The following is a 72089-nucleotide window of genomic DNA, read 5'->3' as shown; positions in this document are numbered from 1 at the left end:
CTATCTACTTCTGTTTATATTTTTATCTTTACATGTCTTTTTCCGAAATTATAACACGTTATATTTTGTATACATGTACATGCGTATATGTACAGATTAAGAGAAATGTACATGTATAAAAAAAAAAATAAAACCTTAGGTATACATGGTAAAGGCCGTGTACCACATTTGATAAATAGAAAGAAGAAAAAAGGAATAACCGAGTGGTTTTCGAGTATTAATCTCATCTAACTTCTTATTTATAACATTTTTTGTGATTAATTTTAATAATTGAATATTTAAACACTGCACATATAGGCAGGATTATTTATGAAAATTTTCAAAGAACAGAATTGTTACTTAGCAGACATTTTCGACAATCGATTATGCCGGAAAGGTCCGAGATGATTGCGATTGTCATAGTCAAGGTCATTCTATTTTAGTTCAAAAACGTATCGTTTACAATGACTTTCTCTATTCCGCGTTATACCAAACAACCCTCGCAGCCAAGTATAGATGACTATCAGATTTTCAACCCATCAGTTAACGATTAGTAGCAATGTGTGCTCAGCATGTATGCTTTAGTATTCAAAGGCAATGATATCGCATCGCCCATCCTGCAGAAGTCGCCATGCAATTCAGTCAATTAATTTAGAAGAAAATTCTTTTACACTTTATTGCTTAGCATGGTATTACAAAATATAAAGAAATACACAAAAAATGCACAGTTTTTTTTTTAATGTTAAGAATGATGTACTCATAAATCATTTTTTTTTAAATTCGGAATAAAGTTCTTTCAATATTGCTTTTTTAATATCTATTTTTTTCATTAATTTTTTTCTTTTTTAACTTAAAGGAGTAGCAGTATAGATAGATGAACTTTCTTAGGGAAGGAATAACTGTTCATGATTTTTGTTACATTTTGAAAAAAAAAAAAAAAAACAACAACAAAAAAAACAAAAACAAAAACATTTTCAACAGTGCAATAATTACTGCCACGGGAATGAATTATGCATATGCGATTGCAGTAGAGTACATGTAAAACAAGTAACTTAGTATAATGGAATGAAATTCAATGACCTTGAAAAATCACCATATTCAAAGAGAGCAGCTTGTGCACCCCAAGAAATCCCGTCCGATTTAGCTGTGAGCTGAACTCAATACAAGTGCAATTAACGCTAATCACTGATATTCCCCTAAGAGTGATTTGAGACAATTGATGGCAGAATCTTGGAGAGGTGGATCTAAGGAAAAAAATTACTTTTACAAATATATTCTTCGGATGTCATTGATGATTTTAGCATTCATTTCCTTTGATATGATTAATTATTTTGCTACCACGCATTCTTCTACATTTTTGCATGTGGAATTTATTTCAATTTTATTTAAAATTAATTAAAATTTTCTTGGAATTTAGCGATTTTTTTATTATAGCCTTTAAATATTTCTGAATCTAAGGAGAATTCATGATGTGCAAATCCCTCTAGGACACAGCGAGTTACATGTACCCAATACGATGCATATTTCACTTACCCCTTAAGAAGAAGGAAAACACGACCTATTTACACCCTTTCTACTAAGCATTCAAAGGCAACATTTCTCAATATTTTAAATTTTAATTCTTTTCACCACACACTCTCCCTCCGTTCTATGCCCTAGATTCAGCTCAATCCACCCGTATACATCATTAGACATATTTAAGGGGGAAAAACTGTGTTTTTAATTGGCACTACTTCCGTGGTCAATGAAATAGGATTTAATTAGTAACCTATGACATATTTATACCTTCTACCATCAAATTAAGGGTTACAGATTCGAACATTTATTTTAATTTCCTTTTTGTTTTACTTTGTTTATTGTTAACTCGTTTATTTCCTATAATTATATGCTTCATTTTAAATTCATTATTATTATTGAGCCCGTAGGATATTGAAATCATGCCCCCCCCCCCAAAAAAAAAATAGGGCCTCAAATTGTTCTCTGAAAATTAAGTTTTGAAGCTTTAATTTTACAATCTGTAAAAGTTTTTGATCCTTCCCTCAACACTGCTGACATCATTTGTCTCGCAACATTCGCATGGGTAATATAAAGATTAGCGTTAATTGCACTTTGATTAAATTCAGTCTAAAGCTACACCTAAGAAAATCCACAGAATTTCTTCCAATGCTCTTAGCTTTGATAGATAACAGATTTAGCTGCTGAGAAAATTTAGAAATAACAGCCTAACTAAGGTCAGATTTATGACACGGCCGCAATGCTATCCAATACAACGGGTTGAATAAACAGGACTTCACGCAGCGGGAAAGTAAACAGTAAAATGATGAGGGACAGATCACCTCAATTCAATATGTTCAATAATTTTCTTGAAAGCAATATGTTTATTTTAATTTTTGTGTGAAAACAGTTGATTTTTTTCGTTTCCCTATAATATACCCTACATTCATACTTGGTGGATTGTGTGTTGGGAATCTAAATATTATTGGCCGTATTGATATGCGCGGCGTCCGTTTTCCTTGTTCCTTGCCTCATCCACGCCAAGGACACAGAGAACACTAAGAAATTTAGAGAAAGGAAACCAGGCTAGATGACCTCTCAGTTTCCTGAACACAAGTATTTTAGGAGTGTTTCAAAAGTGTACTTTTATGACGATTTGATACAAAAGTGACTGTTTTGTGCTGAATGGAACAATTACAAATTCAAGACCAAATCTTGAACAATAAAGGTAAATATACAATTATATATATGTCACTATATATATATATATATATAAAAGCAGTATCTGCATTTGAATTTGTTCCTGATCTACAATTCCATTGCCTAGCATGAAGATTTCGGAACTTGGTTGCTTTCTTTATTACGTGAAATAACTGAAGCTGAAATGTTAAACACTTTAACCAACATTTAGGTTGCAGTAAAACTATATGCTCTCAGTTACCTCTCGCACTTCCCCTTAAATAAAACTTTCATGATGGACCTAGAGGGCATCAGAAATACATATAATTATATGTCCTGTCTGAACTTTTCTAATTACAAATAAAATACTATAGTGAGTGAATTTAACTGTTTTGATAATCTTTTAATATTAGCTCACATCACAAATAAGCATAAATCTCAAAAGAAGCATTTCAATGTATGTGTATATATGTGTTGTCGGGGGGAGGGGGTCTTTAGAATATTGAATGAAATTTCCATACCAAATAAACAGATAGATTGTTTTACAAAAATTCGGAGCAGGCACCTGCTACTCTTGTGCGCAATATTAAATCCGTCATGCCTTCCCTAAGGGTTTGGAAAATTGAAGTAAATTGAAAAAAAACTATATGATGAGGTGATTTACGAGTCTTAAAATTTCATCCCTAGGTGGATTTTGGATTGGTTCAGAATGTGGTTGCCAGATTTCCTTTGGAAAATGCAATCTGCAATTTGTCTGTTGCATCAGCCAGTAGAAAAGCATGGTAATGGAACTTCGGTCAGAGATAGGATGCTGTTTAAATAAAGAAAGAATAACGGGAGACAAAAGAAAATCTTATTCCTTTAACAGGGAAAGAAAGATGCGAGAAGCTTCACTCTTTTTTTATATTTATAAGATATAATATTATGTTAACCTTAATATTAAGTTTTTCCAGCTTGCATGGTATTTAGTTAGAAACATCGTTTGTAATATAAAAATTATACATTCATTATCCTAAAATTTTATGTCATTAATTTTTTTTGCTATGTTTCATTTTTAAATCAGGGAGAAGTAAAATTGTATTTCCTTTTCTTGATATTTTATTATATTACAAGAAATTACCGTTGGAACGATTTTGGAGGTTTTAACAAAATTATAAGGATTAGCAAATCATCATTTTGAAAGTTTTTAGTGATACTAGCAAAATAGTAAAATGCAAAGCGTCCTTGTAGTACATGTACGTTTTTAAGTTATTTTTTGCTTGAAAGATAAAATATCAGAGACGTAAAATTTTAAGAAGAAAATTATCAAGTGGAGAAATGTTGGTAATAGGGTGTGTATCGGTTTGATAAAAATGCAGGGGGTCATCAAATCTGCAAAATAATTGAAAAGTAACCGTTAAAATTAACTCTAACTGTGAATTATATGCAATTTTAAAAAAAAATGTAGCAAAATTTGTAGACATTTACTTTGTAACATTGATTTCTGCATTGGTTTTAATAAAAAGTACCGACGTAAAAAAAATTATCTAAGATTTTGAGAGAAAATTAATACTCTATTTCTTAGTTTTGAAAATATGTCAGCGAGATGAAGATATTGTAAACTAGTTTGATCAAAAAAAAAATTAAACTGTAACTACATAATCTCGATATAACGGAACAGTTTGTCAGATACTGAGGAAATTAACTCCGAAAATTTTTAGTTAAGATGGGGAGGGGGTACGTGTAGAGTCTTCCTATCATCAAGATGTAATGTTTATTGATTTTGCTTTTTTATAAAAAAAACACTGCGACATTGATATTCTTTGAGGGTAAATTAATCCGGTAGAGTGTTGCTAGCATCAAGATTTTAAGTATGTATTTCCTTTTTAAATAGGACTTTTGTCTAAGGACCTCGTTTGCATTTCCTGTGAAAAATGTATACTTTATCATTGAGATATTTTGGGGGGAAGGGGGAATTTACCCCATAGATCGAAACTTGCCATCATCAAGTTGTAATATTGTTCGTGCTTTGAATAATATATTTTATTATTGATATTCTTTAAGATGAAATTTACCCCAGAGAGTCTTTTTGTCATCAAGATGTACAGATGTAATGTATGCTTTTTCTGTAAAAAGTCAGTTCTGTATCAAATTATCTTAAGAGAGGGAATTTACCTTGTAAGGTTCCGTTGTTTTAAATATGTACGTAATGTTTGTTTTTTCTGTGAATAATATAAACTGTATCAGTGATATTCTTGGGGGGGGGGGGGGGGTTACCCCCTAAAGTCCTGTTATCATCAAGTTGTAATGTTTGTTCATGCTTTCAATATAATATATCATGTATCTTTGATGCTTTTGGGGGAGAAATTTACTCCGTAGATACTTGCTTTTTTTAAAGTGTAATGTTTGCTTTTTCTACGTATAATATAATTTGCATCAATAATATTTTTTGAAAGGAAATTTACCCCGTAGTTTTTTGTTACCGCCAAGATATTGTGAAGCATAAATTCTGTATCAGTGTTATTCTTTTGGGGGAAATTTACCCCGTAAATTCTTGCTATCTAAAAGATGGTTGCTTTTGCTTTGAATTACTGTATATAAACTGTATCTATATCGTCTCTGAGAAGAAATTTACCCTGAAGAGTTTTCTGCGATTTTCAAAGTGTAAACTTCGCTTTTCCTACGTATAAGATAAATTGAGAGGAAATTTACCCTGTAGATTTTTGTTACCGCCAAGATATTGTGAAGCATAAATTCTGTATCAATGATATTCTTTGAGGGGAAAATTACACCGTTAAGACTTGCTATCTAAAAGATGGTTGCTTTTGCTTTGAAATACTGTGTATATACTGTATTAATGTCAGTTTTGAGAGAAAAATTACCCTGTAGATTGTTGCCATCTTCACGATGTTTGTGAATCATAAATACTGTATTAGTGATTTTCTTTGAGGGGAAATTTACCCCGTAAAGTCTTGCTATCATCAAGATGGTTGCTTTTGCTTTCAAACACTGTATTTAAATTAATGTCATTTTTGAGAGGAAATTTACCCTGTAGAGTTCTGCGATTTTCAAAGTGTAATGTTCGCTTTTTATACGAGTAGTGAATACTGTATCATTGATATTCTTTGGGGGGAAATTTACCCCGTAAAATCTTGCTATCTAAAAGATGGTTGCTTTTGCTTTGAAATACTGTGTATATACTGTATTAATTTCATTTTTGAAAGAAAAATTACCCTGTAGATTGTTGCCATCTTCACAATGTTTGCGAATCATAAATACTGTATTAGTGATTTTCTTTGGGGGGAAATTTACCCCGTAAAGTCTTGCTATCATCAAGATGGTTGCTTTTGCTTTCAAACACTGTATACAAACTGAATCAATGTCATTTTTGAGAGGAAATTTACCCTGTAGAGTTCTGCGATTTTCAAAGTGTAATGTTCACTTTTATGAGAGAGTGAATACTTTATCAGTGATATTCCTTGGGGGGAAATTTACCCCGTAAAGTCTTGCTATCTAAAAGATGGTTGCTTTTGCTTTGAAATACTGTAGGTAAACTGTATCAATTTAACTTTTGAGAGGAAATTTACCCTGTAGACTTTTGCTATCTTTAAAATGTGAATCAGTGATTTTCTTTTGGGGGAAATTTACCCCGTAAAATCTTGCTAAATTTTCAATATTTCCTCTGTATATTTACATTTCAATTTGTTTGTGACACTAGATCGTAATTCTATTCGAAAAATGCTGATTTTTCACAATCTTATCAATAAACATCTTATAAAGCTGTGTTTTTTGTTAGATTTTGTCAATACCTAAGGGCAAAATGCCTAAAACAGAAAAAAAGATTTTCTGTTTTGATTTTGGAATGCGTTATATACAGTCCTGTATGTCGTCAGTTTTGATTTTATTTAATTTCAAGTTTCTGTATTCGTTTAGTTAAAACAGCCAAGAAGTAACGATTTCTTTCGATTTTTACAATAAAAGCTAGGCCACAAAATTATTTCTGATTAATCGATGTGTAAACTTTTCTTGAATTTGTTCTCGTCCAATCAAAACACAGGAAATCAATAAAAAGGTTAAGATTGGAATAATTCAATTATGAAGTTGCATGGAAATGAAAGGACTTTATACTAAAGTATAATAACCAGTATTTGACTCCACAATAAAACTTTGATAGTATAATGTATAATTATGTTCTAAACGAGTGGATATCCGCACACTTGAGTGCATAAACTATTCTTATCAGCAATGATGTTAGATATGTCGTCAAGAATATGACGTAAATTCAGATTTTCAATGACTTTGAAAGAAAAGGGTATATTTTACATCATTACTTTGACTAAAACTCATGGAATGCAGTTCTGCAACAGTTCGATCTTTTGACATAATGTGCAGAATTATTACATTAATGAAATACATGCATGTGAATATTGTTCAAAGGCAAGCTTGTGTTTGTTAAAATCTATGCTTAAAATTGAAGGACTTGTGTCCTGTGTTTTCTTTTTTTAATTAACGGAATATCTAAATGATTTGTGACGTCACAGAGAAATAATTTCTGATTTTCATACAATATATACAGTTGTGCACATTCTAGAGATTTTCAAAACTTGGCTTTTATAGGTCTAAAATACGTTTTTACCGCATACATGTATTGCCCTTTAGTTGCTATGCGATACTGAGATTGAAAATGGAGAAACGTTGGTACTTCTGGACTCTTTCAAAATTGTATGTTTATTCCCCCTTTTTTATAATAGATAAGGAGTATTCTCTGAAAACTCTTTTTGAAAGGACTCAAAATTTACAGTTTCGTCACACTTTTAATATTTTCTAATAATGTGGAAAAATCACTTTGATACTTTTTCACAGTAGAATTCTCATTATTTGAATAATTTAATAAATACATACAAATAACATAAATCGTGACTGTTCCTTGTTCCTTTCCCGACCCTAGAAGTAAAAACATGGGTCTTTTTGATACGATCCGTAGGACCCGTGTCATAGTAAGCGTTTGCACGATAAAGAACCCTTGTTCTAGTCATGGCCAGAAGTGTCATACATAGGTTTTAATTTGAAGCTCATTACTGGAAAGTGTCGACGTCTCGAATGAGTTAAAATTCTTGCAAATGACGTAAAACTAAAAACAATCAATTACTTTCAATAAAAAATGGCATTTATATTCAGATGAATTTGTGTGTGTATTTTTACTGTAAAACGTTATATATGCTACAATAAAACTTATTTCACTAATATAAGTAATTAAGCAATATGAAAGGGACTCCTTTCTCAAGTTTGAAAACCTGTAGGCTGCTTTCATTTCCGACCTTAACCAGTGAAGTCAAATGTCTTCAATATTTCACTGCCATATGATAATTCCAAAGTCTCAGATGTAAAAACAGTCACCTATTCAATTTATTGTCTTTTCTACTTTGATCGGTAGTGGGTTGTGATTAGTACGATTTACATAAAGACAAAAGTATCCAAACATGCAAAATACATAATATATATATATATATATATATATATATATATATATATATATATATATATATATATATATATATATATATATGTTCTTTTAAAGATCGGGGAAGTATGAGCATTTGCTTTAATGGCGTTTCCAAATTTCCGAAAAAAATTTTACTTTCGATTTTGAAATGCACACATAATATGTATCCATAACATTTAAGACAAATCAGCTTAATTTTTTTCTCAATGTTTGCCTCTTATTGAACTCAGGTAACCAATATTTTTTTAATATTAATTACATGCATCAATTTGAAGAAGTATGAATTATTTATTACATATCTTTATTACAGATTCCCTATTAATCAAACAAACAACAGATATTATTTTGCTTGTTTAATGTGGCGCTTCTGGCCGCGGTGATCAATTTGCTGGGGCTACCACAGGGCTGCCCCACAATCAACAATCAATACAACAAATGTGACGACCCAAATCGGGCGGATCATGCACTGGGTAGGTCACAAGTGCATGAACGTCACCAATTCAATTATAAATCAAGTTCAATCAATAAATCAATAATCAATCAAGTTCAATCAATCAATCATCATTCAATCAATCAATTCAATATCAATCAAGTCAACTGCTTGTCAATTACAAGCCAATGCACAAATTCAAATCCTGAATTTCAATTTACATGTGCAATAGGATAAACAATGGAATGAGCGTAAGAATATGTGTTGCACTCCTCCAGCTGCGTTGAGGTGCAACGGAATACGCAAACACACAGAATTACCACCGCGACATCGGTTGAAGTGGACGCTGTATCAAGCAGGCAGTCATCACGGAATACGTAAACACACAGAATTCACCACCTTGACATAGGCTGATGTGGACGCTGGACCAATCAGGCTGTATTTACGGAATGAGCAAACACACAAAATTCACCATCGGCACATCGGCTGATGTAGGTGCTGGACCAAGCAAGCCGTCCCTACGTACATATAATATCCGAACACACATAATCCACCACCGCGACATAGGCTGTTGTGGAAGCTGGGCGAAGCAGGCAGTCTTCAGCTACAATGACATAACAAAAAGCAGCAGTATTTGTTCTAAAAACAAGAGGAGGGTGGGTGGGTAAAATTTAAAACATTGCCACAATTTAACTCCCAAAAATTTTCCATGACCTTACCGTTTAATTGATTCTTCTAGAAAGGAGGTAGAAAAGAACTTATTATTAGACTATATACAAATGGACCTAAATTATCCGGAATGATAGCTTGTGACTAAGGGTGAAAATTTATATTTATCCGAATGTACGTAACTTATCCGGAATAGATAAAAATTACTAGGGTTACTGAAATAAACTCACTTATCCGAGACCAGGCTCGTATAAGTGGTATTATTACAGATTCCCTATTAATCAAACAAACAACAGATATTATTTTGCTTGTTTAATGTGGCGCTTCTGGCCGCGGTGATCAATTTGCTGGGGCTACCACAGGGCTGCCCCACAATCAACAATCAATACAACAAATGTGACGACCCAAATCGGGCGGATCATGCACTGGGTAGGTCACAAGTGCATGAACGTCACCAATTCAATTATAAATCAAGTTCAATCAATAAATCAATAATCAATCAATTTCAATCAATCAATCATCATTCAATCAATCAATTCAATATCAATCAAGTCAACTGCTTGTCAATTACAAGCCAATGCACAAATTCAAATCCTGAATTTCAATTTACATGTGCAATAGGATAAACAATGGAATGAGCGTAAGAATATGTGTTGCACTCCTCCAGTTGCGTTGAGGTGCGACGGAATACGCCACTTGCAAGGGCCATGAATACTCGTGTCTACCACGAGTAAGAATGGAACTGCAACCGCCACCAATGGGGGTGCCAAGAACCATGGTGACGGCGGCAGTACCTCAACGCAAATGGTCACCGTCGACCAGGGCCTGCTCATTCACCAATACAACTTATAAAACAAGTGACTTATTAGTCAATTACTATTCAATGCATTAAAACAAAATATGAATTTAAATCGTCAACGGTCATTGACCTATTCCGTTATATGTGTTGAAATGCAATTATGGACTTGTGAGAATAAAATAATTCCCGGTTTAATCTAAAATTGTGGATCCATACCTGCACTCTATTCCCTGTCCCGTTGGTTTATTTTATTGTATTACTTACCTACTAGGTTGTTACTCCTGTTACGCATTTTTATGGCTTTTATAAAAATTTAAACTATCTTTGCAAGTATTGGTTATAGTTGTACTAAAAAGTGTGGAGTGTATCAGACCCAAATTGAACAAAAACGAGATATTTACGTCATCTCTGAACTTAGAATACTTTTAAAAACAATATTTGTGTACTTAACCCCCCCTTCTCATTTCCCCAGCTGCATAAATCATATTTCCTCTTCACAATTTATCAAACAACTATAATCCATAGTAAAATTAAAAAAAAAAAAAAAAATAAATCATTGAAATGAAAGAAAGTAAAAATATGTGAGCCTTGTAACAACTACTTAATGGATGCCTAAACATGTACATTTTTTAGCCAGCGTTTCAAAGCTAAAATAACCCCCCTGCATGTTGGTGGCAAATGTGCTTTAGCGGTTGCTCCCCAATTGTAGTGAATGAGATTTAAATTTTGTATTCTACAAATAATAAAACATATGGGCATGATATGCCGTATCCAATTCTGACTAAACCTGCTCGAAGTTTCCCTGAAAAAAGGATAAACACCTTTTATGACTGGTCATGGAAGTACTTGCAACTACATTCGAATCGTTAAACTGTTTTAATTAAAAATAACTGCCAAGGCTTATTAATTTAATCATCACCTATTAAGTGTTTTAAAGTACGACTAATTTTAGTTTTATATAACCTCATGCCATAAGGGTAGTTTAACCTATTTCAAACAAAAAGAAGAATACTTTATATCGCTATTACTTAACGTAATGAAACTCTTTTGCGTTGCAGGTAGGAAACGTTGATTAATAGCTGAGGACAATGTGCTATAGCTATTGACTACACTCTATGAGATCGATCACTGCAGATTCTTAAGGGACATATAATATAAGAAAGAAGCCCTGGTGAAATACCTAGCTAAATGTTCGTTGCACCACGCTATGAAATTAAAATGCTAGCTCTCTTGTGTTAATTTTTTGTGGATATTTCCCGCTAAGTAGACTATTCTAATAATAAGTTTAATCATTTTCTTTCTGATAAACGTTATTTTGGAAGTCTAAATATTCCGAATACTTTGACTTGCTTTCTGAAGTGCAACCATCGGCATTACATTGTACCTTCGGCATACTTATTGTTCGTATCATTCAATTGTCACTAGCGTAAACAATATATGTAAACAACATGTTATGCCCCGAAAATGAATGGAGATTTATAATTTTTTTGACTTTATTGCAAAACAGCCGCAGTAAGTTATACAATTCGAGGTAATTGCGATACTAAGTGTTCTGAGCATTCAAAAAATATCTGTAAGGGAGTAGTTTTATCTCTGGGAAATTTAAGGTATAATCGTGGACCATTGTGTATTACACACAATTATACATGTATTTGGTAAAAATTAAACAGAATGATAAAATTAGTTTCAAGGCTTAAATCCCCATTAGACACTGACATAGGTGTGCAATAAAATAGATAAACACAATAAAATATCCGAGAAAACAAATTCTTGAGTACGTTGCAACTCTTTGTCCATGGGTATGTGCGGTGGAAAAAAACTGGTATACTTTATAAGGCATACTTCTGGAGATATCTTGGATATCCCTTACCAGATTAGCTTAAAATTGAATGTCAGTGTACCTTAAATAAATGGATCAATATTGTTTTGACAACACATTATTAACTCCTTGGTTTTGACTTTTCTTATGTACTAGTAAATTCAATATTGCAATTTCATATCAACCTATTAAATCTTTAAATAATAATAATAATTGATTCATATATAATTTAACTGATTATTTGACAAGCTTTGTTTCCCCGTCTCGTCGAACACATTAGCAGACTATCCATTCAAAGATAGCCTGATAAGCAACATACGGAGCAAGTACTGGGTGCTGCTTATCCTAGTGAGACTCCTGACCAATCACTTTTATTAATCTGCCTATCACAGTGCTCTAATAGCTTAACTAAATATCAGAACTAGTCCATCCGACGGAGACGAGGAACCAATTTGATTTTGACCATCTTTTTTAAAAAAAATTACCAGTTTATTTGAAAATGCCCCCCCCCCCTTTCACACAAAGACTCGCTTAACCAAATTATACTTTTCCCTAGAATGTAATCTAATAGCTGCGATTAATTGAAGCTGGATTAGGATCTATATCATTTGCCAATTCCACTTTTATATCTAGTATTAGCACAACTGCAACATTTCCTACTTGTTTCTTTTTTGCAAATCTTTAATTACTATTCTAATGAATTACTGGGGAAGTGATAAGGTCATGCTTTGATGGAAAGGAATGTTGTGCCCATTGCAGCTGTTGACTCACTGATAAAGCTGTCTTAAAAAAATGAAATTAAAAATGTTGACCTGTTTTTGGTAATGTACCTGAAAATAAATAATTATGGTAACATACATCTGTAATCACTATCAATTACTTAAGGTTTTTTATGTACTTACTGCCTTTTGTACCAATATAATTTGCTCCTTGCTTGTGCCTGAACCCTGCAAATTTGCCTACCTATTCTAATGCATATGAAGAATACTTTTCCACAGCTTTGCTGCAGTTTGACTGCTCACTGTGAGACAAATGCTTGCAAATTTAATAAGAAATGTTTTCATCCTATTTCAATAAACTGTGATTTTGCTTTCATTAGTTGGATTTTTATGCAGAAATTGACCATGTGGACCAAATGAGCTCCCATATGTTGTGTAACATAATATACAAGTTAACTCCCATCCCATAATGTAATAGGAAAATCAGTTCATACAATATCATCCATAAAACCTTACACCTTTGTGTTTTCTTAAAAAAAAAAAAAAAAAAAAAAAAAAAAAAAAAGGAAAAGATGACAAACAGTTCTGTTCCAAACCTTTTCAAAAGACCAACAAACAAATGAAATGATACAAGTCTGCAAATAGAGCATAACACTTACACAATTTAATAAACCTCCTCTCAGTACACACAGTACTTTGATTACTTGAAAAGTGAAAGTGCACAAATTCTCGTGAATGCTTTCTCCGATTTAACGACGATTACATTTTGTAAAATGCGAATCAATATACCTCCTTCGAGCACGATAAATCTATGTAGAAAACAAACTAAAATCCTTCTAGTAAGCCCAGCTTCTGAGAATATTCCGTGTTTTATGAAATTATCCCCCCCCCCCCCCCCGTTATAGCTATGATGGACTCGAAGTTTAACATTTCGCTCCTAAAAATAATAACTCAAGTTAAACAATCATTTGACCCCCAAACTGATCTTAATATATTCCTGTTACCTGTAAAGTCTCACAAAATACAACATCGCGTAAAATCAATTCAATTTACGAAAAAGTCCAATCAGGCCAAATCCAAAGTCAAACTTCGCCATCGATACGTCTAATTTGCTTTGAAACTACAAACCTCAATAGTTATACTAAAAATCAAACTTATTTGATTTAAAAAATTTAAAACATTGCCACAATTTAACTCCCAAAAATTTTCCATGACCTTACCGTTTAATTGATTCTTCTAGAAAGGAGGTAGAAAAGAACTTATTATTAGACTATATACAAATGGACCTAAATTATCCGGAATGATAGCTTGTGACTAAGGGTGAAAATTTATATTTATCCGAATGTACGTAACTTATCCGGAATAGATAAAAATTACTAGGGTTACTGAAATAAACTCACTTATCCGAGACCAGGCTCGTATAAGTGGTAGTATTTACCTTCAATGATCTGTCAAAATCTGATCCTCGCAGGTAAATTTAGATTGCGCTTGTCATGTGACACCCTGTCGACAAAAGTATCCAAACATGCAAAATACATAATATATATATATATATATATATATATATATATATATATATATATATATATATATATATATATATATATATATATATATATATATATATATATGTTCTTTTAAAGATCGGGGAAGTATGAGCATTTGCTTTAATGGCGTTTCCAAATTTCCGAAAAAAATTTTACTTTCGATTTTGAAATGCACACATAATATGTATCCATAACATTTAAGACAAATCAGCTTAATTTTTTTCTCAATGTTTGCCTCTTATTGAACTCAGGTAACCAATATTTTTTTAATATTAATTACATGCATCAATTTGAAGAAGTATGAATTATTTATTACATATCTGTATTTACCTTCAATGATCTGTCAAAATCTGATCCTCGCAGGTAAATTTAGATTGCGCTTGTCATGTGACACCCTGTCGACACGATATACACTTACCCTGCGCACATGAATATGTTGTTCAAAACATAAATAAAAAAAAGACAGTTCTCCCTACTACACTTTTAAATTATACCCTAATATATCAAAAAAAGTAATTCAATGAATGAAAGAGATCAGCAAATTTCATGGTTAATTTCATACATTTTTTTTTTTTTTTTTGAATTTGCATTTCATTCATTTTTTTTTTTATTTCGTCTTCACAATCAGAAGGGAACAAAAACATACCAGGTATATTTTGGGTTCAGGTTTTTTGAACAGTGTTTATAGTAACATACAAATTAGTTACTTCATCACATAAAAACTGATAATATGAAAGGTTGCCCAAACAATCTTTACATTTTGTTTATTTGATTTTCTAGGTACATTCAGATTGCATGGAATTATTTACAAAATATTGAAATACTGATTCTATTTTATCATCATATTTTTTGCCATGCTAGCTCTTCTCAACAGTGTGCATTTTGGTCATCAATTTAATTTACATTGATTTTTTTTCTTAGCTGTAATTTTCATTGAAATATTTAAAGCAGGGTTTCTATTTCTATTTGAAATTCAAAACTGACAGCAATGGGCGTGACTTAGTTTGTTATTGTTACACCGGATGTTGTTTACATCACATGCAGGCACGGTAGTAAGAAAGCCAGAATGATGCAATGTTTGACTTACTTTCATCTCTAGATAAATACAACCTCCAAAAGATAAAATCGATAGAATAAAGTTTTTTTTTACATCTTTATCGATATCAGAATATCAGAATAGCTATAAAATCCTCACTATATTTTCTATATTATAAATGGCTAATAAAAAAAGAAATAAAAAAATGTTGATTTGATAGATTATCAACTAAAAAGTAATAAAAAAATGTTGATTTGATAGATTATCAACTAAAAAGTAATAAAAAAAAAATGTTGATTTGATAGATTATCAGCTAAAAAATATTCGCACAAACATGACAAATGACCCATGCGTTGTAAACATTTGGATTTGGTATATACTCAACAATATTCACATAATGTTGGCATAGTGTTAAGTCTCTGCCATTCCTGTCCTGGCTGATAATGTTCTAAAGCTTGCCTTTTTGGTACACAGGGGATCACTCCATACTCCACGATGTAAAGCATTGGCCAAAATCTGTTTCCCTCCTGTCGTAATTTTGAATTCCGGGGATAGGGCGGTCTGAATGGTTTTACTTCCCATCATACTAATTGCCTATTGTTGTCCTCTGAAATGCAGAGAGACAATTCCTTTCTGTTACTGTTAATATATCTTTACACATTTTTATCTTGCACGTGTTCCCGTCAAAATTTCTCATACTGTGACGAATCAAGAGGGTAAAAATCCAAGTCCTATGCAGAAAGATATGATCTAATGTCTCTATTTACATTTCACTCACGTTCAAAATTAATCCCTGCTTTTCCCCATTTTCTTTACAAAATAAACTAACACTTAGATGGAAAATTATCTCTAATTTATGATAATAGTTTAGATACTAATTGATGATGTTGTGGGAAGTCTTCCCCCCTCCCTTGCACATGATAAATGCGGTGATGAGAAAATGATTTGTTAGTTTCTGAAGTTTTGTCATACTTGTAGGATCAAACAAAGAATTTTCTTTTTAAATTGTAATATAATACTTTTAACTTAGGTAGAAAATAAAAAAATGACTAAAAAAAATAACAATGTTCGTGTGAACTTACAGTTTTTCTCTCTTTTGTTACCCATTATATGTAACCCCCCCCCCCCCTCCCTGTTCCACATGGAAACCCCATATCCAATTAAGGATCGTTTTGTTCTAACCATATCTGTCCAAAGATGAATATCTGGTCAACCACTGAATACATGTATGTCATGGCCTCATGTGTAGTGCTACAATCTCTTTACACAAGATTTTCTTATGGAAGTGGATTAGGGGGCATCAACTTGGTCAGGAGGAAACAATTTTTGGAGAATACAAAATCTGTTGAGGCTGAATATCAAGATTCCATCCAAGATGCTCTACATGAAGAAATCGGGAGTTATGAAGACTTGGATGGCATCAATATTTTAACTGATGCTAGACATGGATGGCGTCAAAATGCAAAAGACATCTGTAGTGGTCATCCCTGAGAAGTGTCACAAAGTTTTGGATTGTGTCCATGACACAAAACAACAAGATCCAGTTTCTCAAAGACATAAAAGAATTGGCACAGAGGCTATTTATGAAAATTTCAATTCCCATGAAAGAAGCCTTAGTATTAATAAATTTGTTAAAGATGCAGAAGAAACAACAAATCAGAATGAATTATGGCATTCAGTATAAGCCCTAAAGAATCAATCAAAAATACCTCCAGTGGTAAAAGAAAGTCTTAGGGTTTCACCTGGAGTGAGCAGTTAGTCGAAAAGACCAATTTGAAACCGATTGCCATTGTAAGCCAATAACAAAATTTGTAAGTTTCTTGAAAAGTTTATTAAACTACCGTGATCGTATAGATTTTTAAATGCTAGTTTCTGAAATCTCATCAGAATAGACCAATACTCTAGTTGTAGCAAAAGTTTTAAAGATCCGTCCCAAAGGTAATAATTAGGTGAGGTCAAAAAAATTAGAGTCCAAAAAGTATTCCAAAAAAGTCACAGAAAAGAGAATAGAATAGAATGCTGTTTTCCGGCAAAACAGGGTATTTTGTGCTCAGAGGGTATTCATGGTCCCGGATATACATGTAAAAGTACTTTTCATTGGCTGGCTTAACATTACCATACCACTTACGCTTAGTCCGTAGGTCTGTCCGTTGACCTATGAGCCCCAACATGGCACCACCCTCCCGTCCAAGTATACATTCATTCAATAATGCAGCAAACTCTACAAAAAGGTGTGAAATAGATGTTTTCAGAAATTGAGGCTAGAAATATCAGCATTTTGTGTGTGCATTGAAATTTGAAATATGATATGAAGTTATCAACATATAAATTCTCAATTATGCAACGCCCCAAAGAAAGAGTTTTGCGCCTGCATTTGACAGATCTCAATCTTTAAGCCTTCTTCTATAGAGGTTTCTCAAGAACAGGGTCTTCAATCCTAGATCCCAGATACTGAATGAGATCATAAAGAACATTACACAAAATATGAGGAGTATCTCACCAAAAAATGTGCGACAACAGTTATAAAAATTTTCATGAGCAACTTTCTTTAGTAGTTGAAATAGGCAAAGATGATTTAGAACATGTAATGTGAGGCTTTGACGTTGTGAAATTCAACGTAACAAAAATGACGCAATTTAGAAATTTTGCTTACTTTCGTTAAAGGTTGAGATTTTGTCCAGTGTTTGATATTTTGGTTGGTAATTTTACATAATGAATCTATGGATCCATGCATTAAATTAAAGTAAACACTTGTATGTATCTTTTTTTTTTTTTTTTTTTTTTTTTTTAAAGATCCAAAATGTAACATATTATGATACACCCTGTATATATATTTAATTCTTCAAAGTATTCCCTGTTAACTTTAATGCGTTTCAAAAGCTTCTAATTGTTTTCTTGTCAGTTTTTGAATAAGAAAAGAAATTCAAAATGACTAAGATCTTCCAAATATGTAGGATGACTGTAAACGTTCCTTTCTTCAAAATTCCGTTTACATCTTCTCTGCCTATTTGTAGTGGCGTTGTAAGACACAAGAAAATTAAACCGGGAACCGGCATTTGGACTTCCCGCACAGAAAAATTGCTGAACTTTCCTCAGTGCAGTTTTAATATAAAAACTACAATTGATGGGTATTCTTTTGGGTTAAGGTTCATGCATTATCGGACCTCGTGACTAAAGAGAAAACCTGTATAACACGTTTGGAGCTCAGGCATTGTTTTTGCAATAATGAGACGGCAGTTTTCTCTTTGATTCCACATTTTATTATTGTTCTTCCTTTTTGGTTATAAAAGGGAACCAATCGTTAACACCCATAACCCAAGTTCATCATACATTTTTTTCATTAATTTTTAATTTTCAGTAGACCATCTTTCCTCTAAGGCATCAGTAAGGAAATAAGGCACTTATCTGACAGAGAAATAATTTGATTCATATTTCGGTTCAACTAGCGGAAAAAGTAATTCTGTAACACCGATTAACATCTTTCAAATTTAAAATAAGGAAAGAAATAGTTCCCTTTATAAAACAAAAAAGTGTTTTGCCTTATTATGTCAAATAAATGCGTTCAAAAAAATAGTTCACAAGAAGAGTTTTTTTCTATAAATGGGTCGACAGGTCGACAGTTGATACCTAATTTGTAAACTCTTATCCCTCAAAATAAAGGTCGACAGGTCGACATCAAATTGCTAAATCTTACCCATCACAACAAAGGCCGACAGGTCCACAGTTGACACCTATTGGGGTACTATTTTCCCTGAAAACAAATTATTGTAGGAAATAGCATGTTTGGTGCATGATCGTAGGTTCTTAAATAGTACTTCTCGACTATGAAAAAAAATTAATTGCTCTTACATTTATAATGATAAATATGTTGCATTATTTATTTATGATTATATTTTCACAAGCATTCTCTCTCCTATTTAATTATATTTAATATTTCGAACATTAGTTTATAGTGCTATAAAATGACAATATTATATCATTTGATTGCTCAGTCAAATGTTAGAGTTCAAATTAATTATATATCCTTATACACAATTCATGATATTGGTGTGTTAAATCGTTAACAAACATGTATAATTATACTCACTTCGATAAAGATTTTAAAAACAAATTAATTGACTTGATTTCATAATGTACATATATTTTTGATATCAACTTTGAAATAAGATTTGCACGATTAAGATATTTTGATATAATGAATGGTGGGTCTTTGTTCCATTTCAAAGTGAAAATTATTGTAAAAGCCATTATTAATAGCAAATTGTTACTCAGATGTAGTACATGTATCAGTATAGTATTGTGCATGACATAAAACAAGAAGAATCAATATCATAGCTAAAAAAAATATGTCTAATCAAATAGCTGATTTTTGTACTTTATATCCTAAAGATACATACAAAGATGTATATTCAATGATCAACCCTTTATCAGGGAGAGGTCAAAAAGCAAAAAAATGCCTTTCTTTAAATACAAATATCTCCAGCATTACTGAGAGTCTAAAAGCATATTTTTGATATACTGTAATTCTAAATGATTTCTTTTAGCTGATGTTTGAAAATTGGTTATTTTCACCATTATGAAAAGTATGGAAATATGCCAAACTGGTGACCTTTCTGCACTTAAAGAGAAGGAGGATTTCGGAGTTTCGTCAAATGACTAAAAGTAGTGTTTCTTAATATAATTCAGGGTGATTGAGTTTTTTTTTTATTCACGATTCATCTTCGAAAGGATTTGTAAAAAGGAGTGGGCGAAATTCACATAATTTTCAGCGTTTAAGAAAGAAAATGTTATTTTAAGTAACATTGCTGCAGAACCCAATCAAGTGTGAACACAATTTTTTGTTTTTACAGCAAAGTATTTGATATATCTACATATTGTAACATACAAAATATAAGGTTGTCAAGAGAACCTTGCTCCCACCACATTTTGTATGGCTTTCTAATAGATGCGCTCTTAATAGAATAAAACCCAATCCAAATCAGGATTTAGAAAACTTCATATTCATCAACCTTCATACAAAACTCCCAAACAAACTTTTAACAAAATTCACAAGAAGTTCGGCAAATGCAATAAGTCGTGATTGATTAATCGGTTTTATATTATGTTTATATTTACAAATTTTTGTAAAGCATGTAATTAGGCGAATCGTGATATCATTTAGAGAAATTGATCGATTACATTTGACAATATGGCTATAAAGTGGTTAAAATTATATCTAAACAGGAGCATTCGACGTGTAAAATTTGTGTTTTCGGTATATTTTACATCACAAGTGTAATCCAGGGCTTAATTTTGGATACTCTTTAAGTTTTATTTAAAAAGCTCATATGGACCTATAAACAAGCTCAGCTGAAAGCAAACAAGGGAGTGTGTGTGTCTGTGTGTGTTAAAAGTTTTGGGTTGATATATAATTATTCGGGAAATAGCTATATTAATGTCCTCATAACGATATAATTATTTTGAATTTAAATATAATTTTGTATATTGATTTCATGAAAATGAATCTTATATAAAATCAACAGTTTCTTCCTCGTTTAAAAATCATGGAGTTTGAGTTCATGTTCATAATTAACATTTGGGGTTTATTAAATGGTGGATATTGCTCTCCTATGTGCCAAGGGTAATTTTTAATTGGGCATTCGGTTATTTACTAATAATTGATCTCCATTACGATTTCTTTTATTATTAATGTAGGCAATATTTAAAATTCATAATACCGGTATTATCGCTTTTGATGTCTACCCTGTTGGTTTTAATATATGTTCTCTATGTCTAAGTTTTAACTCCTCTTTTTATTTGCAGATAATGAATAGTCTCGTTTTTATGTTTGTAATACATGATTACGTTAGCGTAGTTTCGAAAAAAAAAATCTAAAACATAAAAAAGAAACTTTAATGCTGTACAAAATACGTAGAGAAAATGTAGAACTTTTCCAAGTCACCAAATCATTGGAACCCATTAAAATCAAACTTCTTTGGGTCCTCTCCTGCAAAGAGTAAATATTTCTATCGTGGTTACGTTAAAGGGAGCAATCTACTAGCTCTTTCAAACTAAATATTTTATGCATTTTAATTTGAATTTTATTTATTTATTGCAACTGATAGGATTAGCTTTGTAATATAGATAATGCAAGATAAAAAAAATAAGACTCCAAAGGCTATATCAAGTTTCTTGCCTTATTGCGTCAAAAATCACTATAGAAGTTCTAGCTTTTTCTCTCTCTAAAACAAACTATTCCACAAAACTGGCAAGCTTGCTATGAATCCTACCTTTTACCACTTTAAATTTTGCCAAGAATGTTTTTTTTTTCTTCTTCTTTTTTGCTTTGCCTAGTAGCATAGATATATGAATTAAGCATGATACTCCGAAGGTTTTCTATTTTGGATTGGCGAGAGTCAAATGACATGCTGAAGGTATTTATTGTCAGCAATTAAAATACCTTCGATTGTTTGTAATTTTAGAGAGTACGGGCCTGTGTGTTGCAATGGATATCAATGGGATGAAACGATTGGAAACTGTATAAGTATGTTCATTTTTATTTTTCTTTATTCACTTACTTCCTTTTACTATTCAAAATAAAATTTTTGGCATTATTTAAATCAATCAAATATATTTAAAAAATCTTTAAATCTAGTCGATATTTCAAAGAATACTCATAAGGAATATGAAATGAAAATACATTCGAGTAGTAATGTTAATCAGATGTGGATACTTCAAAACTCTTAGGAATTTTTAAGAAAAAAAGTTTTGTTTGTTGTTTAACGTCCCTCTCGAGAATTTTTCACTCATATTGAGACGCCACCACTTGCCAGTGGAGTGCAGCAAATTTTTACCTATGCTCGGCACTCAGGGTCATTAAGCAGTTAGAAATCTTTTTCGTGCCAGCACCTACTGTGACACGGGACCTGGGTTTATACGGTCTCATCCAAAGGACTGATCTCCACGTCCCGCAGTGGGATTCGAACTCGCGACGTAAGTATCTCCTTATTTCGCAACTCTAGAGCAGACGCTCTAACCACTGCGCCATGCGGGCGACTGAAATTCAAAATTTAACCAAAATCAATAAAATTAAATGTACGTCTTTTTATACTTTCTACAACCATCTTCCCCTAAAAATTGAAGTCCAGGCTTTTTGACATAGCAGACAGATGCTTTTCAATAAAAATTGAAATCGTAATTTCACTTACCTTGTCAATGGTCATTTGATTGGAAGGTCGTGCGTTCGAACCCCAGCTGCGACTGACCTAAGTCGATAAAAAAAACTGCTCAATGGCACTGAGTACCGAGTAAAGGTCTATATTTGAAGCCCTTAACCGGTATATAGTGAAGTCTCTATATGAGTGAAAAATTCTCGAATGGGACGTAAAACAACATACAATCAATAAGTCAACCATTGGTCATCTGTGATGATGGGGAAAGTGTCATCACTTTTACATTCCTGTAACATGATACGTATTTTTTTTACGTTGATGTTTAATTCAGGTTTCTGGCTTGTTGTTTTAAGCTTCAATGTGCTGTTATGATAGTGAACACTTGCATTATCTTTCTCTTTTCTGATATGTACGTATCCAAACAATGACAACAAATGTGAAATGCTCCCCCTTATATGTCCGTAGACAGAGTTAGAATTTATAAAACGTGTAAATATCAGATTGGCACAAGTGATTAAAAAGGATAAATTGAATATAATTTGTTTGAATCTACTAGAAAAATATGTCCTCTAACTGAATTTTGCTGGGGGGTTGTATGTAATTTATCCTATTTTGTATAAATTGCGTTGAAGAGTGGAAAATCCCCCTTTGTATGTGGGTAAGTTGAATTTCTCGTAAAATATTTCTTAAGAAGGAAAATATAGACTTGCCCCAAGCACTTTATACATGTATGTACCCAAGAAAACGTTTAATTGACTTAGGTAACAAATAGTTCACAACAATTTTGTTTTTCACTTGTGCCGATGCGATTTTTATGCAACGTTTAGGAGAATTTAAAAGTGTCCGACACGTGATCAACACAGTCATGTGACATCACAAAAATGCTTTTTGATAATACCCTATTAAACTCTCTTCACAGATTGACTGCACATGTATACATAGATTACAAATTAAAATCAAAACTTAGCTCAAGCTATAATGGTATATTTCTAATGCATATTAAGCCTTCGGACAGCCTTAACATAGCTGTGCAATTGCGCCTCGTTATTAGCAGACCTATTTTTGTATTAATATACCGGTAAAGCAGAATTTACCAAGAAACATACATGAGATGATGAAGGCACTTGCTTTTGCCTTCAACTCAACATTTAGATATATCAACGATGCACTATCAATTAAAATAGTTACCTCTATTCAACGTCTACTCAATATTTCATAATATCATATATATAAAGATGTGAATGGTAACCTAACAACAAAACTTTATGATAAACGTGATGACTTTAACTTTTCGATCATTAACTTTGCTTACTTATGTAGCAATATACCTTTATTACAAGCATATGGGGTTTATGGCTCCCAGTTCATTCGATACGCAAGAGTATGCTCTACGTACGAACAATTTCTAAAACGAGGCAAGCTATTGACAAACAAGTTTTATGAAACAAGGATTTCAACAGTCTCGTTTAAAGTCAGCATTTCTAAGGTTCTGTGGTCAATACAATAACCTTGTCAGCCATTACAATCTATCATTACATCGAACATTGTTAGACCATTATTTACACACTGAATTGTCTGCGGAAGTTCCGTTTGTCCGATTATGAAGGCCCACATGGCGGGTATCATACTTCGACAGGGGATGTTTACTCCTCTATGGCACCTGATCCCACCTCTGATTTTTATTGAGGTCCCTGTTTGCTCTGCTCCCGATTTGCATCGTTTCAAAAGATTTTGAGCTTGACGCGTTCGTTCTCTCCATATTTCACTAGATTTGATGCTATATTTTTTTCCTCGGTGAATGACATTTATTTAAAAAGATATTTCATCATAATTGAAAAATTCAAATAGCATACCTTGTCAATCTTATTGCTATAATATTACTATTATTATATATCAAATTATTATCGAAAAACATTTTGATTCAGCATAAGAAAAATCAAAACTTATTATTATTGTTATAATTACTAGTACTTTATACTTGCATTATGTCTGTGATATTTAAGCATGTAAATAGCAAACAAATTATGAAGAGCTGCAAAGGCCATTGATCATTAGATTCAATGTATGGTTAAAAAATTTCACACGCACTAAAATTAATTTCAGCTTGCATTTCAAGTGTTTCATGTTAATTATACGAAACACACACACTTCCATTGCTCTTCAAAATCAAACATGAGGAAATCATAACATGTATTGCAATAAACAGGTCCTTCGATTTATTCATTGCAGAGTTAATGTAGATTTCCTCACATTGCAAACCCATGGTTTATATATTCTTAGAGGCTTGAAAAGTAATTCCCCAAATTCAAAGCCCACATTGCAAGTCTGTTTGAAAATATCGATTCTTACACGCCACAAACATTTTGGCATAAGCAAAACCTATTATATTGATGGGAAAGATTTTTACTTGAAAAGGAAAATATACTGTGTCTCTAGGATGATCAATGCATATTTTTAAGAAAGCTACCTAAAAATCTGGTTATTTGATTTTAAAAATGAGCGTCAACTTAAGTGGTTTATGCCTCCATCCCTGTTTAATTAACCGATTTTTTTTCTATTTTCTATAATCCGTCTCCATCTTTTGTACGTATATACAATGGTATGAAAAACGTTTGACAATCCCAGACTGAGTATATTTTCTACATAATACATAAGTGGCACCGTTACATGAACTAAAAGCTCTGTTCTGATTTATGAAAACTGACATAAAAGAGCTATTAATGGCATACATCTTTTCAGAATGTAATCTAGGTTACACTGGCTTAGATTGCTCATACAAATGTTGGTATCCACACTATGGTGAGAATTGTAAATGGAAGTGTTTCTGTGACATCAGTTTTTGTGACATTGCTATTGGTTGCGTTTACAGTACTAAGGTTATGTCAACTGCAGAAGTTGAAATTACATCGGGAAAAAATGGTTGGTACTTTAGTTATTAGAACTTCATTTTAGCTTGATTAATGTTGCTTATTATTCCTCCATGTAGTAATAAACATATCTTAAGATAAACTTTAGTTACACAAGCATTAACATGACATTATATTTTTCATACTTAAGCGCAATTCCTTCAAAATCAATCTTTGTTGGGCACCAGATACACACCGAGGAAACCAATTCAAGGAGAAAATTTGATCACAAGGATGTCACTACCTGATGACAGTATTCAAGAAGATGATTCTAAAGCAAAGACTGATTTTTTCATATGGATTGTTTTGTCAGCAATATTAGTAGTTCTGGTTCTTCTATTGGCAATAATTAGAAGAAAGCTTTGTACTACTCGTCACTACGTGCAAACAACAAAAACATTAGATGAAACAAAACAAAAAGCCTATAGAGGATTGATATGTCATGATAACACAAGCGATACAAAGTTTTCACATGTTGTAAACATGCAAGAAAATAAAAATGAATCTTATAATGCTTCCTCGTTGTATGAGGAAGTAGATGAAGGAACATATGTGAAGGAGAATACAACACAGGAAGATATGGAAGAAGATTGTGGAACCTCTATATCAGATTATCTTACCCCAATACAGATAGAAAAAGCCAGTTTGTAATTGATCTTAAATTATCATTAACGAAGGAATATTAGATTTGCCTTGATATTGCTAATATAATAGCTAGAATCATTGACTTAATGTTTTGTAAAAATCTGCAATTTATTTATTGTAAGCTTGATAGAATTGTAATTTGAATGTGGAAAATTAAACAAATAAAACATAATAAAAACTAACAATCGACACATATTCGGAACAACATATCTCATACTCATGTGCACTATCGTATTTTCATTATAGTATGGAAATAAGACCGTGGAACCGTGAAAAATGATAGACAAACAAAGACGGGAAGGAAAGGGGCAGGGGTCGAGATTTCCAAACTCAAAAAGTTTCCAGCTAATTTTTAGGATCTACCAGCCCCTCCCCCATACCCTCCCTCCAAGGAGTCAGACGGTCGTCCTCTTATGAAAAAAAAACGTAAGACAGAAAAATCTGATTTGTGTAAATGTCAAGCTATTCTAAAAATTGACATCATTTGTCTTCTGGGTCAATCACTAATACTGCGGGTATTGAATTACCTGAGTTTGATTGACCTAAAATTTCAACCGCATGTTTTCTTAGACGTCCGCGCCGAATTGAACTCACCCATTTCATTGTTTTGACATTAACAGATGGAAATGACGTAAGCTACATATTTTTAATCTTGCAAGTTTATGTCCGCTGCCTTATCAAACTTGTTATATCAAATAATACTTAACTGCATACTTAATCACGCTGCAAAATTCAATTTATTAAATTTTGATTTCATGTAATACCCTTCGTACTTATATACGTAGAATTTGTGCTTATTACGATTTCATGTGAAATATATTTCATGTTTGATTTTGACCCGGATGTCCTTGGCATATGGAAAATTATATTTCTGAAAATTTTACACAGAATTTGTATATTTTCTACACAAATTGCCCATTTGATGATATAAGTATATCAAGAATCTCCTTTAAAGTCAATATTTCGAAAATTCTATGGTCGATACAATGACCTTGCTGTGGCTGTGATCGGCTTCGGTTGATTCCATACGGGAAAAGAGTACCAATTATTTTCCCATAGAACTCTATACAACCTTATGCCTTCTCAGTACTTTACTATATCACTTTCAGACAAATCCTTAACACCATTTGAAAATTCATTCTAAGCGCTTCTAAAATCAAAGTACTGAGAGTACTGATAGGCGGAAGCATGATTGTAAGTTTATTTGCTGATCGGGGGGGGGGGGGATTTGTGCATGCTTCTAAGCCTGTTGTTCTAATCTTAGTTTGAATTAATGTGTTCTTTCTAACTTATAGTTCAGGGCTGGGATTCACAAACATACTTAAGATTTGTGCTAAGTTTCACACTTAAGTTTAAAATAAATTCTTAGCTAAGAAAAAATTCTTAAGTCATATTCATATAAATTCTAAGTGCAATTCGTAGCTAAGTTTAATTCTGAGAAAATTAGAGCACTTAAGGTCACCCTAGCAACGCATACAATTTCCCGAACAAAAAGCGCACTCTTTTGTGATGGAGGTATTTAGTTCCATGTGTATTACATCACAACTGATACAACTTTGTCATCAACATTGCACAATATTGCATCTTACCAGTTGATAAACATCTCAAAGTCAAAACAAGTTTCTAGTTGGATGTAATAGCAAAATTGATTTTTTACTAAAAGATTAAAATGTCTTCTGTAAAACATTATTTTTATTTTGATAAAGTCAATACTTAAGCACTAAATATGTTTATGAAGTACACTTAAGTATTTCTACCAAATTTAAGTATAAAATATATAACTTAAGTGATTTTTTTAAACTTAAGAATATACTAAGAAGTTTTATGAATCCCGGCCCAGACAATTGAATCTGCTGGGTTTTTTTAAGTTGACATAAGAGATGAAGTTATCAAAAATAACATTCAAAGGCAGTTTTCAAAGCTCTTTTATAATTTTGTTCAAATTTCTCATATAATTGTGTTTAAAGATCTCCTTAATTGTAGAATTTCAAAGACAATCATCGAAGTTCCCATAAGCTGTTAAAATTTTGCAAAGACATCGTTCAAGTTCTCTTGACTTGTTATATTTCAAAGGCACGTACTGATCAGACTTCTCATTAATTGTTGAATTTCAAAGGCATATTGCTCAAAGTTCTCATAAATTAAATTGTTTAAGTCCAAATCTTGATTGGGCATGTTCAAAGTTCTTATATTAATTTAATAAAATTCAACGTCAGTGTTCACAGTTATCATATAATTGTGTTCAAAGTTTTTATATATAATTGTGTTCAAAGTTCTCATATGTGTTCCAAATTCTCATAAATTGTTTAATACCAAGACACCGTTAAGTGCTCATGAATTGATAATTTTCAAAGACATATGTGGCTAAACTTATTCTTTCTACTTACTTAAACAAATGAAGTTATTTTCATGATCTTTTTTAAAAGTTGCTTGTATCATCTATCATGTCAATTCCTTTTAAGGACCCTCTATACACTAGAAGAAAAGATTTTTTGGATATTGAAAAAATTATGGTGTTTAAAGGTGTAAATATTGATCTTATCTATCACATTTTCAACAAAGGGTGCCTTGCATTTACCCCCAGGAAAAATATTCAAAGACAATGAAGTACTGATCAACAGAAATCACTGTTGTTTAATTAAGTGGGCAAAATACTTGCAAATAAAGTGTTCAATCAATTCATCTTGGCCTATTGAAATGTTATGAATGCATAATTTGATTACAAATTAAGTAATTAACTGTATATTTCAATTTATTTTATTCTTGATCAAAGGGCAGATTACTCTATCTCCATAAAAATACCACAGTATCAGAACTCTTTAGTGTGCAGTGTATAGAGGGCTCTTTATCCCACTTTTAAAAAAATTAGGTAAGCAGAGTTGTGGAAAACTTTTTTATAGCCAGTCATTTTGACTGACAAGATGACAAAATAAGCCAGAATGTGATTTTTAGCCGGTCTGAAGCCTCAAACATAATATATGTTTGTGTGTGTACAAACAAAACAAAAGTATATAACCTTTTATTTTTACTTTATTACACATCACTCCTGAAAGTGTTAAATCTAGACCCTAAAAAGGGTATGGTAATCCAGAAGTAAAAGGGCATTTTATGCGCGACAAGTTTTCATGAGGGCACTCTCTACTTGGTCTTTGATATTAAAAACATTTACTTTATGTACTTTAGTTATCATTATGATAAAATGAAATCTTTATTTGTATGATTAAAAAGTAAATTCATAAATTTGTGTTCAATTCATAAGAATAACAACACAATTTACACACTAACATGACAATTATTTAGACACATAAAAATATACGAGGGTTGTTCGAAAATTATTGAGACAATTACTTTAACTCCATAAAGGGCAAAGATAATTTCAGGAAAATTCTTCAACATTTCATAAAGAACGAATAAAACAATTATACAAAATTTCTAATTTAAAGGATAACTAGATAAGTTCCGGTGAAATAATAAACATGCATATGTCTATCGACCTGGAGCAGCATCGCTACGTCATTTTAACGTCACGTCAGCCGGAGATGATTTTACATGTGAAACGATCGGGAAGGGTTTAGTCTTCTTTTTTTGTTATCATAATTATATACACTACAAAAATCAAACTGTTTTTTTTTTCTTAAACGATTCTTTAAAAAATGTGTACTGTTGTTTCACTATTGTAAATTTTTCATGCGTCATTTATACAGGATGACTTAGCATCATGCAGGACCGATTTAAGCAACGCGGGTCAACGTTATTAATTCCGTTACGGTAAAAATTGATGGTCGTCCGGAGCTTTTGATTTTACTGTAGTTGAATTATAGGTTAGAAAAAAATATATACCAATGAAATACTTGTAACAAAACCTTAGATATGTTTTTTTTCTCGTTGTTATTGTTTAGCAGGTTGGTCAGTCTGGAAAGAAGTTTTACATAGCGCTACACAAAATTTTAGGTATCTTCCTGCTCCGCCTTGACGTCAAAATCCATTTTGTCGTCGTTATCAGATTTCTTTACCGCGCTTAATTTTTTTAATGATCTCCGCATTTCTGATCAGAATTCTAACAAACTTGCACAACATGAAGTCAAAATAAAATTAAAAAGTTATATACATAAATTGAATTATTTTGGCTCTTATTATGGGTCCACCGGGGTGTAGAACATTGGTGTTACATATATTCAATATCTGATTTCGTGACTGCGCCGGGTACCCCTACCATTGACACATTTATATACCATTGAAAAGAAGAAATATAATATTTGTAAAATATTTCTTGCTTTTATGAATTCTTAATGTTTGTCAAACGTATATGCAAATTTTCACCAAAAGACGTTCATTAGAAAGAAAAATGTACAAAATGTCTCAATAATTTCCGAACAGCCCTCGTACATATGCATTAAATTTGAATTTTTTAATCAAGAAATAAGATATATTACTTTTAAAATAATAGTGATAGGTTTTAATCTATTTGTTGCATGCCCAGGAATTTTTATCGTAGTAGTTTCAAGAGCTGAGGAGTGGGTATTTTTGTCCTGCTTTTGAGTATGACAAACAACAAATACATGTATGATAGTTTTTTTCAAGGTAGGCTGGGGAGGGGTACTTAGAAAAAAAATGTACATGGCATTGTATTTATTTGGAAAATAATCTATTCAACTTGATCGAGTGAGAAAAAATTAAACTAGAAGGCCTTATACCTCATTTAAAACTGTTAATTGACCCTGGCCTCAAACATACATGAAACAGCAACATTAAAAGTAGGTAACTCATACTTTGTTGTTTCCAAGCCCATTTCTCATATTATAACATTCAGTTTTGGTACAATGTAAGTTGACTTTATTCAAATGAAAGAATCAGTCTTGTTTTTCACTTTTCTTTTTCCCTACCTTCGGTTAAAAAAACATTTTAAATTGTTTATTACAATAATCTATCTTTGACAATGGGCTAATTCTTGCATAATCAATGAAGTCAAATGATGTTTTTTCGTGTTATCTCCTATCCCCTAACCGCATGAGGCATGTTACCTTGCCGGGTGGCTGTGTGCGTTCAAGCGAGAAGTGATTTCCTGCCCTAACTTCACAGCTTTGCATGTATCAAACAAAGGCACTGTATAAATACATCTGGAAAATGCGCTGATGATAACAGGAAAACCAAAACTTTAACAAAAACAGGGTCGATCAGTTGGACCTACATCGATGGCGTTTGTTGCAACCACTATTGAAATAACGACCACTATTGAAATAATTATTTCAATAGTGGTTGAGGGTGCATTTCAAAACCAAACACAGCTTGTAACCACTATTGAAATAACGGCCACTATTGAAATAATTATTTCAATAGTGATTGAGAGTGCATTTCAAAACCCAACATAGGTTGCAACCACTATTGAAATAATGTTCACTATTGAAATAATTATTTCAATAGTGGTTGAAAGTGCATTTCAGAAGCAAACACGGGTTGCAACCACTAATGAAATAATGTTCACTATTGAAACAATGATTTAGGTAAAGGTTTTTGAATGCATTTCAAACCCTAAACCAGGTTGCAACCACTAATGAAATAATGTTCACTATTGAAATAAAGATTTAAATAGTGATTGAAATAATGGATTTCAATAGTGATTGGAATCATTATTTCAATAGTTGCTGACAATGATTTCAATATAAAAACCAAATTGCAAGCCTCATTGAAATAACCCCAAAATTGGAAAAAATATAAGGAGAAATTCTTCATTATGTTTTCCAACATAATAAAATTAATTTATTGAGTTTAAATATGATATGTAATTTTATGTTTTAATTTCTGTCCAGAAATACTATTAATACACGGATATCTGTGATTTAACTGATCTAGTAATTTTAAGTAATTTTGTTATATAATTATCATCTTTGTTATCAATTGGGGAAAGTAAAAGATTATAAATACGGCTAGTTGTAGAAATTAGAATATCTACATTAAAAAGAAGAAAGAAGACATCTATTGATATCTAATATGTGTACAAACTTTCTGATGAAAAAAAAAGATTAATTTTAATCAAAAGAATATAGAATAGAAGTAAATTTTCGCTTATATTCTTGGGCTTGCCCACACTACTAATATGGATAGTAAATCAAACGTTTCTTGTCAATACATTAAAATCAACTATTTGGGAAAACTAAGTATTAGTGTTATAACATCAGAGGTCGTTATTTCAATAGTGGTTACACGTATAAAAACCGCTATTGAAATAATTATTTCAGTAGTGACCGTTATTTCAATAGTGATGACAACTTGGTTTAGGCTTTGAAATGCTCTCTTAAAGACTATTGAAATTTTCGTTTCAATAGTGAACGTTATTTCAATAGTGGTTACAAGCTGTGTTTGGTTTTGAAATGCACTCTCAACCACTATTGAAATAATTATTTCAATAGTGAACATTATTTCAATAGTGGTTACAAGCTGTGTTTGGATTTGAAATGCATTCTCAACCACTATTGAAATAATTATTTCAATAGTGGTCGTTATTTCAATAGTGGTTACAAGCTGTGTTTGGTTTTGAAATGCATTCTCAACCACTATTGAAATAATTATTTCAATAGTGGTCGTTATTTCAATAGTGGTTGCAACAGGCGTTTTTACCGGTCATATAGGTAATGATATGACCATGACCGGCTGTTTTCCCCATCTCTGGACCGTAATAAAACTTTATGTGAGAATAGGTGGAATACTTGTGTAAACAAATACTTAGCTTTATAAACACATAATTACTGTATAAGCAGTGTTTAATTAGCTCCTGTTGGGATGGAGGACAGGTAAATAAGTTGTTATTGGAATCTGATTTTTACACTAATGTTTAACGAATTCAGATTTTTAAAAAGTGGAAATAGGTGAAAGACCCAATTTATCCTAACAATGGGAATTGATCGGCAACTTAGTACTGAATTTAATTTGAGTGCTCATCGATTATGTTAATCTAAGAACTTACTGATCAGACTTTTGCTTACATAAACATCTATGTTTGGGGTGAATACACTCGGAGCAAACAGGAAATAGGGTCGTGACCACTCAGCACGAACAGTTGGTGGTGACAAAATCACTCGGGATCCTTGTTACAAAATGGGGGAACCAGCTTAAGTATAGCGAGTTGTATGCCCTTAGTTAAGTTACATCCGTTTGGAGTACCAAAGAAAAAGGCAAAATGACATTGCCGTAGAAGGTCATCAAAGCAATTGTAATAGGCGCTTCCGCCTAAAAACTCCCCAAAAATATATGGTCCCGCGGCGTTTATAGGTCAAAAATGCAGTTGTTTACAACTTATAGCGATCGGCAGTAAATGACACTCTGCAAAAAATATCAACCCCCACTCCTACAACCTCCCCTGATATTTCTATATTTTCTGTAATATTCTTACATTCCATCATTTATATTTCAAACATTAATATTTTTACTTTAAAATGAAAAAAATTATATACCTGAATTCAGCCAATCAGGTAACGCACACTATTCAGTACTCTTTACTACTTTCCATAACAAACAAAACCATGTGTACATCCGGGGATTTGGTACTCTCATTCCTATACGAGGCATCCGGCAGATTTAACTATCTGCGCACGCATTACGCACAGCACTACTTTGTTTACTATGCACTAACAGCTTTATGTAAACGTTTTATAATATGTTAAGTACTACTTGTACTAACGAACATTATTTTGATGCATTTACCTTGAGAAGCAAATGTTTATTCAGTTACATGGTGAATAAGCATACATTTTTACATGCGTATATATATAAGAATTTCATTCGAAAGTACACTTCCATTAAGGGTGAAGTTTATTTGTTCATTTGTGTTTCTAAGAGCAATAAAAAATTTCAAGTCTAATCGAAATAAGAAAGCGCAACTTTTCCTGTTCTATTTATAGCATTGTGGACTTTCAGTATATTATCGCTCATAAGAAATTTCAAATCTTACCGATTTCAGTTAAGATGCATTTTGAATTTTTTTGTTATGATGATTTAAGAAAAAGTGCTTGACACATCAGGTAGCGATAGCATAATATGAAATCACACTGCCTCTATTTACACTGACCTACGATGGCGCTATCTCTTCTTATCGGCTGCAGCAGCGGTCGATCTATTTGTGGTTGTGTTAGATGTGCACATGGGGGAATGAGGCCTTATTTTTTCATTTCTTCGATGAAATAATTCTGATAACAAACATAAAAGATATGAATTAAAGTTTTAAAAGTTCGCTTAATACAAAGTCTTAATGGTCGCCATTAGGTTTCAATCTGTATTTCATTTCTCATCAAATGTTCATTAATTTAAGATTTTATGAAAATCTGTTGCATGAACTGCTCCCCAAGATGGGCGTGCATAAGATATAAAATTAAAACGTATTAAACATCCGGATATGAATTTCAGTGCCTAGGATAGCTAATAAATAATTGTATCTTTTATAGCCCGCAATCCTGTTTTTATTTTCTTTACTTTATTAATTACTAGAAGTATTTTGTTTGATCACACAGAAGATAAACATATTTAAAAAGGCACAGGATAAGAGAGGCAATGGTCAGTATGCTTATGGAAAGCCGCATTATGAGTAAATACATAAATGTACTTTTTCGAATTTGTTTTTTTTTTTCTTTTCTTTTAATTCTTTTCTGTGATAATTCTTTAAAATGTAAAAATAATATTAATACTTCTGCTGCCGATTTGATGCTTTGCATCAATTTAACTTTTTAGATAGAGTCTCGATTGATTTTGCACACTGCTCATAATTCAATTGGCGTTTAGCGAAATATATTCATTCAGTAAATTATGCCCAAGGTCGTTTAAAATATTTTCGTAGACGGCGTCGTGGAATTTTGATCATAAAACCGGTTCTAAATTCAACGACATTAAAAAAAAAATCACACACAGATTAATGAATTGATATTGATACCTACGTCCTAATCAATTAAAAATTTACACTTTATCCATTTTTTTATTCTTTAGATTAACAAGTTAATACCTTTTACATTAAATGGACTGTTACAACGCGAAATGTAATAACAACGCAAAATGTAATAAACCGAGATTATTGCATTTTGCGTTATTACATTTTGCGTCGATATCTACGCAATATGCCATCACGCAAAATGTAGTAAAGCATTTTTTGGATTATTATATCTTGAGTTGTTACATTTTGCGTCGAGATTAAGCAAAATGCAACAACGTAAAATGTAATGACACACTTTTTGGTCAGGTTGAGAATAATTTTCAATTGAGTAGTGGATGAAGAAAATAAGGGAAAGAAAATAAAACAAAAAGAAAAATAAATATATGCTGATTCTTACATTAGATCTAATTTCATCATATATTGATTTCACTAGCCATTTAAAATCAGTTGATATTCAAATCATAGGTGTTGGAAATTTGAAACGTGCGTGCATAAGTGTGTGTGTGTGGGGGGGGGGGGTATCGTTGATCAGTGTATCAATTTGGCTTTTGCTTTTTGATAGGTACATGCAAGAAATTTAGAAAAGAAATCTATTTATTTTTACTGGCAGGTGTAAATATAGCGGGGAGTGGGTTTCTTGATAATTAAGATTTCATACTGTTTTACAAATCATGTGCATTGCAGACCTGCAAAAATAAAATATTTCCTCTCTCTCTCTCTCTCTCTCTCTCTCTCTCTCTCTCTCTCTCTCAAATAATAAAATGGATAGTTTCTGCATGCGCATAAAAATACAATGATCAACATACAAAGTAACCCCCACCCCCGCTTCTCCTCGCCACATACACACACACACACACACACTTCTAATTTGCAAACCAATCTACACGTGCACGTCGTACATGCGTATCAAGAGCTTTTAATGGACCCATGGTCAATCTTTGGTAAGAATGTCAGTGATGGATATATATTACAGATCAGGGAATCAGCATCAGGGGGGGGGGGGGGGGGCAGCCAGAGAAAAAAACAAACTTCAATTTACCTGGAAAAAAAATTGACAAGCAAAAAAAAAAAAAAAAAAAAATTGAAAATTGTCCGAACTCGAAAATCCTATTTCGGAAGGGGGGGGGGGGTCTAGGTTCCAACTTCTTTCAGTACCAAATTTTATTCATACACTACTACAATACCCTTATTTGACTATCTACAACAAAAAGTGGGGGGGGGGGGGGGCAACCAGCCTTTCAATTAACATTTCAAATAGTAGAATAAGTCTTTTGAAAAAAATGGAGGGGGGCAGGCCCCCCTGTCCCCCCCACCCCACCCCCTGTTGCTACGTGCCTGCAGATTGATTTATAAATAGACATGTCAATCAAAGTTAAGTTTATGTTTTAGTAGTATTCAATAAAAATGTTAGAAACAGAGTTAAAAAAATTATACAATTAGATTTAGTATTGTCTGTAAAAGCCGTAACGTTTGTCTCATAGTCATAGGTGTGTCTGTCTATTTAGTAAAGCGAGTTTCCCCATTGCTATATGTTTAAATCAATTTTGTGATAATTCGCGTTGAACACAATACAAAAATAGTGTTTTTTTTTATTTTTGTTTTGTTACAATTTGTTTTATTTACATTTTGCGTTGTCCTCAACGCAAAAATTAAGTAACGCAAAATGTAACAACCAAAAACTGCATTATTACATTTTGCGTTAATACCAACGCAAAGTGTAATAACGCAAAATGTAATAATCCCAGTTTATTACATTTTGTATTGTTATTACGTTTCGCGTTGTAACAATGGACAATTTCAAACAAAGGAATAACGAAAGGATGGTGTACCACGACCCAACTTTTTCAAGAATTCTTTTTAAACACAATAATTTATCAAAAATACATGCGATTGGATTCCTTGTCTTTCATACATGTACCTATCTTTCGATTTTTGATAACATTTTCTGGTTTGTTTTTTTTTTCTTTTTTTTTTTTCATTTAAGTTTCAGAGATTGTTCCAGGCCCATAAATTATATTGTTAAGATTACAAAAAAGCATCGAAAAGAACATACATTGTAGTTGCAATGATATGCCGCCATAAATTTTTGGAAAATTTAACACATTACAAAAGACGTAGGAGAGCCCTGTAGATCATTATTTTTGAAATTGATCTTCAATATCTTTTATAATTAAGGAGGGCTTCTTCTCATATTTCTTATTTTTAAAAATTAATGAAATTTTCATAGATTCAAGAAGACATTATCATTTGTAATGGTATCAATTAGAGTTAATTTGACCGGTTTTTTTTTTCAAAAGCAAGGTCAGGTCAAGGTCATTATCTTTTTCCTTCACCTTAAGAATAAGAAATACCATTGCCAATCATGCGATGCCTACTTCTATTTCAAAAGATTAAATGTTTTCCTTTTTGCATAAAAAGATATTGCCCTATAGGGTCTATCAGATGATACTACCAAATTGACATATATAATTTTAATAAAATACATATTGGCTAAACCGAATTCCCTCTATTTTTTCTTAGATTTTTAGGGTATATTAGTTATTTTTATATGTTTCGAATATTTAAATTTTTCTGATTTTCACATTTGGTAAAGTAGCCGTATAAAGATACAAAATGATACAAAAACAAAAAGTTTTGACCGTTTACTGAGAGAGAAAAAACACTTTTAACGGATTTTTTGTTCAAATCTGTACTTAGATCGGATGCTTTAAAAGTTAACAAAATTGTAGTTTGTTTGGAAAATCATATTTATTTGATATATTTTAAACCTTCAGTCCATTATTATTAATTTTACTTACATTTCAAATTTTCTTTTAGTCTTTGATTGTTTAAAAATTTTAACGAAATTCATTAAAATAAAAAAAAAAAATCAACCAGATTCAAAATAAAACAAAAAAAAATGTTTGTAAATCTTCTGGCAAAAATTTATTAATTATAGTCACCTGTTACAGCTAAATAGTTTTTTGACATCTGTTCGAAATCTCTTGTTTAGAAAACTATAAATCAGAGGATTGATTGCATTATTAACGAAATAAGACTTCAGAAAGAACTTGTATACGACTTCTGCATCATCAGAAATAGTATCTTCTAAATCCTTCTTCACATTGCGAATGATCATAATAACGAGAAACGGGAGATAACTCAAAATAAATGCAACCGTCACAGCAACAAAGATGGTGGTCGTCCTTGTGACTCTCAAACTGTTCACTTGTCGTTTGCGATTTTTGGGCGTGGCATCTAACATGGGATGAGCTTGACTAGGGGAAGATCCACTCGTGTTCTCGTCATGTATAAACTGGACATGCATGGAGTAAGTCGATACAGCTTCGCTAGCTCTGTTTTTTCGTAAGGAAATTCCTTTTCGGATAAAAATTGAGATTCTGACATAAACAAAAATCACAAATATGACAGAGACGACAAAACATAACATTATTGTACTGTAGTAGAGCAGGGGGTAAATGGTGTCCCTCATTTCGTCCGCGGTGGAGCAGTCCTCCCCCTTTATGTCGGGAAGTCCGACATCCACGGTTTTCCTCCCGAACACGACAGCGGCGGGCCATCCTATGACCGCGCCCATCACTATTGCACCTACACATAATTTCTTTACGGTAGAGTTATTGAAGTGCTGTCCCAGTCTACAGATACGTTTAAATCTGTCTATGGATATTGCCACTAGAGTCAAAGCTGACCCCATTGCGGACAGAGATTCTATGGTGCGTAAGAGTTTACATGCTGCGGGGGCATAGAACATGTATGGATAACGTAAATCCGCTATTTCCACTGGAATTCCAATAATACATGTTAAAAGATCCAAGAAAGCTAGAGTGAGAATAAAATAATCCGGAGACAGTTTTGTTTTCTTTTTCAGATAAACAATACACACAAGAATATTGCCAATTATCCCACAGATCATTAAAACAAACAGAAAAATTATCACTGGTAAATAACGCAAAGCTGCTTTGTCATTTAATTCCTTTAAAAGTAAATATGGATCCAGATGGGAAGAATTTTTCAATATTATTGAAAAATTAAGAGTTGAAGCGTTCATTTCCATTTTCCTTATCTACTGGAATATATTTTCGAACAACGTGATGCGTGACTGGTCATGTTGCCAAAGTCAATGAGCGAAGGCCAGGGACGACAAAATCCCTTGATGAAGTACGGCAAACCACATACTCCATAGTTTTAAAATGACACACCTAAAACTGTATAAAGCCTCATCTATGGTTTATCTTGAGATCTTTCAAGAGGGCAACTTGAGAATCACGGAATACTTTTTTGTACACAGAACGAGGAAGTTACATAATAAATTTATTCCTTATGGCGAAGATTGAAGAGTTTTTAACACAGTGGACTCTTTATCCTCCTGCTGTCAAAGTTTTGTCACTGTAGGAAATACCCTTCTGCTTTCTGAACATTTAAAGTTCCCCTAATAGATAACACAAATGCACTCTCATGTACCAAGGTTTTTTTTTTCTTTTCGGTGGCTTCGTTTTAAGGTGTCCTTCCAGTCTGCGCTTTAAATCTCTTTTCTTTAGTTTTAGGTACAAAAGAGTGTCTAATCGGGTAGAGATGTTTATAAAGCACTCTCCAAGGGGATTATATATCAAAGTAGGTCGACAATTCAAATACCCGGACAGTTTTGTGTATTGAATATTCGGTTTTGAAGCTCCACATGTAAAAACACGACTGTGTAATGATATAACCGATTGAGATAACAGAGTACGAAGTATTGGCTCTATACCACTATATATACCTGAATCATCCGAATAACAATGATACTTATAGATATACACCGTTGATAAAATAAAATGTCAGGGACCTGCGCTTACATTGACATCTCTATGTTTTGTCATGATTAAAGTTCACGTGTCACTAATCTGTCAATTTCGACCATATTTTTATACAATTTATACTAATATGACCCATTATGTATTCGTTCGTAATCTCCCCCTGCTGTGAATATCACGAGTCACTGAATTTTAAATGACCACTTTCGGATGAACAATGGCTTTTGAAACAAATATGTACGATTGGGTTCAGTTTCAATCGGGTGAAATCCACGTGGATTAAATTGAAATGCTGAGTTTAAACAATCAGAAAAGATTGTGAATGTTTCAAAAAAAAAAAAATGAACAAGACTGGATTGACTTTGTAACGCCATTTCATTATAGAATACAGGCCCGTAGAACGCAGAGGGGGGGGGGGGGGGGGGGTTCCCCTTTTTTTTCTGAGCATAGTCTTTGCTGTAGTTTTAATTTGTAAATTTCAATTTTAATGCTCCCCCGTCCCATTCCCCAATTTTTGTTGCTGCAAGGATGAGAACTGGCAAATTCCAGGATTTGAAAAAAGTACCAAAAAAAAAAAATGGTCCAACCCCCCACCCCCCGCGCGAGAAATAAGATTTTTTCGACTTTGGACTTTTTTTTTTCTTTTCTTCTTTTTTTGTATTTAATATATACTTAATCAATGATTGAAAGAAAAAATACAATATTATTATGTATGAAAGTGAAATGGTCTTTGTGCATTTAATTTTGTGTTTTCCCCATGTAAACAGTGACTCGTGTATTGAAGTATCTAAAGCATATATAAAGCACACAGTTTGTAAGTGTTTTAAGTGGGTCAAGTGTGTGTGTAAAAAATATGAAGTAATGACTCAAACAAAATGAATTTTAACTTAAAAATACGCACAAAAGTTCTAAATACCCTTGTTTTCATAATTATACGTAAAAACTGAATTAAAGGGACATCTCATTTAATTAAAAACATTAAAAAAAAATCAAAATGAAACTGAATTAATTTTAATTATTATTTCTAGACGTACATGAATAAATCAATATCTTGACAGATATCAAAAGAATTTTAACAACAAGGAAGACACATGATATCCAGGAAGAAATGATGAGAAAACTATATTGGGAAGTTGATTTTTTGTAGTTTTCGGTGATTCTATTTGAAAAAATCGATTAATTATCGCATGTAAATGCAAAACAGTAAAAAAGAAATCCTTCCATGAGAGTTTGTACATGTGTAATATGTTCAGTAGCAAAATAATGCGTAAAAAATACCTGCTAAATTATGATATATGTAAAATCAATTGGAGACAACTTGGTCTTGATACAACTTACAAAACATATTGTACGTGTAATTCAGGAAGCATGTACATGTAGCAATTTATTTTGCAACCAGAACTCAGATATACATGTACTTGTTATCTTTGTTTATTTTGAACTACTGCATGGGTAGTTCAGTGTTGTTCATTCCTGTACTATTTCCGTCCCAGGAAGATTTCCTCCTTAATTTCTTACGAAAACCGATTGCTGTTAATTTACACACTGAATTGTCGACGGATTTTTCCGTTATTTCCCGATCATGACAAGGAGCACACGGCGGGTGTGACCGGTCGGCAGGGGATGCTCACTCCTCCATGGCACCTGATCCCACCTCTGATGTTTGGAGGTCCGTGTTTGCTCTGCTCCTATTTTGTATTGATTAATGGACTTTTGAGCTTGAATACTGTTCGTTATCTCCATATATTTCAATCTGATAAACACAATTTACTTCCAAACTTCTCAAAACATGCTAAAGTCGTTTGAATGATAGAATAGTTTACGAAATGACAAATGGCCCTTCCATTAAATTGAATGAACATGTAAAATGTGCGCATCATTAACATTATATAGTGTTTTATGCATGTACTTCGCCCATTGAAGAGCCCTCTATACACTGCACACTAAAGAGTTCTGATTCTGTGGTATGCATATAGAGTAATCTGCCCTTTGATCTAGAATAAAATACTAGTAAATTGAAATTAATATACAGCTGTGTACTCCTTAATTTGTAATCAAATCATTCACAACATTTTAAGGATACATAAAAGAAGCAAAAATTTGATGCGTGGATTTAATATTTTATTAACATATCTTACCTGAACTCATAAAATGTAGTTATGCAAGACATGAATTGATCCAAAAAATATACAGAACAATCCGTATATCGGTTATTTTTCGTGTATGTCAACATCACAACTTGAATTTATCCGCCATGTTTACTGACCTTGATCGATTTTATTTTGGGACAACCAATGAGAAATCGGGATCTAGGGGAGCGGATCGTTTAGGATTTCCCTTATTTTAAGCATAAATATCACTGTTTATGAAAAAATTATCACATGGGATGCTTTTATTTATTGATGTTTAGTGATATCATACAACACAAACATTTATCAACGCCGACATTTACTTTATCAAGTGCTTCTAAAATTCAAGCGCAAGTCTCTGTACATCACGCGAGAACTGTCATGGCTGCTGAAGAGAACGACTGGTAAACACGCAGATTTATTTTACTTGGTTTTCGCTTATAAAGGGTTATGATGTTGATAGTGAATAAAAATTCCGTCTTGTTGGAAGTAAGTTGAATGCAAAAACAATTTATTTTGCCTGCAGTCTCCCGTATCTAAAAAATATATTTGCACCATTACGAAGATGCAGTTGAATTGTAGCCCTCTCCTGAAAATATCAGATTAAAAAAATCGGAGAGGGCTACATTATTGCAGCTAGGGACCAGAGAGAACACTCCCGGACAAAATTCGTCACTTTTCGCACGTTTCCATGGCAACGGTAGCCATTTTGAAACTGAAAGTCTGCACTGCACAAGTACAACTAGTGATCATCTTTTGTGGAAAGTTTCAGGAAGATTGTTCCAGCCATCTGCGAGAAAATTCCCGGACAAGGTTTTAAGGCGTACAATAGCAATATGTCGCCCGACTTCGTTCGGGGCGACATAAATAAATAATTATCTGTTTATTATACCTCATTATATGCACCAACGGTGTAAGGGGAAAAAAAGACTTTCGTTAAATTACTGTGTACCAAGTCTTGTTATATCAATTTCTTTGGAAATTGGTGGAAAATGCGTGCTGTTAAATTTTCATACATTTCATTGATTGGGGATCAATTTGTTGGTGTCTGAAAATCTAATTTCGGGGCTGGGGACATTGTCTTTAATATGTTAAGGTTAAAGTCTGAAAAATGCAATCATTTAGCTAAAATAAAGAAAACAACTTGATGCATATACTGTATAAGGCTGTCACAAAAGACGGCAGAAGATAAAACATTTTTTAAAGGCTAATATACTTGTCTTTTGAAAAACTCCAAGAACTGAGATTTTACTGTAGGTTATGACCACCACCAATCGCTATTTTTCACCATGCAGGGAATCAGGGACGAAACAAAAAAATATGAACGCAAAAGAGGGCAGCGGCTCGTATGCAAGTACATATCATTAGAAGAACCTTTTTTATATATCGAATTCAGCTGTGTCAATGTACATGTAAGTAAGCTTTGTAGATAACAAAGATAGGGATGTAAGGGGCTTCATAAATAATTTACAACCCCAGCTGAACTTTTTCAATAAATAGTGCTTAAGAAAAACAATAAATCTATGAAGTATGTATGGTATTTTATAAGTATTTGGTATATTAGGCGATCTTATTCTAGCGCTACTCACACTATATAACATATATTACTCTAATACATGTACACAGCTTATTTCTGTTTATTGCGTGTTCAAGTACAAAACTATGTGTGGAATATTTCTTAATGTCGCTATTGTGTAAGAGACACTGTAGAGTCTATAAATATATATGTACAATCTTACCTTTTTCCCCCTTTTTACCATATAGGAATTAGTCCTATCAACTTAATATATACGTATAATTATCAGTAAGTTAATGTATTCATTTTAGAGAGTTTAAGCAGTTCCTACTACACATGTATGCATGCTGCTACATGCATGAATGTTGATGTAGTATCGGTCATGAATACAAATGTATTTATCCTTCAGAGCGACAAACTGGGCATAATACTGACATTCAGGATCTAGCAATAAAATTATGTGTAAGAAATTCATGATTTTTTTTAAATTTTAATTATTCAATTAATTAATTTTAATTTTAAATTAGTCTATTTGGGGGACAGATTGCTTGTGTCGATACGAGAGTAGACAAACACTCATTGAGATCCGGAGGGACATCATATTTAGCGTTAATTAAGCCCATTTGTCTCTTATTTGAAAAATAAACAAGATTTTCAGGAAGTATTTCTTTCATACTCAATATAACTTAATTTGCAAATAAAGTTTATTGATAATTAGGTAATGACAAGGAAAAAAAAATTGTTTGCCGAAACAGTCGGGAACACTACGCAAAGAATCGGTATAAACTGATTGTACTGTATCATGTTCTGTTGTCAGGATTGTCTGTACTTAGGGGAGGCTTTACATCTGAACCATCTGATCACTTCCTGTCGAAATGCCTTATTGAGGAAACTGTAGATAACCGGGTTAATGGCGTCATTTATGAAGTAGGATTTCAAACAAAACTTGTAGAACACTTCTGCTGGAGGTGATAGAGTCTTTTCGAAATTTTTCTTGATGTTTCTTGTTACCATGACAACGAGAAAAGGTAGATAACTAACAATAAAAGCTACTGTGATTGCTATACATATCACGGTAGTTCGCGAGGTTTTAATTGTGTTCACCATAGTTGTTTCCTTGGTTGCACCAGATGTTGATGACGCATGCGCATTTGTTTCTTGACTGTCTTCCGTTGTTGTCGTTATTTCGGCATTGATTTCGTATCTGTTGGAATTTCTCCTGATCTGTTCTTGCTTACCTCTTCTGATAAAAATAGAAATCCTTACATAAATGAAAGTTACTATTACAACACAAATTAAGAAATAAAGGAAAACAAGACCGTAATAAAGAAGTGGATATACGGTATGTCGTTGCGAATCATCCGTCGAGCAGTCCGTCCCCTTAATTCCTGGTACCCCAACATCCACAGACTTCTTACCAAAAACAACTGCTGCGGGCCAACAGGTTAAAACACCTATAATCACTGCGCCAGCGCATATCCTTTTCGCAGTTTTATTAGAGAAGCGCTCTCCGAGTCTGCATATCCGTTTGTATCTATCCACAGCGATGCCAATTAAAGTCAGGGTAGAGCCCATGCTGGTGAGAGATTCCACGGTTCGGAAGAGTTTGCAGGCGGCAGGGGCATTAAATGTGTATGGGAACCTTAAATCTGCAATTTCTACGGGAATTCCAAAGAAGCAAGTCAGCAAGTCGAGAAATGCCAAATTTAAAATGAAAAAGTCAGTAGAACATTTGAATTTCTTCTTAATGTAAACAACGCATACCATCAGATTCCCTGTAATTCCGATCAGCATCAGTAATGCCATGTACACGATGACAGGTATATACAACACAGCCTTTTCATCGTTAAGTTTCTGTAAAAGTATACTGGCATCAATATCAGAAATATTCCCAGACTGAGTAACGTAAATTGTGGTATATCGAGAGTCTGTCATTCTTCCCTCTATTTCGGAGGACTTTTCACGTGAATATACTTCTTTTTTTTTAAATCAAATGTTCTGTTACTCATTGACGTGCGCACTTTATCATGCATCCTTGCATAGCAACAGAAACATTTCTTTAATCAATCGAAATGTTCCGGACCTTCAGATAGGCGGGGAAAAAACCTCGAATGTATAACAAAGTCTCAAATCGGTGTCTATGGATAGTTATCAGTACACTTCTTTTTAATATTCCTGCTATTATCGCAGAGATACACATTTACGTTTCTTTTAAACATTCCTTCAGATAAGCTTAAGCGCAATGTCTGGACACTCTCGGACTTTCTAACAAGAGGAAGTATCATGCAATGTCAATGGCCGATGATCCCCTTTCTCGTACTATAGTATATAGAGCTTATGAAAAAAGTTCAGAGTCAATATTTGAGTAGTTATCTAAAAGATATAACAAGTATAGGGGAGGGGAATTCCCCCCGCACCTTTTGAAAACAAAACTTTTTTTTTAATTTCTGAAAATGTTCATTGAAAGGCTGGTTGCCCCGCCTCCCCTATGTTTATTGTAGGAGCATAGTTAAATCATAATTTGGTAATGCATTAATACAATTTGGTTATGAAAGAAAGTTGGAACTCCCCCCCCCCCCCCCCGTCAATTTTATTTTATGCATCTCCTTTCAAGTGAATGTTTTCTAATGTACCTTTTTTTTTATCTCTCCTTCCATTTGAATGCAAGGGGGTACATGGAATGAATGCATGTGTACGTAGTTATGTTTTTCATATATAGTGACTCCATCTGTAGAAACCCCAAACAACGTTTTTTTTCTTTATATTCATTTTAATCATTTTCCACGCGACTAAATTACAGTGTGATAATTTCCATCGACCTTTTTCATTTAAAGTCGAACTCTTATGAACTTACATAAAACATATTTTTTTTCCCTCATTTAGTTTGGATAGACTACATTTAGTGTATCCTTTACAGCTGTATGTCTTGTATATATCTGTAACAGGTCGTGGTACACAGCGGAATTTCCACTTATTAATTACAAGTATTTAGATTGATATTCTTTTCATTACATTTATACTGTGCATGTATATACTTATGACATGAAAAGGGAAGATTACTTAGATTTATAATAAAAATATTTTTTGGATACCATATACAAGTTCTATTATTTTGTGTGTATGTGCGGGGGTGGGGGTGGGGGGGGGGGGGTGGGGTTAGCAATTTACTTTAATCTGCTTTCAGGAGTCTATGCACAGGAGATCAGAGAGACTGCATGGAAATTTTATTTTAAATTGCATTTGACATTAAAAAGAAAACAAAACATGTTTTTAAATATATTTTTTGTTTCTCTCTCTCTCTCTCTCTCTCTCTCTCTCTCTCTCTCTCTCTCTCTCGATAAATGGGCTAGCATATACATTTACAGGATATGAATAAACTTAAGATTTCTACGGATCCTTGTCGATGCCTTTAAGTTTAGTATGGAATTACTGTGTGTCTGCTCTCATGATGGAGAGATTAAAACAAATCAATGGAAAAAGGAATGTATGAATTTGAATGACCACAGAAGCCTTAACTGATTTCATTTGTGTGGTATTCTAGAGCTAGGCATAAAGTTGAATGATTAAACATGTAGGTACGCGGTGCTCAGCTTGACATTCACTTATTTCCTGCACAATTTGGTTGCATTAAAAATAGAGGTGTGGAACAAAATATAAAAATAATTTTGGTGTTATTTCCCGTTCTCTAAATTGCTGTCTGAAGATATGATCAACAAAATATTTTCAATGAAAAATATGCAGGTACTTTACAATCAAGGAAGTCCATTCAGGAACATAAATTTAAAAAAAAAAAAACAAAAAAACAAAAAAAAAAACAAAAAACAAAAAAAAAAAAAAAACTTTTTCCGTCATATTACATGTACAATGTATATCTTGTGCTTTAATCTCAACAAACTAAGAATGAGTCAGCCGTATAAGGTACCTTTTATTAGTATTATTAAATTTCCTTTTACATGCACAAAGGTTTCCACTAAACAAATTACATTAACTTTAATTATTTACTTCCACTGTAAGTATAATGGTATATGAAGAACATGTATTATAAATTTTCAATTTTGACAAATTGTCGAAAGTTGGTGAGATGTGAAATAAATTTAGAATATATAATTTTATAAAGAGGGCAGATTTTCATAAATCTTAATCATAAAATAACAAAGGCCCCCTCCCCCATCAGTGTTTTCAACTTTAAAGTTGATTTTATAGAAACAATACATTATTACATGTATCAGTGAGTTCCATTTTGGAATAGTGTCGGGTACAAAAAATATTTTGTAACCGACATTATTCGAAAATGGAACTCACTGAAATTAGAAGTCAGAGAAGCAACTTCTAAAAAATATCACTCATATAAATACTAAACCCCCGAAATATTTTGGTTTGCTAAACGTACTTTCAATATTATTCACAACTGTTTGCTAAATTATGATCTCTACAGACGAAATATTATTGATTCTACTAAATGTATTTGTGGTCAGAATGAGGATGTTTACCACTTTTTCTTTGTTTGTAAAAGATATAAGAGCAAGAAATAATCTTTTTGACAAACTTTTTAGAGTGGAAGAAACGATTCTAATAGACACACATCTGTTGTTATGGGGGTACTGATACTTTGTCTTATGATATGAACTGATTTATTTTTTCAAGAATTCACAAATTCATTAAATAAATGAATCTGGAAGATTTAATTAACATTTCAATTTATTTATGTCACTTGCCAATATTATTTACTATGATATTATAATGACAATTGTAATATCTGTATTATAACTTTACTAACACCAGGAGAAGAACTAGTAAGGCCATCTTTAAATAATGTTTGCTTGCCCTCTCCCGACTCAGTGTAAAATTATTGGGTCGGTAAGTAGGTGGGAAAATCTTTTTTCCAGAAAATTTCAACATATTTGTTGACGGAATAAGAGAAATAAAAAGAAAAAAATACATCGTTCCCTGGAATGCTAAAAAAGAGTTTTGAGTCGGGCCATTTTTAGTCAGTTGGTCGGGATAGGGCAGGCAACCAAACAATTTTTTAAAGATGGCCCAAGTTATAAGAACTTGTTTCCAATCCTTTTGTGTTAAACAATAAAATATGTTCAAATCAAAACCAATGCATTCTGGGCTAAATAGTTTTGAAAATCGCTATCGGACTCTCAAGATTTTTTTTTTTTACTTAAAACGTATGGTTTCCTTATCTTAAAGAAAAGGAAAATAAAAAACAACTTACTTACATCCCTTTTCATGGTAAACAAAGAGCATACGCATACATTTTATAGATACATGTAGCATGTGTTTCCTTCTCAAAATCTAAGATTCTCTTTTATTTCGTTGTCATTCTACATTCCTGTTCTCTATGTAAAGTGCTTATAAAAAAAAAAAAAAAACAATTGAAAGCGGGAATACATTCACCTTTAGCAGTATACTATATTTGATTTACATTCGCTCAAACTCTTATTTTTCTATTCTTTCCATTTATTACCAAGGAACCAATAAAGAAAAAGAATGACGTGTAGATTTATAACCCTCATAAAAAAGGCAAAAAATTTATATGCTCGCCGTTTTAATTGCACATACGCATGTGTAGTCACATGGAAAATGTATACAATTATCCAAAAAAACCAACAAAACAAACAAACAAAAACAACATGAAAACAAGTTAAGTTTTCCCCTTATACATGTAACCTGATAACGACTGCATTTTCTTGGAAAACTTAATAGCTTATGAATATTGTCTAGAAGAATAATATGACCGCCTGTCCTTTCAGAAATGTCCTTTCAGAATTTGCCGGATGCCGTGTATGGGATCTATAGAATATACTGTACATTTAGCGTGTAAGGTATTTTGCGCGGAAACTGATTTTCAACCAGTTAGTGTAGATTCGATTTAGCGTATTTCTGAATATAAAATATTCAGGTAAAATTATATATATATAAGACATTTAGTGATGTACTTGATTGAGCGGAAGCTGCTTTACGCCAACGCCGCTAAATAGAATTCATGCAATACTGAGAATGACGGGCTTGTTTGGAACACATTTTAATGACATAAATCACTAATTAAATGCATAATAAAAACCCCTGGATGCATTCAACACATTAAAAATACATTAAAAAAAAACAAGAATCTAAAATACAAGGAATGTAGTCCGCTGTGTGATGCGCGCGCAAATTGTATTTATCCACATCAACTGTGTTGGGCCGCTGCAAATCTGAAGAATCTTCGCAAAAGGCGACTTGTTTTGTTTTCTACATGTATTTCTATGTAAAATAATGGCTACTAGGAAAGGGGATATAAAAAAAAAAAACACATACACACACAGTTTCAAAAAATGTTGTATTCGTCCCTTTCATCGTGTACATAGTTCTTCTGTGCCAAGTTTTCAGTGTTTGTGAGGCCCTATCTAATAGGCTTGCACCTAAGCAATGCTTTCACGTCTTGTTTGAACTTTCGGCAGAGAAAGCTGTATATCAATGGGTTTATTGCGTTATTGATGAAGAAAGACTTTAAGCAGAATTTGTAGAAAACCTCTACGACAGGTGACATATTTCTCTCCAAGCCCTTTATGACATTTCGTAAAATCATGACTGCTAGAAAAGGGAGATAACTCACTATAAATGCGATGGTTATTGCAACAAAAATTGTCGTCGTCCTGGTAACTTTTACTGCAGATGTCTGCTTTGTGACTCTAGCATGCACATGTTCGTTTCCATTTATATCGTCTTCATTGCTCGGTGTTGAATGCACACTTTCCATATGGTTGATATTGACATTCATTAAGGGTATTTGATGCTGGCTGAGAGTGGTGTTGCTTATTTCACTTGGTCCAATAACTTTCCTTCTCTCAGTTTTAGCTCTCTTTATGAATATCGAAATCCTTACATACACAAATATAACGAAAACTACGCAGGCGATGAAGCAAAGCATTACTACACTGTAATAAATGAGGGGATATACCGTTTTCTTCATTTCATCCGAAGTTGAACAATCAGCTCCTTTGACTCCCGGAATTCCCAGGTTTATCGTTTTCTTTCCAACTATTACCGCCGCTGGCCATGATAACAAGGCACCAACTAAAAGTGCAAGGAGGCAAAGCCTTTTCACCGCTTTGTTGCTAAAATTATCCCCAAACTTACAAATCCGTTTGTATCTGTCTATAGAGATGATCACAAGGGTCAAGGCCGAGGCCATGCTGGTCCAAGACTCAATGGTTCTCAAGATCTTGCAAGCTGCTGGGGCATCGAACGTGTAAGAAAAACTGAGATCTGCTATTTCCATCGGAATTCCTATGGTACAGGTCAGGAGATCCAAAAAGGCAAGGTTGAGAATAAAGAAATCAGAGGTGGTCTTCTTTCTTCTTCGTGAATAAATGATACCCACGATCACATTGCCTGCTGTACCAATGACCATCAAAATAACGAGGAAAAGGATAACGGGTAAAAATCGTATCGCCGCCTCATCGTTTAACTCCTTTAGAATCAGGTACGGATCTTGGGAGGATGTACTTTTAAAAGATTCGTTATAACCAGGTGAACTGTTTATATTACGAGTCACACTTAAGGTATTCATTGTTGACAAGAGCATTTTAATCTTCGGACCAAAAAAAAAGAAGATGGTGTCTTGCATCCATCGAATGAACTTTCAATCACTCAGATAAGTGTAAATACTTCACAAACAACTGACTGCAGCTAGGGCTAATGTCAAGTGGAAAGAATTTTCACCGAAAAAAATCTATTATAAACCTTACAGGGAAGTATTATTTAGTGATAAATGTGATGCGATCTAAATTCAGGTCCATGTGACTTTTTTTATCATCATACATGTAGCACCATTTACTACAAAAGTATACAATATCCCTCATTTTTTAAATTTCTATATTTACTTCCGCTTGACTGACAAGGCATATGTCAGTAGTGTGCTTGCACATTTAAGTACATGTACATGTATATATAAGAGTAATGTTACTCGATCTGCCGATACCTAAGACTTCTTTGATTAAAAATATATTTATTATGACGAACTGTCTACCCCTTTTTTACTTTTCATATCTTTTCTGCTTATTTAAAAAAAATACAAGTATTTTGGCTTACATTTGCAATGACTGGGTAGATCACATGTATGATTTATATTGTTTAAAAAATTTTGATATTTAAAACACAATGGATGGTAAAAGATCTATGTACGTGTATACTCTTTGTACAAATACTACAAAAGTATGTAGAAGTAGTCAAAAGTCCGTATTGTTTTATTTCAGACTTCAGTTTCCGTTTTCCGTGAAAATGATTAGAACCTGTTCCGAGATATAGAAGATATTATTAATTCCAGTTAAGTGTGCCGTTTTGCATTACGTCACAACCTATGACGACAGCTGTGATCAAGGTATATAATACACGCCTCCTAACCGCAAACTTTATGACTGGTAGTTTCTTCTTATCCTTGATTGGTTGCTCGTGCAACAGACTATCTCCGTGTCAATGTTGATAAAATGAGTTGACCAATCAGACAGCGGCGTTGTGAATTGTTTACGCCGGGCGCATCTATCGAAAAAGATCGTGACGTAATGCGAAACGGCACACTTCACTGGAATTGATAATATCACAACAAGGATTGAACTGGTACGTGTATATGGAGCATGTTTGTTTTAGCTGAGATAAAATCTAAAGATGTTTCGGCATTACAGTATTTTTTGTTATTTTCTATTATATTTTCTGTTATACATATGTTAAATGTACCGTCTCTTAAATACCGACTCCTTTGAGATTTTGATCATACATACACATGTATAACAAATAGTATTCCTCATCGTTACTTTTGAACATATTGAACATTTGAACATACCGGTAATTTAATATTCCTTAAATAACTGACAAGTAAACTTTTGATAAAACAGGATGACTTAATTTTTCTATCGCCAACATCCCTTATGTTTATGTAGCAATACGTCTCCATTACCATGCACATGGTGTTTATGTATCCCAGTTGATTCAATACGCAAGAGCATGTTCTCCCTACGAACAATTTCAAAAACGAGGCAAGGTACTGACAAATATGTTGATTTTTACAAGGATATCAACACTTTCGTTTACAATTTACAATTTATGTAACCTGCAAATTTCATTTTGCTAACTGTTCTAAATTATTTGAGATCCAAGTACAGTTTTATAACTTCTCGACGGTTTGTCTGCGCCAGTTCCTTTTTTTAAAGATAGTTTTAACAGTAAGTTATGGATCTGCAGCTAATTTGCAAGAATGATGAACTTGTCCCATAATACTTGTTCCAGATTTATTAGCAAAGCATTGTTATGGCATAGATTTGTAAAATTCACCTATTTTTTTTTTAGCTATCATTAATATTGTATTTTAACTTGCAATGTTTCAAATAAATTACTTATGATAATCAAGAAAGCTGTGCCTATAACCTAACAGAGCTAAAAATTCCAAAAAATGATAGATAATTTTTAAAAAAACAGTGAAAAACTGGAGACGGTTACTTTTTGCTTTGATCACAGGTTTACATATGTGTTGTATCTTCAAGTTATATGAAGGAAAGATTGAATGAGGTTGAAATTGTAAAGCTCCAGTGGTTTCATTATTCTTATTGAGACTCAGAACTTCGCCATATTTAAACTGGAGAATGTTTTTGCTCCACCATATATATGCAGCAGTGCTAACGTGGAGTCTTGATTTGAAAATGTTTCTATTGCCTTCAAAAAATTTACAGGCAGCTCTTAAATGAAACAGGTCTGGATATCTCGGGTCTTTTTTTTTTTTTTAAAGAGCCTCTGTTGTAGATATAGTATGGAAAATTTCATTACAAAAGCCTATCCCACTCCCGATATTTGTTGTACATGTACAGTAGTATTAAAGACCCTCCCAGCATTGTAGTTTAAACTTTTTTGCAGAAAACAAGAGTGAGCCCCCCCCCCCCCCCGAAAAAATAACCAGCTTACAAAATTGATGCAACATGCATATGTGAGTGGTGGAAATATGTCTAGTGAAAAATTACAAGACAGGCTACATAAATTTTACATCACTTTTATCAACAGATATCCAAAATTAGTGTTTAAAGTAAGAAATATCAAACATGTTTCATTTGTTTCTATTGCAACAATAACCTAAATGATGTGCTCAGGATGTATACGTTTTTCTAAGTAACTTCAAAAATTTCTGACCACTACTTTGATGTACGTATACCTTTCATGCTATGACTCGAATTGAAGGAAACGGCTTTAAATTTAAAGACTAACATACCATGCTGTTCTCAAATAATAATATTTCTATACTTCAAGGTTCAATGTAAGATGTACGAGATCCAACAAAAAATTATCTGCGAAATGCAAATTTTAAACATATGATTTGTATTAAGCAAAAATTGTGGATATAGCATAAACTGTATGTTTACAAGCTTTGGCAAACACCAGGAGTTAAACTATCCCGGGGCAAATTCGGATTTAATTTAAGGGGCACGAAAAGACACTTGTCTGGAATCTATTAGATTCCATTTCCAGTGTTCCGGTAGGGACATTTCAATCTGTTTGATTTTAGGGTCATTTTGACGTAGAAAGACTTTTCCACAAAAGATATTTTAAACCCTAACAGGGAAGTATTACTCAGCGAGAAATTTGATCTCATCTACACGTCAGTCGATGTTACTTTTTTCTTTATCACTTGGGTCTATATACATGTAGTACTATTTACGTTTACAGTATACAATTCATAATTCAACTTTGATTTTACCTCCGTGTTACTTACAAACCACAACACAATGTACATGTACCTGCATGAATAAGTATGACATGTTACGCATGTTTTAATATCTCTTGCAAAACTTAAACTGCTTTAATTTTAAAAAAAATGTATCAACCCCTCTCCTTTTTTCCTTGTTTTTCTCTTATTTCTATTTCCTTAAAAAATCTCACATATGATATTAAACTTAAAAACATTCCTTATATTTACATTTTACAAGTTTAAAAGAACCAATATGCTCAATATTTGAATTTCTTGCTGCCCTATATCGTTACATTTTTATTTACGTCTCTGTAGCCTCATTTTGACGTCACTTTATCACGAGTTTCACCGTGTATATTTCTACGCGTGAGTATACACAAAAATGACTTTCAAATCTATTGCACAGTTGGCTTAGTAGGAAAAAACAGCAAATGTAAATATTCATCTTTGAACCTCATTTAGTATGTATAAACCAGTGTTTGATACATGTACATGTGTCGTTCCCTTGTTCCCAGCTCTTTTCCCATATGAACAGGAGTCATACCCCGCTCCAAACAGTAATGATCATGAGTGATAATTTGGTGTGCCGCATTATCGCCCGACGTAGCCGTTTTTGATAATATCTAACTAATAGTGTTTGGTCATATAACGTCATGTTTTGTTTTGTTATATATGATGTTGAAGTACTTTAGGTCGTACAGTTTCTATGGATGTAATTTTTGTCATATTAAATTTCCGTATAGCCTTGTAATAAAGAAAATATAAATGGCAATACTAATTTTGAAATTGCATGCGCCGACTACCGATATTTAACACCCTTTAATTAAATGCTGTTTCTAAATGCATATGACATTCCAACTTTATAGTATTTGGTAAAAATGACAAAAATATTATTTCCCAACATTGTGCCAAAAATGAATAATTTTGGTAAGGTAGTTTATGAAATATTTAAAAAGTTCGCGTTTTTTCTGGGACAACCCTCGTATATGTAAATATTCTAAAGCTCAAAATAGTTTTAAAATATTTTATTTCCGACCAAATTTTAATTTTTTAAGGCAGTCAAATAGGCGATAAAAAATAAGCTATATATTAATTATTTCATGTACAGTTGTTACGCACAAGTATAAAAGTCAACTTGCAACCCGATAATTTGTTTGATTTTTTGCTTCATTTCCTTATTTTGGGGGAAAAAACCACTTTTACGTACTAAGAGCACTAAGTAAGATTTTTCTTGGCGATACGGTCTTCCCTGTTATAATACTGTAATTATATGTACTTTGTTAATAAATGACCTTTTTTTTTTTAAATTCAAACTGTGTTTATCTTTTTGTTGTAAATCAAACAAAGCTAATAGTTTTGGGCGAGATGACAAAAAATTATATGTACTCTGTCATGCCGGTTTCTTTTAGGTTTTCCTGAAACATGTACTATATAAAACTTTAAGGATTTTGTAAACCTTTCTTTATACAAGCTGGAGATCTTGATCTGTAGTTCACCGTCCTGATATATTTAGTTTGACAAATATTATACATATTTTTACTGAATGCTACTTAGTCAATATAAACAATTAAAAATCCATCATTTTGCTGTTTCACATGTATATTAATCTTCAATGAAATTTGAAATGAGTAAGAATAGTTCTGTTTATTTTTCTTTGATTCCAGTAGTTTTAGGATTTGTTCATTTACATTTAATTACTCTGATTGCCTCTGTCCTAAAATTCCTGTTAAGGAAACTGTATATAATTGGATTAATTGCATTGTTAATAAAGTACGATTTCAAACAAAACTTATAAAACACCTCGGCAGCTGGCGATAAAATTTCCTCGAAGTTTTTCTTTATGTTTCTTGTAACCATGACGACAAGAAAGGGGAGATAACTCACAATAAATGCTACGGTAACAACAATAAAAATGGTGGTCGTTCTGGTGACCTTAATTGTATTAACCATTCTCCCTCCATTCCTTTTGTCCGTTGCAATGGTTTTTATTTCCCCTTGATGAGATGTCATTGAGTCACTTGATTGCTCCTCGCTGATTGGCTGAGGGCTTATAGAGGGTAAAGGTGACAACGCATGTTTGGTTTCTTTCTTTTGTTTTGATTTACCCTTTCGAATGAATAATGATATACGCACATAGACGAATGTTACAAAAATAACACAAACGATGAAATAAAGCATAACAATTCCATAATACAAAAGTGGATACATTGTCTTTCTCATTTCATCTGCAGTAGAACAGTCAACAGCAATGGCGCCTGGAATTCCCACGTCGACAGATTTCTTCCCAAACACAACTGCGGCGGGCCATCCTGTCATGGCGCCAATAATAACAGCTCCGATACACAGACGTTTGGCTTTCTCATTTGAAAATCGCTCTCCTAACTTGCATATACGTTTATACCGATCTACTGCTATAGCTATAAGAGTTAAAGTGGAACCCATGTTGGAAAAGGATTCTATCGTCCTCAGCAGTTTACAAGCCGCTGGTGCATAAAACATGTATGGATATCGCAGGTCAGCAATTTCCACTGGAATCCCAATAACACACGTAAGAAGATCCAAGAAGGCTAGATTAAGGATGAAATAATCCGAGGAATTTTTCATCCGTTTTCTTAAATACACAATACATACCATAGTGTTTCCGAATATCCCGATTATCATCAGCAGTGACATATAAATAATTACCGGAAGAAACCGTATTGCTGTTCTGTCGTTCAGTTCTTGGAGTAAGACATCCGGATCCGGATCCAAACTTGAAGAATTGTCAGAAGCGCCTGTTGAATTCATACTCGGGAAAATTTCTTATTTCATTAAATGCGAGTGCGTTTTTACTTATATTGTGTTGTTAAGTGTGACCTTAATTAGATCAGGAAGTAAAAAATAGGAAACCAATCCATGAAATTAAACAATATTTACTTCCTATTTGTGTAGTGTAGCAGGTAAACAGATGAATTCTCCGTGCATTAAACACGTTAAAAAGGGAAATACGCTATACTTTAACACAAGTTATATTATTTGGTTGACACTTCGAAATAATCAGGTTTTAAGATTTTACATAGTTGAAGGATATACATGAATTAAGTGTGGCTGCTTATAAAGACTAGACATGTTACTCATAAAAAACAAAATACTTCGTTTAAGTACTCGCAGAAATGACAATTTGCTTTTCTGCTTAGTATGGAGATACATGTACAAACAAGAGGCCCATGGGCCACATCGCTCACCTGAGCACATTGGGTAGGTGAAAGCACAAATCAGTTCAGTATTGAAAAGATTACTGGGGAGGGGGGGGAGGCTTGAATTTTAAACTACCTGATGATGCTTCCATGTCAATATAACAAATGGCTTTGTTGTACTTGAGAAGATTAAAAAAAAATTTCCAATATATTCCTTTGTAGAAATTTGATCCCCCATTGTGGCTCCTCCCTATCCCAGGGGTTACATTTGAACAAACTTGAATCTACACTACCTGAGGATGCTTCCATATCAATATGACTAAACATAGCTTTTCTGTTCTTGAGAAGACATATTTTTTCTATATGTTCTTATGTAAAACTTTCGATCCCCCAATGGGCCCCACCCAACCCCCGGGGGTCATCATTTGAACAAAATTGAATTTACACTTCCTAAGGTTGCTTCCATATCAAAATGACAAATCATGGCTTTGCAGTTCTTTTTCAGAAGATATTTTCCTGTATACTTCTATTTAAGACTTTGATCCTCCATTGTGGCCTCCCCTACCCCAGGGGGTCATGATTTGAACAAACTTGAATCTACACTACCTGAGGATGCTTCCAAATAAATATGATCAATCATGGCTTTACTTTTCCTGAGAAGAAGATTTTAAAAAAATTTTCCTCTTTATTTCTATGTAAAACTTTGATCCTCAATTGTGGCCCCCCTACCCCCCCCCCGGGGGGGGGGGGTCATGATTTGAATGAATTTGAATCTACTCTCCCTGAGGATGCTTCCATATAAATATGACCAATCAGGGCTTTGCTGTTCCTGAGAAGAAGATTTTTAAAGAATTTTCCTATATATTTCTAAGTAAAACTTTGATCCTCCATTGTGGCCCCACCCTACCCCCGGGGGTCATGATTTGAATAAACTTGAATTTACACTACCTGAGGATGCTTCCATATAAACATGACTCATCGTGGCTTTGCTGTTCTTGAGAAAAAGGATTTTTTAAGATTTTTCCTATATATTTCTATGTAAAACTTTGATCCTCCATTCTGGCCCCGCTCTACCCCCGGGGGTCATGATTTGAAACTTGAATCTACACTACCTGAGGATGCTTCCATATAAACATGACTCAACATCTCTTTGCTGTTATTGAGAAGAAGATTTTTAAAGATTTTTCCTTTATATTTCTATGTTAAACTTTGATCCTCCATTGTGGCCCCGCCCTACCCCCGGGGGTCATGATTTGAACAAACTTGAATCTACACTACCTGAGGATGCTTCCATATAAAAATGATTCATCATTGCTTTGCTGTTCTTGAGAAGAAGATTTTTAAAGGTTTTTCCTATATATTTCTATGTAAAACTTTGATCCTCCATTGTGACCCCGCCCTACCCCCAGGGGTCATGATTTGAACAAACTTGAATTTACACCACCTGAGTATGCTTCCATATAAATATGACTCATCATGGCTTTGCTGTTCTTTAGAAGAAGATTTTTAAAGAGTTTTCTTATATATTTCTATGTAAAACTTTGATCCCCCATTGTGGCCCCACCCTACCCCCGGGGGTCATGATTTGAACAAACTTGAATCTACACTACCTGAGGATGCTTCCATATAAATATGACTCATCATGGCTTTGCTGTTCTTGAGAAGAAGATTTTTAAAGGTTTTTCCTATATATTTCTATGTAAAACTTTGATCCCTCATTGTGGCCCCACCCTACCCCCGGGGGTCATGATTTGAACAAACTTGAATCTACACTACCTGAGGTTGCTTCCATATAAATATGACCAATCAGGGCTTTGCTGTTCCTGAGAAGAAGATTTTTAAAGAATTTTCCTATATATTTCTAGGTAAAACTTTGATCCTCCATTGTGGCCCCACCCTACCCCCGGGGGTCATGATTTGTACAAACTTGAATTTACACTACCTGAGGATGCTTCCATATAAACATGACTCATCGTGGCTTTGCTGTTCTTGAGAAGAAGATTTTTAAAGATTTTTCCTATATATTTCTATGTAAAACTTTGATCCTCCATTCTGGCCCCGCTCTACCCCCAGGGGTCATGATTTGAAACTTGAATCTACACTACCTGAGGATGCTTCCATATAAACATGACTCATCATGGCTTTGCTGTTCTTGAGAAGAAGATTTTTAAAGATTTTTCCTATATATTTCTATGTAAAACTTTGATCCTCCATTCTGGCCCCGCCCTACCCCCGGGGGTCATGATTTGAACAAACTTGAATCTACACTACCTGAGGATGCTTCCATATAAATATGACTTATCAGGGCTTTGCTGTTCTTGAGAAGAAGATTTTTAAAGGCTTTTCCTATATATTTCTATGTAAAACTTTGATCCTCCATTGTGACCCCGCCCTACCCCCAGGGGTCATGATTTGAACAAACTTGAATTTACACCACCTGAGGATGCTTCCATATAAATATGACTCATCATGGCTTTGCTGTTCTTTAGAAGAAGATTTTTAAAGAGTTTTCTTATATATTTCTATGTAAAACTTTGATCCCCCATTGTGGCCCCACCCTACCCCCGGGGGTCATGATTTGAACAAACTTGAATCTACACTACCTGAGGATGCTTCCATATAAATATGACTCATCATGGCTTTGCTGTTCTTGAGAAGAAGATTTTTAAAGGTTTTTCCTATATATTTCTATGTAAAACTTTGATCCTCCATTGTGGCCCCGCCCTACCCCCGGGGGTCATGATTTGAATAAACTTGAATCTACACTACCTGAGGATGCTTCCATATAAATATGACTCATCATGGCTTTGCTGTTCTTGAGAAGAAGATTTTTAAAGGTTTTTCCTATATATTTCTATGTAAAACTTTGATCCTCCATTGTGGCCCCGCCCTACCCCCAGGGGTCATGATTTGAACAAACTTGAATTTACACCACCTGAGGATGCTTCCATATAAATATGACTCATCATTGCTTTGCTGTTCTTAAGAAGAAGATTTTTAAAGAATTTTCCTATATATTTCTATGTAAAACTTTGATCCCCCATTGTGGCCCCACCCTACCCCCGGGGGTCATGATTTGAACAAACTTGAATCTACACTACCTGAGGATGCTTCCATATAAATATGACTCATCATGGCTTTGCTGTTCTTGAGAAGAAGATTTTTAAAGGTTTTTCCTGTATATTTCTATGTAAAACTTTGATCCTCCATTGTGGCCCCGCCCTACCCCCGGGGGTCATGATTTGAACAAACTTGAATCTACACTACCTGAGGATGCTTTCACATGAGTTTCATCTTTCCTGGCCCTGTGGTTCTTGAGAAGAAGATTTTTAAATTATACTATTAATTTTTCACTAATTCTTTATTATCCCCCCTTGAAAGAGGGCGTGGCCCTTCATTTGAACAAACTTGAATCCCCTTCACCCAAGGATACTTTGTGGCAAGTTTGGTTGAAATTGGCCCAGTGGTTCTTGAGAAGAAGTCAAAAATGTTAAAAGTTTACAGACAGACAGACGGACGGACAGACGGACGGACAGACAGACGGACGCCGGACAAAAAGTGATCAGAAAAGCTCACTTGAGCCTTCGGCTCAGGTGAGCTAAAAAAGTAAACGACCTAACATATAGGAGGTGATGTACCACCATTATTTCACTGAAAAGTGTATAAACTTAATGATTCCCATCGTTGCAAACCTCGACCAAAATGTACTATCCTCTCCCACAGAGCCATATATGCGGACTCAGGACCGTGCCTTGAGACGATGAATGATTCAATACAAAGTTATTAACATAAGCTTGGCCTCACATGGAGGGTGAGCTGCTCTCTCTCAATTACAGCACTTCATCACTGGAAACTCAAGCATTTCAACTAAGGGGCATCAGACGTAATATGATTCACGGGTATATCTCGAAAAGCAAACGTAGACCATGTGCATCGCCTTTTGCAGGTACTTGATAATTCAAGGGATAAAATTTATTTCCGATTCTTGTTTGTTTTTTTTTTTAATTAATTAATTTATTTTTTACGGGGGGTGTCTTGTAGCATTCATTGATAAATAGAAAATATAAAAGATCAACTTGATTTTCTTGATACATGTATACTGTGTATGCATATATTTATTCAGTATAAGAATTGTTTAAAGATATGTTTTGAACATATTTTATTGATTAAATCAAAAGGATTGGAAACAAGTTCTAAAATAACTTACTAGTTCCTCTCTTTCTATAATACAATATGTCATGCAAATTAAAGAAACATAATAATATAAATGATACAAATAAAATTTAACACATCAACTAAGAAAATCTACATGTTTCATCAATAAATTTATTATTAAGTTTAAAGATATAATTCCCTATAGTGCCTGAGTATGTCTGTTCTCATATACAATGTACGAATTATCCCGCTTTGTCTATTTTACGGGTAATGCGATATTTCGCGAATGGTTTTACACGATCTTTGGCTTGTAGTCGACACTTTGTTATAATTTTATTTGATTGTAAAATAAAATGAGCAAATATATTGTCAACTGAAAAGAATTCAAATAATATCACTGCTCCGATTACAGTTTTATCCATACTATCTTCTAAAACAATTGCACTTAGCAACAATAAATGTATGTCCATAGAGCTTACTCAGTGCAATTGTACTTGATAATTTACGTTTTCTAGACCTGTCCATAACAAGAGGTCTGCATATAAAATGAAATATTCTAATTACATAACAGGACTTCTACTACTGTGTTTTAAAAATCGATGCGAATGTAAAAGAATAATCCTATAGATCTGAATGCTGCCATAACTAGAACATTAAAGCAGGGATTGATTTTTAATAGCCGTTATCGGTAAGCGGCTTAAAGTCACGATAATCTTTTACTAATCCCTAAACTACAGAGAAACTTAATTATAAAAAAAATCTGTTTTAAACAGTTGTCAGTCTAATACATGTAGTATAAACAAAATTTGTGACTTGTACCAACGATATGAAAATGGAATGGAAAATATGAAAAACTTGGATTTACAAACAAAATGAGTTCAACGGTAATTATTTTAATTACTCTTATATCATTCTTGTAAAAATATTCGTTTTTATTTATCAGATATTCCGGTCCTGTGAGATTTACGCGTTCAATATCATTCTGTGTTTGATAAAAAGGTAACTGCATCGGAGATATTTAAATAAGCTAATGCACATGATACACATTCAAAATTTCGCTTTTAAGAGCACAAATTATCATTGTCGATTCATTTTCAAACTGAAGTTGAAAATGACTGCATGCTTGAAACTAAAATCAATGATTTTACGGTAATACTAGTATGACAGATCTTGAAAGAGAAATTTTTTAAAAAAGTTATGCATGTATTTAATTTTATTTATAAATTACAATTATTTACTGAATAAAATAATCAGGATTTCCGTTTCTCCATTTAAGTCACTTGATACTTTGATACCCCCCCCCCCTCCTCCTCCAATTGCGTTTATTTTGGAAAGATTCCGAGTTATGCATGTATTTAATTTTATTTATAAATTACAATTATTTACTGAATAAAATAATCAGGATTTCCGTTTCTCCATTTAAGTCACTTGATACTTTGATAACCCCCCCCCCCCTCCTCCAATTGTGTTTATTTTGGAAAGATTCCGAAATGTATGATAAGATGCTTTTTGTACTTATAATTTATTCTTTCGAAGATCCAGGATTTGCGGCGGGTGAGGGAGGGGGGATCCGTATTTAACCCGGGGGGGGGGGGGGTACTTTTTTATATAAATTTAATAGTTCTTAAAATCCCAGGAGTTCTGAACTCCCTGACCCCCTCCCTCTAGTACTGCACATGTAAAAAAAGGCAAAAAGGAAAACAGGTTCGATTTAATACTCTAAATCAATTACAAACTATTCAAGGAGAACAAAAGTTTTAATTTCGGATTATTTATTTAACAGTACTTAATCTTTTGCATAATAACTTGTCATACAAACGTCCTCGATTTTGTCTTTGACTCAAACAAATAGTCCCCATATCATTCTTTCAAAATAGAAAATAAAAATTTTCAAGCATCAGTTACATGTGCGAATTCAATGTAATAATTTGAGCCTTTCTTATACAACTATCAGAGTATGATTACTTTATTTATTATCATTAAATATTTTTGCATTGCAGAATTTAGAGCGATATCTGAAAAATCGTCCAAGGCGTTCTTCGCTGTCGCAGTTTGCCGCAAAAGATGCTGTCAAATTAATGCGCGAGGAGACCAGTAACAGCCTCCATCTTGGAAGGCGGACTTCCGTCTTTTCTTCGGAACCTCTCTGGGAACCTAAGGAGGCCTCTTCTGTTACTACAGAGAGACGTGCTTCTAAATCCAATCTGCTGGACAAGAGGTATAACAACAACAACCAAAAAAAGAAAAAGGATTAGCAAATTACAACATTGTTAATTTTTTTTATTGAAAAAAAAAATCTTTCTTTCAAACCTGATCAATCATCGGAAAGATCACAATGTCAGGCAATGATATTTGTGATCATTATACATAAATTTTATTCAATCCTGATAAACATGTTTCTATTTTTACATCGATAAAATAAAAACTTATTTAGTGATTTAATATGTTGACGGTGCGACCGTTGGGGCGAGCGCATTGTTCACTTCATTTTAAGATCCGCCTCTTCAAACCGCACGAGACATTTGGAACGTCTAAACTGTGACGTCACATGACGTCGTATGTTAGCTGCATTTCCATAAACAAAGTTTAAAAAGTGCAAATATTTTAACAAAGAACGTTTAATCTATCTGCATGCAATAGCCATTAAATTAAGGTGAGTTTATTTTTTGTGAAATTTTAGTTGTTGTCACCGCGTGAACGAAGTTAGCAGCGAGAACAAGAAGCGATGCATTGTGGGTCAGAATTACTGCGGAAAAAAATTCTATTGAATGAATGTGCAGTAGTCCGAATTTTCTCTTCGCCCAGGCGTTGTCGTTAGAGCTCGCAGTGACGAGCGGCGCTTTGCGCCGCTCGCTGCGCTCGCTATTACTTCATATTTGAAAAATTGGGCATGATTTTATCTCATTTCATTAAGATAATTTTATCAATGAAGGGCAAACATCAACAGAAATACTAAATCAAATATTTTAAAAGACAGAGAAAATTAATAAATTTAAAGCTTGAATTCAATGTACTGATAATAAAAACGTTGTATTTTTATTAACACGAATCTATGATGTTTGAATTGTGAAATGTATTTATTTATTTATTTATTTTATTTTATTTTATTATTATTTTATTATTATTGTTTATTTATTTTTAAAAAATTTTTTAATTTTATTTTTATTTTATTTTATTTTATTTATTTATTTATTTATTTATTTATTTTTTTTTGCCTATCAAGATACGATTTTGCATTTTTTAATCGTATTCGGTGATTCGATGCATTTTGTCTTCATTCTAGTACATTGTACTCCGTCAAAAGAGAAAACATTGCAAGCCGAGAGATGGAATTCCGAAATAAACCTATTGTCAGACATTCTGATGATCCGAATTTCAACATCGAGCAGAAAAAAGAGAGGGACTACATAATGAACTCTCGCCTCGGGGACAACAGCCTTGGGAAATTCTCTAGAGCGATTATCCAGCATTTCTTTAAGGCCCCTGCCCCCAAATCTCATCCCGGGTACGGAATGCCGCGACCCGACACGAGGGAGTCAAATCCGTTCAGAATGTTGATGCAAGATCTTCAAAGGGATCCCAGTATGCTTCAAATAAGTGCATTTCCGTCTCTTACAAATCCCGTGAAGTGCGAGAGCGGAAATGAGTTTTGCGAGATATTGGGATCGAGTGCCTGTTCTAGTTGTATTGAGAAAACAAATCGTTATATAGGCGATGAATTACAGAGAATCATGTTTCCTAAGTTAGACTTAACTCGCCAGAGACTTGTTCAACCGAAGTTAGCGCGTGTCATGAAGGAAGGTCATATGATGCAGGTCCGAAAACGTAGACTGAGGGAGTTACATTTTCCGGATCACATATCCATGCTTAAACGAAAAGAAACGCACATTACAGACAAAAGTGCTCATTTTAAGAAAAGTGCTAAAAAGAAGAGAAAAATGAAAACACTAAGTTCTTTCGTCCGATCCACTCCAATGACCCCCGGAATCGCACTGGCCACGGTTAAGGAGGAATCCATCGCCAGTGTTTGATGTGTGTGCTGATTGGTATATTTACAGAATAGAAAACTTTGAGAACAACTCATGTACATAAATTACGAAAAATTTATACTGAATATTAATCTTGTATTCAAGCGATTTTTTTTTATCTGGAGTCGTTCAATAATAATAAATGAATTCATATTTGTTATTTATCCCACCGATGGTGGAAAGTACGGAAGCCAGTAGGTCACAGGTAGAAAAAATATTTTATATCTGGCGGCCGCCGGATAAGTAACAGGGGCCGCCAGATAAAAAGATCTGGCGGCCGCCAGGAGGTTAACTTGCGGTCGCCAGAAAATTATTTGGTGGCCGCCAGATAAATTTCCGGCGGTTGCCAGTTATTTATGTGGCGGCCGCCAGTTAATTATTTGGCGGCCGCCAGATAAAATATTTTTCTACCTGGCACCAACCGGCTTCCGTAGGTAAGATACCAACATTCTTAAAATACTTTCTTTGGCATTTGATTTCATCCAAAATATTCAGATTTATGAAGTAAAAAGGCCTGGCTCGTGTGGTCAATGCAAAATCTTTTACTGTTAAGTGCACGAAAGTCTTAAATTGTTAAATGCAGTAGAATCTTTAACTGTTAAATATGACAATTTTGATAATTTATATATGATTTTAACGAGAGTTTTATTGGTCTCCTAACCAAAAAGTTGATCTTAATGGGTTTTTTACACAAAAAGAAATGAACATACCAGACACCATTCTCTAAAATGACCGTAAAAGGGACTTCTGTTCCTAGAGATGACATCAAACTTGATAATGTGATAAAACTTGAATCACTATCCTCAAACAAAAATCTCAGTAAAATTCATCCCGAATGGGAAAAAAGTATACTATTAAAGGAGTATAGACACGGATTTGAAGTTTAAATTTTCTCAAATTTTCTGTATAATATCATGACTTATATGTTGCTAAACCATTTCAGAGGGAAATATAATAAAAAACTTATTTTATCTGGAAAATATTGAAACTTAATAAAATAAGTTTTTTATTACATTTCCGTGTGAAATGTTATAGCAACATATAAGTCATGACATTATACAGAAAATATGTTATAGTTACACTATAGATATTAATTGGTTAGCTGTAAATACACTCACAGTTTTTCATTCACGAGGGGCGGAGCCCCGAGTGAATAAAAACTGTGAGTGTATTTACAGCTAACCAATTAATATCTATTGTGTAAGTTACTTGTACCAGAGGACCAATGAGAGAAAAGCGAGTTGATAATTAGCACCGCCTACCACGAGGTGTCAAGTCTGTATAAATAGCTGTCTCCATCTGCAAGGATCATACTTAATTGCGGCACTGCTACTGCCAGTTGATAAAAAATTCGGAATTGGTACGTGTGAAGATATTGTACCTTTGAAATGTTGAAGACGCAGAAAACATGATTTTTGTCAGGTACAGGTATAGGGGTAGCGATTGTAGGCTTTTATATTCAAGCTGTTAACTCTGAAAGAAAATTTATCTTTCTAGATCGTTTTTTTTTTTTTTGTGAAAAAGGGGGGATGGGTATGGGAAACATCTCCATTGAACTTTTTCTTTATGGCAATCGGCGTAGAAAAAAATGAAGTAATTTGTGACATTTTAATGAAAGTTTTAAATGGTATTGGAAGTAAAAAAAAAACGCGGGGACTTCTGCCGTGAAATTGCTATTATGTATTTGGAGACGGGAAAGAGAATGACGAGAATTCGAGTTAGGACGTATCATTTACTGATTAAGGATACTCGGAAAAAAACATACAGAACCATTTATGAAACGAACATCGACAAGCTAATGTTAGTATTTTTGAAATTAAAAATGTTGACTTACTAATTCATTCATCAGCCATTGCCAAGGTCTTGAAATTGACATCATTCATTCATCAGTTAAGGTCTTGACACAGTATGGCTTGATGCCAAAAGGTGGGCGTGACTTAAAAAAACTGTGATTCTTCTGGCAAATACACCACAGCAACATCAAAGCGAAATCTATATTTACCGCCAGTCCTATGGTACAAGAGAAAATGTTAACTTTAATTCTGCGTCTATGCCCTTTTAACAAATGTTTTGTTTGTTTGTGTGTATGTTGTTTAACGTCCCTCTCGAGAATTTTTCACTCATATGGAGACGCCACCACTTGTCGGTGGAGAGCTGCAAATTTTGTCCCATACTCGGCACTTATGGCCATTGAGCAGTGAGGGATCTTTTTCGTGCCAGCGCCTAATGCGACACGGGACCTCGGTTTATACGGTCTCTTCCGAAGGACCGGTCTCCGCGTTCCACAGTGGGATTCGAACCCGCGACGTAAGGATAACTCCTTACTCCGCGACTCTAGAGCAGACGCTCTAACCACTGCGCCACGCGGGCGACCTTAAACAAATGTGAAACAGTTTTTATGGCATCGAGCTCTTGAGCTCGAATGCTATGCATATGTAGTGGGGGACCAAACTTTACGCGACCGAATGTGTCCGTCCATGCATCCGCAAAAGAAAATAGCAATAACAATGCATCGCTTTCTTTGAAAATATTCACAGTGAATTAGCTTGAAAATAAAATTGCATCAATTATATCTACAAATAATTTGTCACATAACAAACATGCCCTGTTTTGATTTTTATTTTCACACAAGAAAAACGTGACAGTTCTTGCGGATGAATTTCTAAAGAAAGGCAATGTTGAATGACCTGAATAAAATTTATGAAGGAGAACCATGTAAACACAAACAACTTATATTAATAGGCGGAAAATAACCACAATATTAAATTAACACGAATGATAGAAGACTAATAGGATTGAATTTCCAAATATAAACCTTACTTTTACAATCTTATAACCAATTTTATCATAAAAACTGAATTTATTACTGTATTTCACCATTTCTTCCATATCGCATTTTACCGTATAGGCCTACCACGCCCGATCATATCTCGATCGTAGTCGCAACAGAGCGAGTTACGATTGTTGTTTAGATGCACTTAAACAATGCTTAGACATTGACAATTAGAAAAATATCAAATAAATTCATTAAATCCTTGATATTTCTTTAATTGACTGAAAAAAGATGAATTTGATATCCAGCATGAACATGTTCGACGGTGTCTAGTCAATTCGAACCCTGCTTTATTCGGACCATGTCATAATGTCCCAGACTGTAATTTTGACATTTTGTTTAAAACATAACATTTTTATTAGTCAATTATTTTACCTACTGCTATCTTAAAAAAAAGTTTTGAAATTGTTTTTCGCGTTCGATGCCATTGAAGCCTTTCAGGCTTTTGATTTCTCTTTAAAATGAAGATTAAACATGCAATTCGATACTACTGACAAACAAGTTAATTCAACAAGGATATCAACAGTCTCGTCTGAAGTCATCAATTCCCAAGTTTTATGATCGATAAAATGAACTTGTCAGCAAATACGACGTATCATTAGGTCAAATGCTGACTAAATTTTTTCATACTAATTGTTAGACCATTATTTACACATTGTATTTTCTACGGATTTTTCCCGATCATGACAAGGAGCACACGGCGGGTGTGAATGGTCCGCAGTGGATGCTCACTCCTCCATGACACCTGATCACAACTCTGCTGTTTTTTGGAGGTGAGGTCCGTGATGCTTTGCTCCCGATTTGCATAGTTTAAATGGACTTTGAGTTGGAATACTGTTCGTTATCTCTATATTTCTGCAACAATACGAAATATTTCTGTCCTATGATATACATGTATAGTTTTGAATCCAGCGATCTTTTTGGACTGCAGAAATTCTTGGAATACTTGTTCGACGATGATCAGATATGCAATTTGTTGCCAAGAATCTTTGTATGCACTATAATTGGATAAAGGCGATTATTTTGCCAAAGAATGAATACCAAAAATGAATTCATTTGCAATGTTCCTTGGTTAGAATAATTTTACCTCTGTAAAATATACGCATGGTCATGTGCTAAGTTTTGATTTAATTGATGTTTTCACCATGACTAGTCTTTCTAAAACCCGATCCCCTATTATTAAGGTTTTAGTCAGATTGAAACTTGGCCTAATACTATACAGTTAAAGTATATTACTGAGGGAGTTAGCAAGATTCCAGTTCCGCAAGGCAAGGACTATTTCCCGAGGCGAAGCCGAGGGAAATAGGCTTGCTCCAGGGGAACTGAAATCTTGCTAACTCCCGCAATGATATACTTTTAACTGTTTTATTATGCCGATACAAACGTACACTTTAGAGGATTCAGATAGCGTGATTTCAAAGCAGGGATTAGCTCACTGAACTAACGCACGGGGATAAGTCCACTCACATATCATACCAATGTAAAAGTAAAATCTAAAGGATTGCGGATAACCGGGAATTAGCTTCTGAATCAGGGACTAGCTCACTTGACTAACACATGGATTTAGTCCATTCATAATGATTCCTAAGGGAATTAGTCACATCTAACGATCTAATGTTATATAGGGAAAAAAATCAGTAGAGGTATAATCATTTCATTTAACTAACATGCAGTATACTGGGAAAAAAAATTACACTCAGTATTTTTCTTCAATTATTTTAAATTATAATTTAATTTTTTCAACAAATTGCGTTGTCCTCTGTCTTTTTCTGCAATCAATGACTTTCCTCGTAATTTTTATGCACAGGCAAGATTAGTCACCCCTGTGGATATACAGAAATCTCGTTTTCCGCTTTTGTTAAGTTTATATATAGTCCCAAAATGTTCGTAAGCTACATATAAATTTTACTCGCTTGGTAATCATCGTAAATTTAACAAAAAAGTTTACATAGTTTTCGATTTATAAACAGTCTTAAAATAACAATATTGAGTGTACGGTCGTTGACACAGTTTGTCAGATAAAAAAAAAACATTTAAAAATTAAATGGGAGAACCGTTGATTACGTTATTAAAAAAGTTTCTCTTTAAATCAATGTTAATTGATACAAGTATAGAAACATTTTTTCAACATTATTCTTTCTAAAATTATTTCTTAAAAGGATAATCATATGTGTACAGTTGTAAAAAGGGAGTGGAACATTAAAATCATACAGTGTTCCTAACAAATATTATCAGCAAGGTCTGAGGCAAGGTTTTGTCTTATTATTAAAATTATCTACACACCAATTTGTTAGATAATGAGATATGACAGAAATCCTTTGTCATACATCCTTTTTTGTTTAAATGCTTTGGCTAATTACGCCTTTATGATTTGTTCAGGTATACGGATTTAAATTTAAATCAATTATTAGGTACATTCTGATTTATGGAGAAAATATTCCTTGCACGAAAATAACAAGTTTTGCAGAATTAAGGTAGCAAATACATACAAATCTTATGCTAAAGCCAACATCTTTTCATCTTTTTATGCAGATTTTTCTGCATGTCCTAAACAGTTGAGTGTTGAACATAAAATACTAAATAAAAGTGTAAAAATAAAATGTTTTGCGCTACATTTAAAATACCATACAGACTAAGCGGTATCAATATTGTGAATACTGATTCCAATGAACAGTAATTAAAAAGCATCTTATTAGAATTTTGTATATAAAAAAGGATTCTTTTAGAGAAACTCATATACATGTCAGACAAAACCTAAATATTCAACACAGATATCTCCTGAGAAAATAAAATTCCTGACCATTATTATTTTTTTTTCTTTTGTTATCAAACAAAAGGTCAATAAGTTCTTTTCTTAAAAGTTTGTAAAATGTGAAGATAAGAAATAGTATAAAAAAAAAAAAGAATCGTGAACATTGCAAACACAAGGAAAAACAGCAGAGCTGGGGTCAGGCGCATAGATGGAGTACATTGTAAGCATTGTAAGCATTCCCCGTCGAACTGGTGAACTGGTTCCAGTGAACTCTGTGTGCATTGACCGGATAGTCGGAAAAATCCGTAGTCAAATTACATGTTGTATAAAAGCAGTGATCTAACAAATGGTATGAAACAAAGTCAGAAAAAACTAGTATGACCAAACTATAACTGTTGTATTGACAAACAAACTTTTACAACAACCGCAGTATTTGCGAAAAGCTGATTTTAATATATCTAATAGACAATATCTACAAGAATTTTAGGGATCTTCAAAACATTTTCTCAAAAGAATAGCCGTGTGATACAGGGTACTTATACAAAAATCCTGTATTTGAAAGCCATAGCAAATGTTTTTATTGCCTTCTCAACGTATCCACTTTCGTAGTAACCACAACCTAAAAGGTTTAGGCCATGGTACCGGTGATGTTGTTCCTGAAATATTTGCTCTTCTAGTTCTCTGAGAACTCTACAAGAATCTAAGTTATTTCCAAGATAGCGACAACATTTATATTTCATGTAGTAAGCATATACCAGAGGACATACAGTAATATTAAACTGATAAATTGATCCAATAGATTGTTCTCTTTGTACAACAGATGAAATAATTTCTATTCTCAAATCGTTTGTCAAAATGGACTCTTCCAAATTGAAGAAGGTGATATTGCTGATTGGACGCCTTGTCGATGTGAAAGATACATCATCCATATCCAGGAGGAATTTGGAAACATTTCGATAAAAGGAATGAATATTCTCTAGCCGGATACAGGGGTTATTTTTTATATTATCAAGCATTGGTTCAATTATATGTAATGTATTTTCATACAGTTTGTTGGTAAAAAATACGTGAGCAATCTGTGTAATTTCATTCACACAAAGAGTTTCTACCCTAAGTCTAGCTGCCGCAAGTAGTTTCGTAATAATTGAAAAAATGCCATTAGTACTTAATTCAGCACGTTTAACTGCAATATTCATTAATCTAATTTGTGCACACGATAAC

General features: G+C 33.3%; 6 protein-coding genes across 6 annotated transcripts in view; 1 reads left to right on the top strand and 5 right to left on the bottom strand.

The window, feature by feature from the left end:
- LOC133186399 (uncharacterized) overlaps window positions 1-15735 on the bottom strand; it is a 24869-nt gene extending 9134 nt beyond the window's left edge. The window contains exons 1-2 of the mRNA XM_061321655.1: window positions 15613-15735; window positions 9037-9168 (exon numbers count right to left, since the gene is read on the bottom strand). Of these exons, the coding sequence (XP_061177639.1) occupies window positions 9037-9168; window positions 15613-15735 (255 nt within the window). The remainder of the gene's footprint in view (window positions 1-9036; window positions 9169-15612) is intronic.
- A 21954-nt stretch (window positions 15736-37689) lies between these two features.
- On the bottom strand, window positions 37690-39478 carry LOC133186302 (orexin receptor type 2-like). Its single transcript, XM_061321524.1, has one exon. It carries the CDS (start codon window positions 38821-38823, stop codon window positions 37708-37710), a length of 1116 nt encoding a protein of 371 aa, XP_061177508.1. The 5' UTR covers window positions 38824-39478; the 3' UTR covers window positions 37690-37707.
- A 4539-nt stretch (window positions 39479-44017) lies between these two features.
- LOC133186210 (orexin receptor type 2-like) lies at window positions 44018-45137 on the bottom strand. The gene has a single exon (XM_061321442.1). It carries the CDS (start codon window positions 45008-45010, stop codon window positions 44018-44020), a length of 993 nt encoding a protein of 330 aa, XP_061177426.1. The 5' UTR covers window positions 45011-45137.
- A 4385-nt stretch (window positions 45138-49522) lies between these two features.
- Window positions 49523-50855, bottom strand: LOC133186404 (orexin receptor type 2-like). The gene has a single exon (XM_061321660.1). The coding sequence runs from the start codon at window positions 50820-50822 to the stop codon at window positions 49596-49598; it is 1227 nt and encodes a 408-aa protein (XP_061177644.1). The 5' UTR covers window positions 50823-50855; the 3' UTR covers window positions 49523-49595.
- Window positions 50856-55553: 4698 nt separating this feature from the next.
- Window positions 55554-56709, bottom strand: LOC133186403 (orexin receptor type 2-like). Its single transcript, XM_061321659.1, has one exon. The coding sequence runs from the start codon at window positions 56595-56597 to the stop codon at window positions 55605-55607; it is 993 nt and encodes a 330-aa protein (XP_061177643.1). The 5' UTR covers window positions 56598-56709; the 3' UTR covers window positions 55554-55604.
- Window positions 56710-63253: 6544 nt separating this feature from the next.
- On the top strand, window positions 63254-65303 carry LOC133186402 (uncharacterized). Its single transcript, XM_061321658.1, has 2 exons — window positions 63254-63473; window positions 64539-65303. Exons 1-2 carry the CDS (start codon window positions 63334-63336, stop codon window positions 65284-65286), a joined length of 888 nt encoding a protein of 295 aa, XP_061177642.1. The 5' UTR covers window positions 63254-63333; the 3' UTR covers window positions 65287-65303.
- Window positions 65304-72089: the final 6786 nt, after the last annotated feature.

The sequence above is a fragment of the Saccostrea echinata genome, unplaced genomic scaffold (assembly GCF_033153115.1).
Source record: "Saccostrea echinata isolate AGI-Se365-2 ecotype Australia unplaced genomic scaffold, CSIRO_AGI_Sech_v1 ptg000013l, whole genome shotgun sequence".
NCBI classification, from domain to species: Eukaryota; Metazoa; Mollusca; class Bivalvia; order Ostreida; family Ostreidae; genus Saccostrea; species Saccostrea echinata.
Note: the sequence above shows the minus strand (reverse complement) of the source record. Positions and strands in the feature narration are given on the sequence as shown.

Coding starts and splice junctions, on each gene's coding strand:
- LOC133186302 (XM_061321524.1), bottom strand. CDS start 38,823: ATGGAAATGAACGCTTCAACTCTTAATTTTTCAATAATATTGAAAAAT.
- LOC133186210 (XM_061321442.1), bottom strand. CDS start 45,010: ATGGCATTACTGATGCTGATCGGAATTACAGGGAATCTGATGGTATGC.
- LOC133186404 (XM_061321660.1), bottom strand. CDS start 50,822: ATGCAAGACACCATCTTCTTTTTTTTTGGTCCGAAGATTAAAATGCTC.
- LOC133186403 (XM_061321659.1), bottom strand. CDS start 56,597: ATGTCACTGCTGATGATAATCGGGATATTCGGAAACACTATGGTATGT.
- LOC133186402 (XM_061321658.1), top strand. CDS start 63,334: ATGCGCGAGGAGACCAGTAACAGCCTCCATCTTGGAAGGCGGACTTCC. Junction 63,474..64,538: donor TCCAATCTGCTGGACAAGAG/GTATAACAACAA, acceptor TCTTCATTCTAG/TACATTGTACTCCGTCAAAA.